We start from the raw sequence: 72,089 nt of genomic DNA on the forward strand, positions 1-72,089 counted from the left end.
GGTTAAAACATTTTTGTAATAAAATCCATATAACGTTTAGATTAAGCTGAGTTTCAGGACTATTTGGCTGAACATAGGCCAAATTTCAAGGGAATCTGGACCAATTTAGGGGTGGGGGAGAGAACTGATCAATTGGATGGAGCCAGGCAAAAAGTAGGTTGGTTTCATTTGCCTTGCTTTGTTTTGCATTTAAATTTGCATTCTGGATTTGAAATAAAAGACATGCACTGCCAACACTCTCTTTCCCCTCTTCCCCGATTAATACAATTAAAAGCACAGTTCTGCTTCAATCCTCCCTCCACATAATGGAAGGGCTGTTATTGTTCTTTCTCTGCTTTTTCCTTAGCAAGATAAGGGCAAATCCGTTTTGCTGCTGCTCCTAATTTCAGGAGTTACTTTACTGTGACCCAGTCTGCGTAATCTATTTGTTCTACCTATTTGTACTATATTCATCACCCGTGCTTTCTGGGTGCCAACAAAATTACAATAAGCAACAGTCAGTCATAAGTATTGTACTCTTAACACATACATAACCTCCTCCCCCTGTAATAAGTGATTAGGCTGTATAAGGAAGTTTCTGTTGAACGGCTTTAATGTTGGGGTTATTTCTTATCATGAGGGAAATGTTTTCCTAGGCAGTCTTGTGGTTTATTGTGAGAAGTCTACATCAAAAGCTTTGTTTTCTCTTTTATTCTGAGGTGGTAAGATCCATTGTTAACCTGTTTTCTGGAACAGGCTTTCCCCAGCTTTTATGTCTGCTTCTGGGATTTCCCAGCTCCCAGCCTGTGGAAGCTTTCCCCGGGTATAATCAACTTCATAGCCCTGGATGAAGACAGGAGTCTTGGAGCATTGTTGGAGAGAGGCAGACTCAGAGTGTCAGTGTCCAAGCCACTGACAGCTTTGAAGCTTAAGGCCAGAATCTTGACTAGGATCTTGTATTGGCAGGGAACAAGTGCAGTGAATGAATCCTCAATCATATGCAACCTGAGTTGTTTGGTATTGTGAATGCGTGGGTATGAGTTGAGTGTGGAGGCTCTCATACTGCCTTCCGTGCTTCAAGGACTTCCAGTTGTATGACGAGGCCACATTCTGTGAAGAGACTGTTGCATCCATTGCCTTGTATGAAGTCTTGTTTTCCTAGGATCTGGAGAACTCCCTCTGGATCTGGTCAATCTTTTCTGCAAAGTATATTGAGAATTCCTTGCATCAGTTGGTGCTAGCATCTGAGAATGAGTGAAGGCAGACAGTTCACTATCACAAAGAATTCCTTGTGGGAAAATTTTGCATCTGCTACTGTGAAAGAGGAGGTTCTTTGCCGATTCTTTCATGCCTATGGCACAGGATGCAAGTGTACCTTGAGCTATAGTTTGTTAGGTAGCCTTTAGGAGCCAATGTGTCAATTTGTTAACCTTCTGTATAGCCCATCTATTTGAGTGGGCATTGGTGCGGGGATGGAGGGAATTGAAGGGAATTTGTCTGTGGGTGGTTTTAAGCTGTATTGGTCACATGACTGATAAAAGTCCCAATTCAGCAAAGCATGTAAGTGTGTCCTTAAAGTTAAATATTTACTTAAGCCCTTTACTGAATTGGGCTCCAACTTATGTCTGGTAGGGTGTGAGGAAGTAATACTTCTGCTTTGTTTTTTGTTTTTTTAAGTTGTCCTATGTTGTTGTATGTTAACTGTAGCTAGAGCTTTGTGTGGTCATCTTTTTGTATGTATGAAATTTGTATGACCAAAATCTAAATATATATATTTTAGCAGACAATACTCTTTGGAAACTTGATCCTGTGATTGGGTAGCATTCTTCCATAAGGTCTTCTGGAAGTTTATTGGGCTCATGAGTTTTGGTGGGTGATTATTTTGTTTTCCTGGCAGGAGTGATGGAGAGCACCTCGGAGAAGTTAATGGACTGACTAAGACGGACTTGTGTCCCCTGAGTCTACATAACTAGCTCTTATCTGTCTGTCTCTGTCCTTCCTGCTATGTGACTGGGTACTACAGTCCTTTGTGAGGCAAAAGTCTCATTGAAGTCAAATGGAATGTTGCCTGAGTAATGACTCCAGGATTGGCTCCACGAAGATAAGCACAAGTAATTATAGACTGGAGGAACCAGAGTATTCCATTTGTGGATCATTAGTCCCCTCTCTACAAGCCTTGAATGTATAATTGCAGCTTATTTTATACTGAATTTCAGAAGGCTTCACTTAAAAGTAAGTCAACATTAATTAAAAGGTGAATATTTATATCTACCTGATGCCCAGATTACTTGGTTTGAGGCACTCTTTTCTGGCAGAGAAGGAGCATCAGAATAATTTGTTAGTGCTATTTTTCTTGTCTCTTTGGTGACTTGGGTCATATTTTAGTGGTACATTCCAAATAAGAGTAAGTTATCATTTGCTTGTTTTGAAGACACTGGCTTCCATTGCAGGTATTCTGGCATTCACTGTGATAAAGAAACTGAATGGATTCTGATTTGTTTTCCTTTGTGAATGAATATTCAAATAAGTTGAGCTCTCAAGACATGAAGAATCTCCATGTGATGTTCACTGTAGAGGTTAACACAGTCTCAAAAAGACCAGAGTTAAATGATTGAATGGACATTACTTACGGCATTACCACTGAAATAAATTGGGGAAAATACTTCATCACATGAAAAACAAATAAAAGTGTCTCATAAAAGGGTGTCCCAAACCCAAATGAAACACGGATATGATTGAGTCCAGTTAAAAATTGAGGGAAAAAATTGAAAAAACTTTCAGGGAACAGTGCCATTTTGTTTTACAGAAAATGAATGGATAAGATCCCATTTCTGTGGAAAACTGTAGAGGTACCTCACATAATTTATAATTGATTTTCCACTAAACTGTTGAAAATTTTTGCTTCAACTGTTCAAATGCAACACTAGCAAAAATCTGCAGAACATCTTGGCAAATTCTGCAGAATTTAACTCTGTCTCAGAAGCTTTAAAGCATGGTCTTTCCCCCTCTTGTATTTGCAAATGAGAATAAAATGAATGTGTGAAATACATTAGTTTCATAGAGCAGTAAAGCATGTCATGATATTCTAGTAGCTCTTTCTAAACAACAGTAACTTTTAGTAAAGTATTACAAATGATGCTGTCAGGTGAATTTTACATTAAAAATCAGTTCACATATTTTAGATATTAAATGTTTTTATAATTAGAGTACTCTGGGCTAGTCTGTGGCTCAGTTGCCATGTGACAAAGCAGAATACAGACCCAAGCTTCAAATCTGGATTTAGTTTTTCACTCCTTAGAGATGTAAAAGCTGGGTATGACAGCTTCTTAGAGTCAGCTCAGGAGTTTTCTTATTGGATACTTTCAGCTCTAAATTATCAGTTCAACACCAGCTTACTGTAGTAGCAACCAAAAGACATTATTAACTGGAGGTGTTTAGTGGTCTATGTGAAATGAACTAGTGGTCTCAGTCCAGTTTCTGGTGAATTTGCATCCTTATAATAAAAAGTACTACAGTTCTACAATTAGCATTAATTAGCAATTACAGCAGAGAGGTCAAGGTCATGGAAACTGAATGACCTTCTCTTCCCTAAAATAGTCCCTTCTGTGCAGCGCTGAGGCACATTGATGGGGGATGGTGCAATGAAGCATGCATTTCCATTGCTCCTATTGTATCTTTTCTGTGGAGACAGAACTCCGAGACTGAAATCCTGGCCCTATTAAAGTCAATGTGAATTTTGCCACAAACTTCAGTTGGGCCAGGATTTCACCTTTGCTTTCCAGGGCTGTCAAACTGACACCTTTCACAAAGCACTGACTTGACTTAAAAATGATCTCCACAGCATTGTTTCCTTAGTGTTTCGTGGAGCAGCTTGTTGAAGCAATTAAATGAAAGTGTGTCTGCGGATCACTCTGCGTCATTATCCACAGCTTTGCTCTCATCGCATTTATCAGCATAACCTGTACAATAAGCTGTAGTTCAGCCATCAGTGTATCAAGTTGGTCCTGCTGGAGGTCTGAACAATCTCTTGAAGCAGACCAGTAATAGGTTCTTTTCATTACTTATATTCTTGGCTTTGTATGTTTCACTTTATAGTGATGAGGCTTTTAGGTATTTTGTTAAAGCAGATTTCCACTAGCACTGCTTGCCAATATAGATCTGTTTGGCCAGACTCGGATCCACTATTGAGTTGTTTAAGGGTATGATTTATACAATACCTATGTTTATAATCTTTTGGCAGCATAGAATGGATTTCTTCTGTTATGCTGTTGACATAATGGGCATTTGCAACAGTGTATCCTATCTGATAGAAATCCAGAGCTGGATAGCTCTATATTTTCTGAAACAAAATGCTTCAGAGGGATATTGTAATATTAACCGAATATAGATATTTGTAATTATTATTAGTTATTTCCTACTCGTGACATCCAAACCAGTACTGACAACATTACCTTTGCAAATGTTGTTTGAAACATGTTACAGCCAACTCTGCCCTTCAAACAACATAGAACATCTGTAGTTTTGGCATCCATTAAATGTTTGCATTCTTTACTGTCTCAATCTTTACTTGTCTTATGAAAGGAGACTTAAGGAGCTTGGCTTGTTTAGCCTAACTAAAAGAAGGTTGAGGGGAGATATGATTGCTCTCTATAAATATATCAGAAGGATAAATACAGGAGAGGGAAAGGAATTATTTAAGCTCAGCACCAATGTGGACACAAGAACAAATGGGTATAAACTGGCCACCAGGAAGTTTAGACTTGAAATCAGGTGAAGGTTTTTAACCATCAGAGGAGTGAAATTTTGGAATAGCCTTCCAAGGGAAGCAGTGGGGGCAAAAGATCTATCTGGTTTTAAGATTCTACTTGATAAGTTTATGGAGGAGATGGTATGATGGGATAATGGGATTTTGGTAAGTAATTGATCTTTAAATATTCAGGGTAAATAGGCCTAATCCCCTGAGATGGGATATTAGATGGATGGGATCTGAGTTACCCAGGAAAGAATTTTCTGTAGTATCTGGCTGGTGAATCTTGCCCATATGCTCAGGGTTTAGCTGATCGCCATATTTGGGGTCGGGAAGGAATTTTCCTCCAGGGCAGATTGGAGAGGCCCTGGAGGTTTTTCGCCTTCCTCTGTAGCATGGGGCATGGTTGACTTGAGGGAGGCTTCTCTGCTCCTTGAAGTCTTTAAACCATGATTTAAGGACTTCAATAGCTCGGACATAGGTGAGGTTTTTCATAGGAGTGGGTGGGTGAGATTCTGTGGCCTGCGCTGTGCAGGAGGTCGGACTAGATGATCAGAATGGTCCCTTCTGACTTTAGTATCTATGAATCTATGAATCATCTAATATTAAAGTGGGGATTTCTCCCCTTGATAGTTGATGTTTCCAAAATAGGGTATTGCAATAATCCAATCAGATTGTTGCACACACAATTCAGGTAGGATTTTTACTGCTATCAGAGGTCTGTTTCTTATACCTGGTATTTCAATCACATCTCATATCCACATGTGCTGAAGTGCTAAATTGGGACCTCAGTGTGCTGGAGGCTACTTAGAGCCTGCATTGTATTCAAGATAATGCATATCAATAGAGCACTGTGTGGGGGGGACAGGGACTGTGGAATCTGATCCAGTTTGTATTAGTGATCTCCTCTTGCCCTTTGATCTCAGTTGCACCCAGAATTCCAGAGAAGCAGCCATACAATGCCCATTTAATGAAAAAAGGCTTCCAGCCCCAGCGCTTTCTGCTGCTGTGTACTTTTGGCTATGGAATTCCTGACAGTTGTGTTTTATGACTATGATGTGGTTTCATTTCGTAAAACACTAAAGACTCATTTATTTTACATGACTTATTCATAATTAATGAGGCTGCTAATTTTATGCCTTTGTAAAGTTTTCTGGGATGTGTGTCATGATGGGCACTACAAAAGAGATCTTTTGGTGTATTAATTGATTATTTCAGTAATACTCTAAGGCTGCATTGGAAATAAAATATTCCTACACCATGAAGAAATGTTTTTGGGAAAATGTTTAGAATAAAATACACTGAATCCATAAATTTTAAAAACAACATTACATAACTGTTCAAAGAACCATATGCCTGGCTCTTTAGTTGTGCAACTTCTAGTAACCATAAAACCCAATGCAATAACTTGCAAATTTATGGCTGAGTGAATTGCCAGAGCTCACAAAATGGTAAACTACCCTATCATACAGTGGAATAAAGATTTAGAGCAGCACTAATAAAGCATAGAATGCTAGCTTTAATTTCATATTATTTATGTTTTGTTACATTTAGTCTGACATGATTTAAATGTGGTGGTTTGTAAGTAATTTCCCATATATATTTCTTTATTTATTTAAAAGAGTAAATCTTTTATAAAATATTATAAATTTGTTATTTGCCCAGAGAAATCCTTTAATTCATATAAATATAAAAGATGGGAGTGTGAGATAGTGGTTAGATGTGGGATTTCTGGATCCTGGATCCATTTCCCACACTGACTAGCTAATGGCCTGAACCACTGAAGTCAATAGAAGGTTCGGCATGAACTCTGAAGGTCCCTTTGTTTTAACAATATTAAATACAGATTTCCCCGCCCCCCCTCCCAAATACAAATAGGCATGATAATCACATCCTGTTAAGTATGTTGTAAAAGTCAGGTGTAAGTGTATCACAAATTGCACATGGGTGTGAAACACTACTTGTCAGTTGTGCTGGTAATGGTGCCTATTTCAACCCACATGTTATCTCTGTGTTCCATTTTTAGAAGGTAGTGTACAGCAAGGGCTAAAACATATGTATCAGGTGACCTAATTACTATGAATCCTTTGACACCGAGACCCACATGTGCCAACATGTTGGCACATATAGTATGCAGAAGCATTCTTGTGTCCGCTTCCTCTTGAGTACTGTACAAGTCTTGGGCTTCTTCAACACTTGTACCGGTGATGGACTTTGTTATTTCACCACTGGAAAAGACACCAACAAGGAGTGTTTGTGTTAGGTGTGCTCCTGCGTTCTCAAGTTCTCAGATTGGAGAGGCCCTGGAGGTTTTTTTGCCTTCCTCTGTAGCATGGGGCATGGTTGACTGGAGGGAGGCTTCTCTGCTCCTTGAAGTTTTGAAACATGATTTAAGGACTTCAATAGCTCAGACATGGGTGAGGTTTTTCATAGGAGTGGGTGGGTGACATTCTGTGGCCTGCGCTGTGCAGGAGGTCGGACTAGATGATCAGAATGGTCCCTTCTGACCTTAGTATCTATGAATCTAAGTGCATTTTGAACCATGTTTTCACAGAGGATTTTTATGAGTGAATGCTTGTTGGATGCCATGTTTAGAAACTTTTTCCATGGAGGTACAGGGTGTCCACCAATCACCTGGAATGTATCCTACCTTAGATCCTGTCTGGTGCTGTCTTTCTGCAGTTTTCAGCGTTATTGTTGTCACATCTGTCAAAGACTTTGCTTACAGAACTAGCTTTGTCAGTTCCTTTTAGGAACCACCTCAAGTACTCAGCAGTCAGTTCACTGTATGTGTGGAATTTGTCTCCAGCCATTGTGTGTGTGTGTGTGTATGTATCACAGTCATGGCATCTCTGATGTACAAGGTGATTGCTTTGTTGCATGCTCTTAGCTCATGGATGCTTTCAGCTTGAGCTTCCAGCTGATGCCCTAATTCAGCTTTCTTTTCTTCTCGTTATTCCATTAGCATGGAGGAGGGACATAGGCACAGGTTCTATTGGGTGACTAAAAACAGTTTCCATTGAAACATCATCTCTGCATCTTGCTAAGAACAGGGCTTTGTGGAAAACAATTTATCAACTTACAGCTGCTGTGATTGCCCCTCTTTGCCAGATTTAAATTTGGTCTTTGAGGCCACGTTAACAAATGTTTTGATGCCAGATATCTTGACTAGGCTGACAAAGCTACATGCACCATCAGAATCAAGTGCACTTCTCCCAGATCTCTCCATCTGTTATTCACCATCTGCTGTTTTCTATAGAGACTCTTGTACATCTGATTTACATGCAGTCTAGTAGCTATGTTGATAAGCACCTCTGATGTGATCCAGGGTCAAATGGGTTTGTCATATTGTTGATGACATGGTTGGTAAGAGCTGTAACATAGTCTTCATCCCTCTTCAGAGCAGAGGCAAGGAGTTATTTGTGGACTTTGTCTTCACTGCTTCTTATTAGGCCACTTCCTTCTCTCATAGCTTTTGCATATTCACTCAGGACATGTCTTGTGAAGGTCCATCTCACCAAGAGCAGTCTTTTTCCTGGTCAGTCCTGCAACCCCACTACTGCCCTTTAAGTCTCTAACTGTTTTCTCTCTTCCCCATGTCGCTCTAAATTCCACCAGGAGTCTAGCACACAGTAAAATCCTCAGATTCAAAGGCATGGTGTACTACTTTAGGGAGAACTACCGTAACAAAAATGTAAATTGGTATCTCCCTGGCATAGTTGGGCCTGTTTCAGCAAAGTATAGAAACATGGCATGTAGTATGTGTAGGTGAAGTTTCCAGCAGGGGCACTGAAATAATTTATATAGTGGGGATTCTGAGAGTCATTGAACCAAATTGTAAACCCTGTCTATGATGGAAACCATTTCAAGCCATGGGTTGTGGCAGCCCCCCAAGCCTGCCTAGTTCTAGTACCGATGGTTTCCAATCATGCTCTCACTTTGCATGGGCATTTAGAAGTAGTATCTGCATAACCTGGAGAAAATGATCCCAGAACTTGAATGTAGGCAATGGGGCACCATCCCCATGTCTGAAATTCCTCCAGTAATGGTAGAATATGTTGAGTTATAGCATTATCAAGCTATTTAATGACATGTTGTAAGGCCTTGGTGTCTTCAGACTCAAACACCTTTTGAGTATCAGCCAACATTTGCCAGACAGATGCTGGAACTATGTGAGTACCTCCTCCCTGCTTGCTCTATTTAACAAATGAATAAAGTTTCAGAGCACTCAGGGTCTCAAATGCTAGTCAAGCCATATAGAGCAAGGTTGAATTGCTTACCAGCAAGCATTTGTTCTGCAGCAAAAAACTGCATACATATGGAATCAATGTGAAGGTCCAGGAATCCTGCATCTCCCCAAAATTTCCCAGTACATGCAATAAAATAGCATAGTGTGAAAACCACCCAGGCAAATTACATTGGTATCAAGTTCATTTGGGAGAATCCATTTCATTTGCTCAGCAACACCATGCAGCTGCTGATCCATTGTCTGAATGGCATGCTGCTGCCTAAAGCGTCTGACATTTCAGCACTGTAGTATAGACTGGGACCACGTCTGGTGGTTTGGCATCCACAATACATGCATATGTATGCTCTTTGTTGCATGCTTGTGGTTGAAACCAGTTCAAAATGGAATTGTCTGCATATGAACAATATCAACATCATTTGGTATTTATAGGACATCCAGAGATAGCAGTCTTAAGACACCAGGAGAGAACTTAAACAGTGTTCATTTGAAGGTGACAAGTTTATTTTTCATAGTGAGTCAGTTCTGGACGTGTTTTAGGTTTTTCAAATGCTGACCCACTGAATAAGAAACTCAGGGCAGGTCTACAGTATGAGGTTAAGTTGACCTAAGTTACACAACTCCAGCTTTGTGAATAACATAGCGGGAGTTGATGTAGCTTAGGTTGACTTATTGTGGTGTTTACTCTCCCATCGACTTACCTTACGCTTCTTGTTTCAGTGGAGTACCAGAGTCGACGGGAGAGTTGATTCAGTGTGTCTTCACTAGACCCGCTAAAATCGACCCCCAGTGGACCATTTGTCACAGCATTGATCCACGGTAAGTGTAGACGTACCCTCAGATTGTCTGAGGAGAGTAAGTGAATTTTCTTTCCCATGCTTCAGTGATAATTCAGCATCACAGGAAATATCTGCACACTGTTCTCGATATACTGTTCGAGCCATTGAATGGGAAGGTATTCTTTCCATCAATGGTCTCTATGTTGATGTCTATATGATCTCCTTCATGGATGAGATTGCCACCAGCATGAAGTGGTACCATTGTATTTGGAATCTTTCTACTTCAGATTTTTCAGAACTAATGATGAACTGATGCAGAATCCATGAAGGTGTAGTGTGTCTCAATTAACTTGTGAGCCCCAAATTCATGGTATAGCTGTGCAGCAAGACTTGTGTTCAGTGGTGTGATAATTTTGGAACTGTTCAATACTGTGTACTCCATAATTGAAAGGCACCTTCTTTGAATGTCTTCTGAAGGATGATACTCATTGTTGGCTGCATTATATGCCTCTCTATCAACCAAAAGACAAACTTCTTCACCAACTGGAGAAGAAAAGTAGCTGACCTTTGTAAACTACAATCACCTGGCTTTTGTTAATATTGAGACACATTCATTGTGGCTATTTCAGACTGAAGGTTTGAAGTGACATTATACAAAAACACTTCTTCCTTGGAAAGCTGTTCGTCGAACTCACTTGCCAGAAGAGCATCCACAAAACATTTGGATGACTTAAGTTCCTGCTAACCAAGCCACAAGTAATGTTGTGCTGCATAGAACAATCAAAGTTGCCTTGTCCATGCTGTTCATGGAATAAAATTATAAAAATACTATGGTTCTGCAATCTTGCCTGTAATTTGCTCCTGCTTGCAGTTACTACTTCTGAGGGAAGTGCAGATTTATATTTTTGTAGTTGCTTGGTCTGGAGAAGAATTTTCTTGTACATAAGCTTGTTGTCTCTCTCTTCAATCAACTGATAAAATGCTATGCCATAAGGTGACTGTATTGTTGCAGTGTCACTAGATGGTTTTGTTTTAAGATTAGTTTTACTCAAGTAGACAGAAAGGAATATTGAATGATAAACTTCATTCTTAGCAATCAAGTCTTCCACAGATATTCTGTGCAACATGTTGTCATCGCCTCTTTGAATTGCTGCCTCGCTTAGATTAGTTAAGCTCTCAGATGTTTGTATTTTATTAAGTTTCTTGTCTTTCTGGTGTGCGTATGTGTAGTTTTTAATCAAGCAAACAATGGAACAGGACCAATCATTGGAGGACCTGCTTGCTCTGGTGGCTATACATGCAGGTGAATATGAGTCCTCTGATCAGATTCAGAGTGTTTCTTTTTCCCTGGGTTTAATACAATTCTGACATGTGCCAAATTTAGGGTGACCAGATGTCCCGATTTTATAGGGACAGTCCCGATTTTGGGGTCTTTTTCTTATATAGGCACAAAATTCTGTCCAGCACTGGTGGCTTTTGAGAGTTTTTTCATTCTATTGATTTTTCTTGACACATTTTTTCCATGTTTGAAGAGTCTTTCCTCTTTGATGTAAGTTTTCAGGGGCTTGTATCCTCCATGTCTTTGTATACTGTAACTTCCCTGTAGAGGTAAAATTCTCAGGAGTATATTGTGAGCATTCCCAGCACCACTATCACCATTTTTCATTTTATTCAAGTATTGTGCTAAATTAAATCTATATATGTTAGTATCAAAATTGCCATTTTAGTTTAGTAAACACTTTGATTGAAGCCCCATATGAAGCTGTGGATTGACATATATCACTAATAATGGCCTGTGCATAAAATGTCACTGAATTAAAATATAGTTTCTAGAATATTTCAAAGGCTTATACTGCAAGCGTAGACAGTTACAAATTAAAAATTGTATGTACAAAAGCTTACACATGGAGAAGCATTACATTAGGAATAAATGTACATTTATATCTACCCAACATGTTGTATAAACTATGGGCACACACTCTGCTGCTACTGGTTCAGAGCCTGCAATGTGAGACTGATTTGGTCAGCAAATTTCAGCTGAAAAAATTGAAAACTATTGTAATCACTTATGAAATACTTTGACATTTAAGAATATGCGATGTGAAAACATTACATGTTAATTATATTGCAAAGCGTCTATATTCACCATGCTAAACAGCTTCTTCACTCTGAAGAAAAACAAAACAACAACTTACCCATGCAAACCAATAAAAATCTTTTAATACAATGTAATTTGGTAGCTTTGACCAAACAGCACATTAAGGTGTTGAAATTAACTTAAACAGTAAAAACTGTTGTCATAGTCATGTTGCAGTATTTCTGGAACTGTGCAAAAATGACACTCATTTTTGGTACCATTGTTTCACCTTGCTTATAGGACTACTGCACCAGTTGACAGCTCCACATCATACTTTATCTAAACATATACAAAATAAGCTTTCAAATGATATATGACATGGGTATGTGTAGGGTACATTAAACTCCAAAAATGCAGCCCTTTTTGGAGAATTGCTGCACATCTGTATCCCTCATAAGTTAATTGCCCTCTCCAACCCACAATTACACAAGGTATTAGAGGGAGAGTGATAAGGCCCTGGTATTGCAAAGGTTTACATATGGGAGCAGCTTTACACATGTGAATACTCCCATTGTTGGGCAGAAACTTCTTACTTGTGTCTTAGACAGCACCAAGGAAATTGTTGGTACTTAAATTATTGTAACTTGCTACGGAAATTCAGTTTTAGTACAGCCATTATAAGGCCTTACTTGCAATGCCTATAATATGCAGCAGTGCTGCCGATAGTTAAGGCACTTTCTATTATAAAGACCCTCTTTTACGTTGCTTATGACTTTGCTAAACTTTAAACAGTTTGGGCTAAAATTTCCCATATCAGGGGTTTGCTTCAAGCTGAGTTGTGTATTGTTCTTGTGGTATTTTTTGTGAAATGTTCAGCTAAAGTGGTCCAGCTGTTTCTCAGAATGAAGTTAGGGGGAAATATATTGGGTTGCTCTGCAAAAAAAATCGTACATTTGTTTCATTGAGAAGCTCTAGCGCTTCCATTTTTTGGAGCGGGGACTTGAAATTTGGCAGGGCAATTACACTCATGTCAAGGATGTGTCTCTTACTGTCCCCATGAAAATTTATCCAAATTTAGTAAGTTATAAGCCTCTGAGTCTCACTTTGCACATGGTCAGTAGAGATTTGTTAGTTTGTCAGCTAAATTCTCTGTGGAATTCTCCCTAAGCACTGGACATGCTGCGTCCCCTTCCAGCTCCTGTCATCCTCACAGAGTGACTGAGGCTGCTCCAGCCCAGGACTGCAGGCTTTTCCCCTGCAATTGGTGCTAGCTATTGGGGCACTGAGCTCCAGAACTCAAAGCAGAGACTCTCTCTCTCTACTGCTGACTCAAATCCAGAGGAGTGAGGAATGGGGGTGGAGGGAGAAAGAAATACAGGGCGGGTGGACAGAGGCATGAATTCAGGGGATGGGGGAGATAAAAGCCTGAGAGGAGGGGGAGTTGGGGATAGGGAGTGGAGATGTGAGGAGGAGCAGAAAATGGAGTGGAATTCTCGAGGAAAAAGGAGGAAGAAGCAAGGGTCAGGAGGAGGATGGGAGGAAACCTGAAAGGGGGATGATAAGAGTGAGAGGGTCAGGAGCAAGACAGGGTGTAAGGATCCAGAGGACTAGAATCTGTGTCTTCAGGGTTCCAGATGACCAATGCTTCTGCACTGCCAGCTGGCATTATAAACCCTTGGAGTCTAAGCTCCCCAGTGACATCCATGGAAGACCCACTGGAAACACCCCTCCCCGTGACCTCCGATTGGTCAAGGCATGCCATTTAAGCATAGAGGTAGCTATCTGTGCAATTTGGCAGTACATGGCTACAACAGACTTTGCTCTTGTTCCCTGCTTTGGATCCTGGCTCTGTATTTTGGCTCTGACCCTTGGCTTGTCTCCTGATCCTTGACTGTAGTTATGGTCTCTGACTAGGATTCCAGATTCCTGACTCTGACCTACAGCTTGACTTCTAGTTTCTGGCTCTGACCCTTGGCTTGATGCCTGATTCCTGTTCTAACCACCTTACTCCTGTGTTGTCCTAGTTGTAACATGGGATGTGGGGGAGAGTGAGCAGGAGCTGGGGAATAGCTGTAGAAGGGGACAGGGCAGGAGCTGAAGGAGGGGGGATAGAAGAAGAAGGGAATAGGGAGAGAGGCTGGAGGTACAGGGGAAATAGTGTCTGTAACCACTAGAACAGTGGTTCTCAAACTAGGGCTGCCGCTTGTTCAGGGAAAGCCCGTGGCGGATCGGGCTGGTTTGTTTACCTGCCGCGTCTGCAGGTTTGGCCGATCGCGGCTCCCACTGGTTGTGGTTTGCATTAACTACAATCCTTCTCTGCTCCTTGAAATATGATGTTCTAAACTGACTTGAGTATGATAATTTTGGTGATGTGCAGTGTGCCTCGCGCAAACCAGTACTGTTTTTTTCACCTTGTAATTTTCAATTCACCATCTTAGTGGTTAAGTTATTTTTATTTTTCTAAGTACATGGTTTTTATGCCTTGATTTTTGGCTGAGTTCAAAGGTTGTTATCTTAATCTGGAATGTATGAGTCTGATTCACACTGTACTCCAGCTTTACCTCAATGTAACTCTGTTGAAATTGATGGCGGTACACTGGGATAAAGGTGAAGTAACAAAATGGTGATGAGGCCCTGAAGATAATATTTTAAAAGTGACCAGTGATTAGTTTTTGAGCACATAATTTAAGAACTCTTCAATAATTTTTGGATGGCAGGTGTGCAACTTATTATGGCAATGGGGTCCCTTTAAAACATCTCATGCTGAGCATCCAAACACAGAGGTCCATATATTTTTGTACAGTTTGACTGTTAATTTTCAGTAAAGTATTCCCAAGTATAAATAAAAATGAAACAGCGGACAGTTAACTTGGAAAGTTGTCTAATGGCCAGCCTTTTTTGGTGGGAAGTTAGATTCTTAAAGCTATGATGTCATCTCCGAGTCTGAATGTTCATTAAAGATCTTTATAGTGTGCACAGGTTATATATACAAAAGGCACCTGCATGCGTCGGATGAAGGCTACAATGACTCTTGAGTTCCAATATCTGGCTTAATTAGTTTTGGCTTCTGCGCAGTTTGTGTGCACTGTATAGTAGCCAAAGCAAGGAGAAGAATTTTAGCAGCTGAAGCTGTTTTGACACCTTCCAAATGACTACTCAAGGGAACTATAGATGTTGGATGTTATTGGAATTTTTGAAACTTACTTTTTAATGTTTGAACAGGCAGATGATCCTGGAAAAGGGGGAGTTTATTAACGTCATTTCTGGCAAGTCTCCGTGATTGTCAGTTAATTGTATTATCTGTTCTCTCTAAATTCAAGTGAATTCTGACTGCATTATACACTTGAGCAGTGATTCTCACTTTAATGTGTCTGATTCCATCATCTTAGTCTTTGGCTCACTCTCTCAATGAGATTCTTGTTGGGTTGCTTTGGTTTGTATGTGTCCAAAGTCCAGATTTTTAATGTCACTTGTGTGACTTCACCAGGTGGTGCTCACATTTTTCAGATCAGATGGAGTTTTAATTGATCAGTATTTTGGATTAGTGAGTGTCCTTTTTCTGGGGAGATATGTACCTGTGTAACTCCTTATGAAGAATTATGAAGATTTTAGTGTCAGATGCTGATTTCAGAGACATTAGTATAAATCTGGAGTAATTCCCTTGACATCTCTATTACCAGTTGAGATCAGAATTTGCCATTAGTTCACTTTTTACTACAGTTTTGCAAAATATTCACAACAAGCTGAAAAACAACTTGCAACTTACCTATGTTGGGTTTTGTTACTCTCTGGAATCTCAGCCCAGGCTTTAGAAAGATTTGTGAACCTGTGCTGATTTATGGTTTTTCAGCTACACCCAGCAATATTTGCAGCTTTGCATTGTCTCCCATTTGAAAGTGAAAATCATGGTTGGTGATTTTGATTGTTTTGTGATTTTAATTTTAATGCAAACTCAATCTGAAACTCAGTAGTGTGAATCCAACCAGAAAAAAAAGAAATGAAAGTGCTTTAAAACCACCGTGTGAAAGTAGTATTGCTAAGCTGTGATTTCTTCCGACAATTGTAAAATTGAGACACTTGAAGTGAGGACTCATCTTCTCTTAGAACATCAACTCAGAGACTCATAAGTCACAGGCAGAAAAAGACCTCTTAGGTCCTCTCTCTCCCAGTTCGATACTGCATCGTAGTATGCAGGGCATCTACTAGTGTTTTGTCCAGTCTACTTTTAAAAGTGTCTCAAGTGCTGGAAGCTTATGCCACAACCAAATACATCTGTCAAGAGAATTTTCCTGATATTTAGCCCCTATTTCCCTTTCTTAATTTCATTCCATTACTCCAAGTTACATTTCCATGTATCATCCTAAATAATTTCTCACATATTGCTATTTACCGCCTTCAGATATTTGGGGATGGTTGTTGTTCCTCCCCCCCATCCTCTTTGTCAACATGTAGCCAGGTGATGCTTACTTAGCTCTTTAACTTTTCCTTACAAAGCAGTTCCTTTAACCTACTCATCATTTGTAGTGCCCTTAGTGTCATGCCTTTTGTTGCTCAAAAGAGCCTCAATCCTGCAAAGACTCATGCATTTTACGTAGTCCCGGTGACTGAAATGGGACTGCTCACAGTGCACAGACAAGCATGTAAATCTTTGCAGGATTGGGACCTTAGTGTCAGTCCTTTCTAATGGCAGAGCCATATTTTGTGAGTGGCCAATTAAGATGGACAATATAGTTCTAAAAGAGTCCCCCCTACATAGGCCAGATCCTAAACTGCCTCACTTTTTTACAGTCATATTTATTGGTTTCTCCAAATCAGAGATGTACAGACAATGCCATTCCTATAGTTCAAGGCGCCTCAATCAAAGGAAACTTAAAAAAAAAGTAGCAAGCTGAGAGATTAGTCCTTTGAATCAGGCTGTGGCAGGTGAACATTGTCAACAGTGGAATTGCCTATGGATGTTTGAGTTTTAATTCTAAATCTTCCATTCCAAATTTAGCTTTTTCAGACTGGCCTGTACTTCTGGCAATCCCTGTGTTTCCTCTCTGAAACAGACCAATTGCTCATCTTATTTGGCATTCTCTGTCGGACAGTCACTAATGCAGCCTGTTTCATAGAAAAGTGCCAAAACATCATGATGTACCTGGACAACTGTTCAATTCTGTATCATAGGGAACATTTAAAATAAGCTCTGGACAGTCACAACCATCCATCTCAGGTGGCAGGTTGTGCAGGGAGAAGCCTTCACGTGGTTCTCTTCATTTTGGTTTTGCCCCTTGTAATGGAAGTAACTTGCACTTGTTATGCCTTTGTTTTCTGTGTACTGCACCTTCCCATTTCTAAGAACTCTGTCTCTTGGCAGAGACAGCAGCCATTTTGTTCTCAGAGTTCCTATATTCTGTTATAGCAAAGACACATTCACGGTGTTCTGTCATGGAGACTTCCCTTTTTGTCATCTTGGTTTTTCCAAATCTAAAATAAGAATATGTTTAGACTAAGTAGTATATGTTTTGGCTCTGATATATGGAAACATAACACCCCCAGTGATACTAGAAATGCTTTCACTAAAAGTTGAACTGATAGGACCAGCTCCCTTTTCTCATAAAGGAAAAATGGAAATCTGCTTTATCTACTTCTTAATAAACAAGCAGACCCTGAGGTCTGTAAGATACATATATAGTGTTAAAAATTACAGATAAAAATACCCCACATTTTATTAACAAATCATTTTCATTCTCTACTTCCCTCCCAATACCTGAAAAATCATTTAGTGATAAGTAACAACCTGTGTGTTGTGAACATTTCCATTGCCTATTAGAACCCTACATCCCAGACCAGTGCAACTTCTCAGGTGTTTAGTAGAGTCCATGTAAAAGTTCTAGCTGAGTTAAATTGCCTGTACATAACAGGCAAAGAGTTCTTACACTCTTCTTGTAAATTTATCTTATCCTTTTCTCACCCCGTTTACCCTTTCTCCCTGTAATGCCTGCGGCCTCCTGCCAGACTTTCTTGAAAACTAGTATACTTTTTATTGGCAAGAGCAACAGTAGCAGGAGCAAAAGAGTGAAAGAGAATGCCACATGAGAATGAACAGCATGTAGAGCATGAGAAGGACCACCAGTGATGGTTGGAACCACAGCGACTGCATCAGCGGGCAGTCCCCGGAGCGGTAAGTGGGGATATACACATTAGAATGACCCAAAATGAATTCTAAATTAATTTTCCAGTATTGGAGGAAGGCACACGGGCTAAATTCTCTGCTGGTGTAAATGATAAAAGCTCCTTTGTCTTAAATCAAGTTTTTTGCCCATTTACAACAGCTAAGCATTTGGCCCACAAATTTCATTCCTTCCTTGTATCCAAACAATGTGTCTGAGAAGACTTTGAAGATGTATACCCACTTAGATGCAAATGACTATTCCAGTTGTGATTGGGTCAAAACAGCCTTCCTGAAGTATTTTTACCTGACACCAAATGCCTGCCCGCTGGTATGTTGCTGAATTATGCTACTTCTCTGTTTAGATTTATATTCAACTGGGTACTTAATAGAATGGGATTTTTATAAATGGAAATAAGCAGTTAATGGTACTGCTTCTAAGATGTGGCCAAGATACTGGAACAGGTGCAGCTTCACAAAAGAACCCCAGTACTTCAACTGAAGTCTCTTAGGGTTTGTCCACATTAGAATATCTGTTGCATGGTTCAAGGGCAAAACTAAGAGTCATGTCACAGCTATTTTACAAGATGGAGAGTAGTTTAATCAAGAGGGGTGACAAGAAACATTGTTACCAGGTCCCACAATGTGTTTGTTGTTGTAGTATAAACAAACCCTAAATTAGAACCAGGGGTCAGCACCACAGAACACAGGAGGGAGCTAGGAATTCGGCAGAGCTTCTGTGATGCCTTAGTTAAGAAGGTTGTAGTTGATTGTGCTATTAGAGTGGGAGTTCAAGCTGTTTATTTGATACTAAAAATGTTGTGAATCTGTCCCAAATTTTCAGCACCCAAAACTGAGAACAGCCTGAATTTTCTGAGAAGTTTCACCTTCAGAGCTGGAATACATCCGATGAAGTGAGCTGTAGCTCACGAAAGCTTATGCTCAAATAAATTTGTTAGTCTTTAAGGTGCCACAAGTACTCCTTTTCTTTCTTCAGAGCTGGGTGATTCTTCAGGCCCTTAAGGTTGTACATTACAAACTTTAGAAAAGCAAACATTTCTATTAGTGATTTCTACTGGGGCTACGTACTTTTTTCCTCTTTTTTTTGCTAATTAACAAAATATTAGTGTTCTTCATAAGTGAATCCATCTACACCATGGTTAGCCAATCGAAAAGACCTTCTGGTTCAGTGACTTCTACTCTCTGATGCAGTGTGAACAGATTAGGAGAGAAATACAAAATTGTCTTTTGATACAGCTCAGTACTGTTTCCTGGATGGGGGTATAGTGCATAGGGAATGGATTTTAATTTGCTTTGCATCAGAGAAGAGTGGAACAATTTCACAGTGACCACAATCTGACAAAGTAATTGCTGGTTCATCAATCACTAGGACCCTCATGAAATTGTTCGGCCAGTTCCAGAGTGAAATCTAAGTGTGTGGAATTTTACAGAGCTTTGCAGAAGAGATGATCTTCATCCAAGATTATTAAAGGAATTGGCACATGAAATTGCAAGCCCATTAGCAAGAATTTTTAATGAATCTGTAAACTCAGGAGTTGTACCGAATGATTGGAGAATTGCTAATATAGTTCCTATTTTTAAGAAAGGAAAAAAAAGTGATCCGGATAACTACAGGCCAGTTAGTTTGACATCTGTAGTATGCAAGGTTCTGGAAAAAATTTTGAAGGAGAAATTAGTTAAGGACATTGAAGTCAATGGTAAATGGGACAAAATACAACATGGTTTTACAAAAGGTAGATCGTGCCAAACCAACCTGATCTCCTTCTTTGAGAAAGTAACAGGTTTTTTAGATAAAGGAAACGCAGTGGATCTAATTTACCTAGATTTCAGTAAGGCATTTGATACCGTGCCACATGGGGAATTATTAAATTGGAAAAGATGGGGATCAATATGAACATCAAAAGGTGGATAAGGAATTGGTTAAAGGGGAGACTACAACAGGTCCTACTGAAAGGCGAACTGTCAGGCTGGAGGGAGGTTACCAGTGGAGTTCCTCAGGGATCAGTTTAGGGACCAATCTTATTTAATCTTTTTAATACTGACCTTGGCACAAAAAGTGGGAGTGTGCTAATAAAGTTTGCAGATGATACAAAGCTGGGAGGTATTGCCAATTCAGAGAAGGGTCGGGATATTATACAGGAGGATTTGGATGACCTTGTAAACTGGAGTAACAGTAATAGGATGAAATTTAATAGTGAGAAGTGTAAGGTTATGCATTTAGGGATTAATAACAAGAATTTTAGTTATAAACTGGGGACGCATCATAGAATCATAGAATCATAGAATATCAGGGTTGGAAGGGACCCCAGAAGGTCATCTAGTCCAACCCCCTGCTCAAAGCAGGACCAAGTCCCAGTTAAATCATCCCAGCCAGGGCTTTGTCAAGCCTGACCTTAAAAACCTCTAAGGAAGGAGATTCTACCACCTCCCTAGGTAACGCATTCCAGTGTTTCACCACCCTCTTAGTTAAAAAGTTTTTCCTAATATCCAATCTAAACCTCCCCCATTGCAACTTGAGACCATTACTCCTCGTTCTGTCATCTGCTACCATTGAGAACAGTCTAGAGCCATCCTCTTTGAAACCCCCTTTCAGGTAGTTGAAAGCAGCTATCAAATCCCCCCTCATTCTTCTCTTCTGCAGACTAAACAATCCCAGCTCCCTCAGCCTCTCCTCATAAGTCATGTGCTCTAGACCCCTAATCATTTTCGTTGCCCTTCGTTGTACTCTTTCCAATTTATCCACATCCTTCCTGTAGTGTGGGGCCCAAAACTGGACACAGTACTCCAGATGAGGCCTCACCAGTGTCGAATAGAGGGGAACGATCACGTCCCTCGATCTGCTCGCTATGCCCCTACTTATACATCCCAAAATGCCATTGGCCTTCTTGGCAACAAGGGCACACTGCTGACTCATATCCAGCTTCTCGTCCACTGTCACCCCTAGGTCCTTTTCCGCAGAACTGCTGCCGAGCCATTCGGTCCCTAGTCTGTAGCGGTGCATTGGATTCTTCCATCCTAAGTGCAGGACCCTGCACTTATCCTTATTGAACCTCATTAGATTTCTTTTGGCCCAATCCTCCAATTTGTCTAGGTCCTTCTGTATCCTATCCCTCCCCTCCAGCGTATCTACCACTCCTCCCAGTTTAGTATCATCCGCAAATTTGCTGAGAGTGCAATCCACACCATCCTCCAGATCATTTATGAAGATATTGAACAAAACGGGCCCCAGGACCGACCCCTGGGGCACTCCACTTGACACCGGCTGCCAACTAGACATGGAGCCATTGATCACTACCCGTTGAGCCCGACAATCTAGCCAGCTTTCTACCCACCTTATAGTGCATTCATCCAGCCCATACTTCCTTAACTTGCTGACAAGAATGCTGTGGGAGACCGTGTCAAAAGCTTTGCTAAAGTCAAGAAACAATACATCCACTGCTTTCCCTTCATCCACAGAACCAGTAATCTCATCATAAAAGGCGATTAGATTAGTCAGGCATGACCTTCCCTTGGTGAATCCATGCTGACTGTTCCTGATCACTTTCCTCTCCTCTAAGTGCTTCAGGATTGATTCTTTGAGGACCTGCTCCATGATTTTTCCAGGGACTGAGGTGAGGCTGACAGGCCTGTAGTTCCCAGGATCCTCCTTCTTCCCTTTTTTAAAGATGGGCACTACATTAGCCTTTTTCCAGTCATCCGGGACTTCCCCCGTTCGCCACGAGTTTTCAAAGATAATGGCCAAGGGCTCTGCAATCACAGCCGCCAATTCCTTCAGCACTCTCGGATGCAATTCGTCCGGCCCCATGGACTTGTGCACGTCCAGCTTTTCTAAATAGTCCCTAACCACCTCTATCTCTACAGAGGGCTGGCCATCTCTTCCCCATTTTGTGTTGCCCAGCACAGCAGTCTGGGAGCTGACCTTGTTAGTGAAAACAGAGGCAAAAAAAGCATTGAGTACATTAGCTTTTTCCACATCCTCTGTCACTAGCTTGCCTCCCTCATTCAGTAAGGGGCCCACACTTTCCTTGGCTTTCTTCTTGTTGCCAACATACCTGAAGAAACCCTTCTTGTTACTCTTGACATCTCTTGCTAGCTGCAGCTCCAGGTGCGATTTGGCCCTCCTGATATCTTTCCTACATGCCCGAGCAATATTTTTATACTCTTCCCTGGTCATATGTCCAACCTTCCACTTCTTGTAAGCTTCTTTTTTATGTTTAAGATCCGCTAGGATTTCACCATTAAGCCAAGCTGGTCGCCTGCCATATTTACTATTCTTTCGACTCATCGGGATGGTTTGTCCCTGTAACCTCAACAGGGATTCCTTGAAATACAGCCAGCTCTCCTGGACTCCCTTCCCTTTCATGTTAGTCCCCCAGGGGATCCTGGCCATCTGTTCCCTGAGGGAGTCAAAGTCTGCTTTCCTGAAGTCCAGGGTCCGTATCCTGCTGCTTACCTTTCTTCCCTGCGTCAGGATCCTGAACTCAACCAACTCATGGTCACTGCCTCCCAGATTCCCATCCACTTTTGCTTCCCCCACTAATTCTACCCGGTTTGTGAGCAGCAGGTCAAGAAAAGCGCTCCCCCTAGTTGGCTCCCCTAGCACTTGCACCAGGAAATTGTCCCCTACGCTTTCCAAAAACTTCCTGGATTGTCTATGCACCGCTGTATTGCTCTCCCAGCAGATATCAGGAAAATTAAAGTCACCCATGAGAATCAGGGCATGCGATCTAGGGTTCAATTAGGGTTTCTCACCATCAGAGGAGTAGAATAGGAAGTTTTGGAGTAGCCTTCCAAAGGAAGCAGTGGGGGCAAAAGATCTATCTGGCTTTAAGATTCTACTCGATAAGTTTATGGAGGAGATGGTATGATGGGATAATGTGATTTTGGTAATTAATTGATTTTTAAATATTCAGGGTAAATAGGCCTAATCCCCTGAGATGGGATATTAGATGGATGGATCTGAGTTACCCAGGAAAGAATTTCCTGTAGTATCTGGCTGGTGAATCTTGCCCATATGCTCAGGGTTTAGCTGATCGCCATATTTGGGGTCAGGAAGGAATTTTCCTCCAGGGCAGATTGGAAGAGGCCCTGGAGGTTTTTCGCCTTCCTCCGTAACATGGGTCACTTGAGGGAGGATTCTCTGCTCCTTGAAGTCTTTAAACCATGATTTGAGGACTTGAATAGCTCAGACATAGGTGAGGTTTTTCGTAGGAGTGGGTGGGTGAGATTCTGTGGCCTGCGTTGTACAGGAGGTCAGACTAGATGATCAGAATGGTCCCTTCTGACCTTAGTATCTATGATATAAGGGGGAAGGTGGGTGGGTGCATGCACGCTATCTGAGGAAGGCAGTCCTGGCATTCCTGCTTGGCTAGAATTAAGGTTGTGGTGTGTTCTGTGGTGTATGGTGACAGGTATGTGTCTCTGGGTCAGGAGTATAGAATATATACCACTGATAGCTTTAACTTTTCATTTCCTTCCATTCTAATTTTGTGTTAGGTATATTATGTCTAGAAAAACTTTAACTTTCACACACTGCTGTGCTTTTGCATTGTAATATAAAAGGGGATGGGGAACAGTTACTACCTCCAAAGGGAAGCAGGCTGGTGCTGACACCACAGGGACACTGTTTTCACCACTGTATTCCAGAAATGGATGACGAGAAGGACAAGTTCTAGGATATCAGAAACTGAGGCTTCTCTCATATGACCACTACCCAGATAACACACCAGGATCAGATACAGGGCTTGGAGGACTCGTGCTCTGAGTTCCAATTTTGTTAAGTGCGTCGAGCATGAAAGTGGGGGTAGGAGTGCATCTATTTCCTCCTGCAGTTAAGTATACTTAGCATATCAGAGTCTAACCTGCATTACAAACACTGTACCATGAACATACCATATGCTGATTCCATGGAATATCTGTAGCCAGTGCAGATTAATGGAAGGATTATTCAGGGTTAGAGGGAAACAGGCATAACGTTAATGCTAGTGAAACACATTGTGTGACTCACCCTGGGCAAATGTTTCTCAACAAATATGACTGGGATTAAAGAGCTGGGCATGGCCTGGATTTCTGGTACTGCCAGTAATCAAAAGGAGGGAGAGGGTATTCTGAATGTTGGTATTTTGGATGATGTGCCAGTGAATAGTATGCTGAGGAATGAGATTAGGGATTTGGGGAGGTATTATGCTCAGGTCCTTGAAAGATGATGTCAGAGGTACAATACATTGAAACACAAAATTGATCCTTGCAGCTTTTGGGGCTTTTGAGCATGCAAACGCCTACCAGGTCACTTAAAAGCTGATTTGTCTGCAGAGAATAGGGAGGAGATTCCAGAAGAAAATCAGTGTAAAAAATGCTGGACATCTCTTGTCTTGGTTACTGTAACCTATCCCTGTCTGGTCCCGCTGTTACTCAGGTCTCCCACTCATGTCTGTCCTTAATCTTTCAGCTAAAGCCATCTCACTCTCCTTCTACACCTCAACCCTCCGTTGGTTTCCTGACTCTTACCATGTCAAATTCAGGCGGCTCATCCTCACCTACCAGGCTTTATTGTGTGCCCCCACCTGTATATCCAATTTCATTTCCTCCAACTCCCTCTCTCACATCTGGAGCTCCTCATCTGGCTGCAGTTTTCAGTGTTTGTATCCCATGGAAGATAAGAGAACAATGAAATGGCCTTTAAGTTATGGGCTGGTCTAAATACTAAGGTACATCACTGGTAGAGCTAGGGGGAGGGGTTGTGTGACTGCCCCACTGGCAGTCTTTTTAGGTGTATTTATGGTCCCTTTCCAAACATGGCTGAGAGGAAGTGCACCATGGCCCTGCCAGCTGGCACACAGGTCCCACTGTGCATCATCAGGCATGCCAGGTGTGTTCCCCTCTGCATCTTGCCATTAGCTGGGCCCTCACCTGCTGGCTGCTGAAACACTGTAGTGGCTCTTCTCAGTGCTAGGGACTGGCTGGGTCTGGGAAGTGGGACAGATCCATCACCCAAGGGCCTTGGGCTCACCAGCAGGGAGGTTAAAATATGGAGCAGGGCAGGGACTCCAAGAGCATTGGGCTGGTGTGTGTGGGCTCTAGGAGGGTCAGGCTGGTGGCATAAGAGAGGCGGGGCTCCAGAAAGGTTGGGTTGATGGGGTGGGGATGGGTCCATTGAGGGCTCTGTGAGGTCAGGTTGGTACAACAGACCTAAATGTGAGTGGCACCAACTAGGAAGAGAGGAGGAGACAGGACACAGGGAGATGATCTGCTTGTGTGTTGCTATGGAGCCCTGACTAGAATCTAAATCTACCTTCCTTGAGAAGGACCCTGAAGTAAGGCATACCTAAAGTTCGTAATCCCTGTACTAGTGGGGATGAATTGAGCCCTATATCTGCGACACTGATTGCCCGATTTTCCAGGGACTTCAGTTCTTCATAGGGTTATGGTTAGCTCAGGACTAAAGTGAAAGCTAGGAGCTTCAAATCACTTTTGCACTTCCTCTATTTTTAGGCTGGCCCATTCTAATATACTCTCAGCTATCAATGGCCAAAGAAGGCCCTTCTGGCATCTGAGAATATCTAGCATTCAAAGGCACACCGTCCATGTTCACTTCATCTTTTCCACAGGACAGTGATGGTGGCTGTGAAGAGAAGTTGCACAGGGGTGTTACCATGGCTCTCTTGTGCCACCTGAGGATTCCCAGGCCAGATCCACTAAGTTTACAATCCCTATATGTTGCCTGAGTGACATAAAGAATGTTAGATACATCAGAGAATCAGGCATCTTGAGTATTACTTGAAGGCCCTTTAGTAAAACATGTCAATTACTGGTATTTTTTTAGTCCTCAGCCAGGACATGCAGGTGAATGTATTTTGCATACTAGCCCCAGAGCCCCAAGGATCCCTTTGCTTCTTAGCAGTTTTTCAGTGTTATCTTGGTATCCACTGAAGATTGCATGCTGCAGCATTAGGGTGAGCACTAAACAGACATAGGGTTGAGGCATGAGAGAGAAAATTATGATAATTTGATGTATATACACCATTGGTTCTCAACCTATTTACTATTGTAGGCCACATATGCAGCTCTGTGTTTTGTGGGCTGTAACCACACAATATATATGCTAACTGGATAGCCCTAGGATGTCACATGGGCTGCAGGTATGTGCTGATTGGGCTGCAAGTGGCCCACAGGCCATGGGTTGAGAACCACTGATATACACCATCAGACATTTTTATCTCATATGTACTTTTATGTGATTACCTAGATTGGTACTTGTTTGGGATCTCTAGGAATCTTGATGTTGGAAGGTCTCTTCTCTTCACTACTACATGGCCCCTTAAACACTTCCCTCCTGGAGGAGATGATTTACAGGAAACTCCAAAAGTTAAAACTTTGGCACTTATGGCCTCCTTCTGCAGGTGTCTCCAACGGAGGTGTGGATCTGGCCTAATAGTAAATTAACATGAAACTCTAGGTCTTTTAGATCTGCTTACATTGTAAGCCCTTTGGAGTAGGGACTGTCTTTTTGTTCTCAGAAAAGGAGTACTTGTTCCACTGAACGCATCCGATGAAGTGAGCTGTAGCTCACAAAAGCTTATGCTCAAACAAATGTTAGTCTCTAAGGTGCCACAAGTACTCCTTTTCTTTTTGCGAATACAGACTAACACAGCTGCTACTCTGAAACCCGTCTTTTTGTTCTGTGTTTCTTCAGTGAGTCTTAGTTTTGTGACTGGGGCTCCTAGGTTCTATCACAATACAAATAGTAATCTTTGTATTTGTGGTTTTCCATAATATAACTAAATAAGATAATACTTTTTACAGGCTTCTTGGGTTTCTCTCATTTTGGAGGCAGATTCCCCCATTATGGATACATTTTAAGGCAGTTTTTGAAGTACATCACTTATCTGAAGAAGGATTTTGCAGCCTGGGTTTCTATGAACCACTGCCAATTTCCCTCTGCATATGGTAAAATCTTCCTCTTTCAAATTATCACAGTTTACAGGTTATCAGTCAAAGAAAATTTGTTCTGATGTTGAAATGCTTGTAACCAATAGCCTCCTTCAGAGTGTTGGTGGCTGGAATTTTTCCAGAATTGGATTGAACTGGCTTTTTCCAATTTTTAGAGAAGAATCTTTCTCCACTTACTTGTATAGTTTTAAATAAATAAGAAAACTTAGTACATATGTAGCTCTTAATCTATAAATGTTGAAGTGCTTGTTAATTATTCATTCTCATAATTAAGCTAAATTGAATTACTCTTAATAAATTTGTGTGCTGTCACCATTCTAATTGACCTTCGCAATCCTACATACTCATTACTCCAATCTGAATAGAAACAGATTGATTTTGCTTCCTTTCAAGGATTTAACTCTGTTATACCAATAATGGGACAGGTCCTCGGGTGTGATGTGCCACTTTGCATTTTGTCACTAATGTAACTTGGCCATATCCTTAGTTTAATAAGATCATGGAGAATCACCTCTGAGTGAGTTAGCCTGCAGTATCATACAGCTGACATATGGACTATAATTGAATGTTTGTATGTTGTTGTACAGTTTTAAAACTGGAGCTGGTTGTGAGTTTGAGGGCACATTTTTGTCAAAAAAATACTGATTCATAGAATCTGACACTTTTCACGAGAAAGGGTCGGTTTCAACAAATTTCTCAACTGGCAAAAAAGTTTCAAAAAACTGTCAAAATGCCCTATTATGGTATTTTTGAAAAACCATTATTTGAACTGAATTTGTCTAAAAATTTAAGTTCTGCAGAGCGTTAAAAGAGGGTCAAATTCAATGAAATGTTTCAAAATTTTTGAAACAAAATGTTTTGCTTTTGAATCTTTGTTTTTATTTTCAGTTCAAACATTTGAGATGGTCTTTTTTGTCCCAATTTGGGATGAATTTTTTTTAAATCTTGAAAATTTTCACAGGATGGGAAAAATGTTTCATGCTCAGTTTTATCGAAGACCTTCAGAATGTTGTCTTTATTCTTGTCAACAAATAAATGTACAAGGTGGAGGCATTTTCTGTTTATGGAATCCAGGTTCAAACCAAAGGCTGAGTCCTGCTCAGATTTGCAGTTTTGTTTTGAAATCTATTATGAAGTGTTATCAAGTGGGGCAAAGATAGATCCTGCCTTGTTCACATAATAGTTTCTGTTGAAGCTGGTGTATGGGGCAAGATGCTGTATTGCATATACAATTCTCCTTAAAACAAATGAAAGCAGGTCCAACAAAAACACCTGTGTGTGTGTGCGTGTGTGTGCGCGTGTCAGTGTTTTCTGCACTGTGGTGTTTGTATCAAGGCTGGAGATTAAAACAAATTGCCTATCCTTACTTGCACACAATGATAAATGTATTGCTGGTATAAATTGGGCTAACTGCCTTGACTTCAGTTGAGTTTTTACTGCCTGTGCCAGCAGTGAATCTGTTTCAGCATCTATCAGCAGTGAAAAGCGAAATGAAGAGGGAAGAGTGGGAGCTGTAGCGGGAGGGGAGGTCAGTGATCTCTTTATGCAGCTACTCAAATACATTGATTGTAATTTAGGATTTTTCAAAGCTCCACATGTTGAGTAATATCTGCCAATAAACACAGCACAGTGGGTGAGAATTCTGTCTGCCTCTTGCTGAGGACTAAAAGTAAAGGGACACCCAATGAGCAGTTCCTGCCCCTGCAGGTCATGCCCCTAACTGGGGTACTTGTCCCTGACTTAGTTCTATTCCAGTTTGACCCTCATTCTAGCCATCCCTATCCTCCTCCTCCTCCGCTGCACTATTGGTGGTCTGTTGCATGCTGCACAGATGTTTTCCCCATGCTATTATAAGATTATTTTTCAAGTGGCTTCTTGGAACAGATGTTCCAGTGTGTGCACCCTCCTTCCCTTGGCTGAAAGTGCTCTGCACAAAGAGCGGATTGCATTGCTGCTCTCCTTTTGATCTAAGGAGGGGGAGAAAAAAAGCTCACATAAATGACGCTGGTTTTTGTTTCAGGCTGCTTGGCAATGGTGCACCTGGGTGTGTGTCTTCTGCTTCTCTTCTCCCTCATCGCTAGTGCTGCCTGCAGATGTTTTTTTGGGGCCTTTCTTCTTCAGCCCATTTTTTCCCCTCTGTGACCCAAACCCTTATTCCCACTGCTTTTTAAATTCTCTTTCATCTTACTCTCTGGCATCACTGCTTCCAGATGATTCTCTTGACCATTGCCAACACCTCTTCTTCATCTCCTTCCTCCTTTTGGCAACCATCACACTGTATGGATGGATGGATTATTCTCACATGATTGGGTACAAGTCCTGTCCCCTTTTTGCCTCTTCGTTTTGAGCATGTGGCTTAGCTTTACTCTGTTCTTGCTACAGAAGCTTGGTGTTTGTGATCCACCTTTAGCTCTGCTGTTTCTATTCTTTGACTCTCTTCCTCAGTTTGAGTTGGAGACACTGGTAAAACTCAGGGGTTACCATCTTAGGCTATTCTAGCATAGCTATGTCAGCATAGTTCTCTAATGTAGACATAGTATACACTGACAGAAGGTGGAGTTCTGCCGGTATAGGAATGCCACCACCCTGAACAATGTTGCTGATACTAGCCTTTCTGTTGCCAAAGCTGCATCTACACTGGAGGTTTTGTCAGCATAGCTATGTCACCACGGTGAGAGATTTTTCCACAGCCCTGACTGACATAGCAACATTGGTATAAGATAACTGTAGTCCAGGCCTCTTGAGGATATAAGGTCTGCCATTACCCAATCTCCATTTTGTCCACCAGGCCAATGTAATTGGACATACATATGCAGTGCTTAATTTGCAATGAAAGAGGTGTCGGGACTGAAGTAATTTTTTTACATTCATAACTGAGGCAGCAAGATCAGATATGCCGAGACTATGAACAGCCCAAGCCTAGAGGTGGCAGGCCTCAGCCCTGGCATAAATTAAGCACTGTATTTATGTAACCAATTAACAGACATTTCTATTGCCGAGACATGAAGTACATACCATCCTCTGAATTCCTATAGCTGAGGTTTAATCAACCTGGCCTCAGCCTCTAGGGTTAAAAACCACTGCATTTATTTGACTTAATCCAGCCTTTTAAGGAAACAAAAATCTCATCCTTGAATTGAGCATAGCCCTCATTAGAGAATTTCCTGCATTCAGCTGACCTGAATCCAGCCTCTATAGAGAAAAATATTTCAAATATTTGTCCTGACAGCCCATTAATATAGAATATGAGGGTGTAACCAGATGCAGACTCACTGGCGGCGCCTTCTGCTGGTCATCTCCGGGAATTAGCGTTCCAGCCTCTGGAGCACCCTCTTCAGGCCGGTGTCTCACCTTGCTGCTGGCTCCCATGTCCTTCCGAGGACCCTGGTGCCCCTTTCACTGGGTGCTGCCCCCTGGCAGTACTCCATAGTTCTGGGTCTCCCCCTCCCAGGGTAACCCCCCACCCACTATCCCTACCTCACCACAGTCATAGGCTCCTGCCAATCACCAGCTAGCCCCTGCGCCCTGGGGCTGACTGCAATATGAGCCACTCATCACTGACAAGGTTGGGTTTGGACCTGCTGCCTCTGCCTACCCGTGGCTGCCCCTGCAACCCCCATACCTAATAGGCCTTCCCAGGCCTGCAGTCTAGGGCTTTCCTAGGCCAGAGCTCCCCATTTCCCTTGGCCTTTCCCCAGCCCTGCTCCAAACTAGGTCCTCTATTCAGGTCTCTGCAGCCAGGTCCCTCTCTCTCAGAACTAGAGCAAGAGTGCTCTTCTACTCCTGGCTTTTATAAGGCCTGCTGGGTCTGTTTGGGGCATGGCCCCCCAGCTGCAGCTGCTCTGCCAATCAGCCCAGCTTTTCGCCTGCCCCAGCCCTCTCCCAGGGCTATCTTAAACCCCTCTGGGCCTGAGCAAGTGTCCACCCTGCTGCAGAGGGCCAGATCCTCAGCTGGTGTAAATCTGCATGCCTCCATTGGAATCAAACTGATTTGCCCCAGCTGAAAATTTAGCCCTAAACATGCGTTTAGTAAAACTGGCCATTATTGTTCTTATTTTGAAGTGGCCAGTATTCTCTGTAGCCATATCTTGTCTTTAAAGCATCCCTTACTGAAAAGTCCTATAGCATTTAATTCTATAGAATTGTCATATCAGATTTATAAAATTCTGTAGCAGGATTATGATTCTCTATTTAATTGTATAGGATGCCTTAAAAATTCTCTAGAGGAAATATAATTCTCTATTATAGTATAGGTTTTTATAGTAATTTCTTTAGAATTTTGCTGGTTTACCTTCTATTCAATTATAGAACTTTTCCATAAAAGATTTAAAGCACAGTTATAAACCCCCTTTTTTGGCTTGCCCTATGTGACTATAATACTGTACTGTTTTACTACAGATCATGTCAGAAAAAAATTGTACACTTATTAAGTTCAATTTACTATGATTTTGGTGGTATTTCCCATTTTAATTATATATATAATACCTAAGATATTGCTGTAAATAGAAAGGGATTCTCAAAGGTATTTAGGTGGCTAACTCTCATAGAAATAAATGGCAATTAGGCACCTAAATAACCTAGAGGAGCTGTGCTCCTGATCCTCAGTTGGTGTAAATTGCCATAGCCTCATTGAAATTAATGGAGTTGTGCCAGTTTACAGCAGTTGAGGATCTGGCTCAAATTCTTTAGTTGGTGCTCACTGTACTTGACTTTAAAGCTTAAATAACAACTATAAGACCATTTCCATAGTACTCTGTGTAGGAACACAGGAACTGTCATCTGGAAACAGTCCATTGACAAATCTAGTCAGGTATCCAGCCTCTATCAGTGGCCAGTACTAGATGCTTCAGAGGAAGATGCAGGATCCCCATAATGAACAAATATGTACTAAAATTTCCAGGGGTGAAGTTCCCTAATTCCAGGCAGCTAGTGGTTGGTTTGCCATGAAACATGAGGATAGATACATTTCTACCCAGTTAGTATAATTATGAATGTTGATATTTTTAGTAATATAAACAGCTAATTCTTTTTGGATCATACTAACCTCTATAGTGATTTTATTTTGTTTAGTTTAGTTTATATAAATGCACCTAACTAGTGCTCTGGGCTCATGCACATTCAAAAAACGATAACAATTTGAACTGACATCTACCAGCTGATCTCTTGCAAGACCTACCAGATCCCCCTAAAACCAGAACTCTTCAACCATCATCCCATTGATCACCACTACACATGGAGAAACTGTTTTTACTGTGTTGTCCTGAATGACACTTCTCCCTCAGTTGTGTGCACTGTAGTTGTAGCCGTGTCTGTCCCAGGATATTAGAGAAACAAGGTGGGTGAGGTAATTTCGTTTATTGGACCAACTTCTGTTAATGAGAGAGATAAGCTTTCCCAGACCTGAAGAAGAGCTCTGTGTGGCTTGAAAGCTTGTCTCCCTCACTAACAGAAGTTGGCACAACAAAAGGTATTACCTCACTCACCTTATCTCCCTTACTTGTCCCTCAGTTGTTACAGTTAGTTTAGTACATATCCTTGTGTATGAGTGATTCAAATTGTTCTTTTCAGTTCATGTTACCTTGTTTAGACTACACTATACTTCATCTGCATTCATGTTGGCAATTACCAACTTTGTTAGGTCTTTCTGAAATTCCTCACAATCATCCTTAGCCTCAACTTACTTATAATATGTGACATCTGTAGATTTGGCCACTAAGGCAATTACTGCTTGTCTTTGATGGAAGTATAAATTCTTACTCATATGGCAATTTGTGGACTCTGGCTGAACTGAACAGTTTAGCGGGAGAAGATGAAAAATGAATCCTTGAATCAGCCTAACACAAAAACTAACAGCATGCATTTAGTAGAGCTGGTGTCATCATAAATGCACATACTCCAGTTTGAATCCAAGATTAGTAGAAGAAGACCAACCAGCGATTGCTTGGATGATCTTATTTGACTTATTGAGCTAAATTCGTGGTGGCAACAGTATTACTTGCAGTCAGCAATATTTTTCCCTTAGAAAACTCAAAATGACAATTTTTGAATTGTAATTTTTTAACTGACAATTTCATTTTTTCTCCAAGCACAGGGTGATACACACAGAACTGGGAGAGATTGAGAGAGCTATATATGTTAAACTGCCTTCATTGAAATTCTTTTAATATACCCAGTTGTTGATTTACATCTCTGTAGTAGTACAAATAAAACCCATGGAAATTCATATATATAAAAAAATAATCCTTACAAGCAAATTCTTGAGGCTGATACTAGTGCTAGACCCTTTGTATGTGCCAAGTTTACACTACAATCATAGTGTTCTTGGTCAAGATGAGACTTCCTGTACCCACCTTTTCCCTTCCCCTGTGTGCCCTTCAAAAGAATGTAGAGCTAGACTGTAACTTTGGACACAGCTCTGTAGAAGGGGTTGACATGTAAGCTGCACCACCCCAAATGGCATTGTGATGCAGTGATAAACCTACAGGGCACAATTCCTTCTTGCTCTGGGGTTCAGGGACAAATAATTTTCTGCTGACCTATACAAGCAATGGCTTATCATACCCTAGATGGCAGCTCAGCTGCATTGGCTAGATTGCAGCAGTTCTCAAACTTCATTGCATCACAACACCCTTCTGACAACAAAAATTACTATTCAACCTCAGGAGGGTGGAACCGAAGTCTGAGCCCTGCTGCTCTGGGCAGGGGGCCAAAGCCCAAGGGCTTCAGCCCTGGGTGGTGGGCTTCGGCTTATCCCTGGACCACAGCAAGTCTAACACCAGCTTTGGTGACCCCATTAAAATGGGGTCATGACCCACTTTAGGGCCCTACCCACAGTCTGAGAACCGCTGAGCTAGAGAGTATTGGGAGCCATGGCTCGGCCCCTTACCTAGCTGCCCCATGGAAAGCGAGCATGCACCTAGAGCCAAGATCTGGGTAGCCTGTGCAGGGCTGTAAGGGGAATTCTTCCTCCTTTTGTGGGTGCTTATTCCAAGTCATAATCTAGCCCATAATGAATAGCAATCATCTGGATTTGAAGAAGTGATCAGATAATTTATGAATTTGGTATGTCTGTCCAGATATTTTTTTAAATAGATGCTACATCAATCTTTTTGAATACGTTGCCATATATCAGAACTTGGAACCCGACGAGGGTCATTTTCATGATAAACTAGAAAAAACAAAGGTGATCATACTGAATTTGTTAACTGTTCCAAACAGGGATTGTAGCAATAGTGAGAGAGCACCCAGTAAACCAGATCATTAGAATGTGGATTTCCAAATGCACTAAGCTAATACAGAGCAAGAGGAATGTGAAGTGTTAACTATTGGTTGTAAAAATGAATGGCACAGACCCAAAATGAATGGGACTGAACTTTTCAAGATAGATTTTACAGGGGGTGGATTAACATTGGACTCTGCAATCAGAATATTCAGACAATGTGGGAAAGTAATAAAAAGGAAAAATAGGTTATGAAAATATTATTTACCATAGAAGGCTGTAGAAGATAATTTGAGGTAACACAGTGTATCGGTTAGGCTGCAGTTAGAAGTAGTGTAACATGTAGACCTGGTCAATGCACTTTGAAAGAAGTGTAAAGCTTTTGACAATTCTCCAAAGGAAAAAAAATCTTCACTAAAATTAATTTTTGGGGGGAGGCAATATTGGTACTCTGTCGAGGACTGAACCTCATATGGGGCCTGGTCTAATGCCCATTGAAGTCAATGGGAGTACTCACATTAACTTCACATGTCTTTGTATCAGTCTTTTGGCCATCCCTGGTGCATGACAGGTCTGAACGTTTCTGTTCAGCTTAGACCCTGATCCTGCAACTTGTAGACTGTGGCTGGACTTGGGCACCTACTTAGATTTGAAGTCCATGGGGCTCCAACTATTTGCAACAAGTTAGGGCTCTTAGACTGTGGGCTCTTTTGGGCTGTACCATAATATAAATATCTAGTGTGACTATTTCTCTTTGAAGAAGATCTATGCCTTCTTCTGTTCTGAACAGCAGCCAAGCCTACAGTTGATACTCAGTAAGTAACAACAATGCTCCTGAAAGATACAAAAAAGGAAGGATTTTTGTTGTTACCCTTAATTTTGAATGTTCCGCTGTCTCTTGTGTTCTGTACTTTTGTTCTATAGTTGCCCTTTTAGTCAATATCGAGTGTAGTTATACCAAACTGTAATTTATTAACAACTTGTTTAGTTGTTTTCATGGTTCAGAACTTCAGCAGGACTGCTCATGTGCATAAAGTTAGGCACACGCTTAACTGGCTTGCTTAGCCAGGGCCTAAATCACTAGATCTCACCAGATGTGATTTTTGCCACATCTTATCGACACACAAAGAGCAGTGAGGACAGCAGAATCAGGCCTACAGTAAATAAATGGCAGAATTAATATCTTAGACTTGTTGAAGACTGAATTTATCTTACTAAGAAGCAACATCTTAAAAGGAGGACTTGTAATATAATGGGATGAATCCCAAACTGTGACACACCATACTAAGACTGAAGCTGGTAAAAATTGCAGTTAGCTAGCTAGCAATGGCTGATAGAGTTTGCAAAGAAACTAGAATAGGCTTGTTTGATTTGGAAATTGTTTTAAGTAATATTTCTTAATTGCACAATAGTTTTTAGAATTTGACCCTGAGTTAGCAAGTAGATTGCAGCATTTCCAGTTGCTAAGTCCATCTGTCCAAAGTTACCTAAAGGGATCTCTTCCTGATTGCTAACAAATGTTACAAAATAACATTTTTGTCACTTCAGTGAAATTGATTTCATGAGAAATTTAAATGCTGCTGTAGAAGGCTTCCTTCAGTGGGACAGCAAAAATTTCTTGGACTTAGTTGCCAACTCTGTTCAGATTCTTCTTGGTCATACATCTGTCTACTTGCACTACTTTGCTGGATTTGTAATGAGTCTTTATGGAAATATTTGCAGCTGCTCTCAATTAAAACAAAGATTGTGATTCCAGCAGTCAACATAAGGCAAACATCAGCTGACTAAAAGATATAAGCACTCTCCACTTACTAAAATTTAAGAGCGTTATAGTTTTTGGTGCTTCCTATAAGGCTGGACTCAAGTGCTGGAGGGAGGGTGGGTGGTGGGACTTTGAGTATGTCTACATTTCGAGCTGGAGGTGTGATTCCCAGCTTGAGGAGATGTACCCGTCCTAGCTCTAATCGAGCTAGCATGCTAAAAATAGATTGTAGCCATGGCAACGTGAGAGGCAGGAGAAGCTAGACATCCTGAATATGTGCCTATGGTCTTGGACGGAGACGTATTCGGGGTGGCTAGCCCCTCCTGCTGCTCACACCACTGCAGCTGTGGTCTGTTTTTAGTGCACCTGTTTGATCAGAGCTAGTGTGGGTATGTCACCTTGCACTGAGAACCGCAGCTCCAACTCAAATAGTAGACATATCCATAGTGACTTAGCTGCTTGCTCTGAAACATCTATCAGCATCCTGCATATTTGCCTGAAAGGACAACTATTAACAATTACATAGTGATCAGATGGGGAAAAAAATTAAGAGCTTTTTCTAATCGCTTTGGGCTTGATTGTTGCAGCCCTTATTCATATTTGCAGTGGAAGAAGCCCTCCCGCCCTTTACTCCCCTACCTGGATCAGCTCAGATAGTGCTCCAACTGCAGTGGGGAGGTCAGGGGCTGCTCACTCCATTACATGCTTGTATGGGTGGGGAAAGGGCTGAGAGGGGTGAGGAGTGGAAGCTGTCCTGGCTCCATCTCCCCACCTTGCTTGCAAAGTATCTGGCTGTGTACCTGATCCAGCGCCCACTGAAATCAATGAGAATATTTCTGTTGACTTCAATGGGTTTTGGATTAGGCACCAGGTGCATAGGGTGAGTAAGCTGCTACACAAAAAGGGGTAAAGTAACTTATTCCTCCCTCAGAACATGGGGAAGCATGAAGAACTGTGGGTCTCTGGGTGACCATCCTTTCTCTGCTCTGCTCCTGAGGCAGTGCAGCTACATGTGGCCCTGTATTCTGGTCAGATTGTTGAGGTACAAACGATCACTCTTTTGTCCACATTATAGACACCCTTTTTTGTAAATGGCATTTCAAGAAACAGTTTGTTGTTGGTAAGAGAATACATAGGATACTAATGTGAAGTTTGCTGATTCTGCAGTTTTGAACATTCAGGGGTAATCTAAGATCAAAAACACTTAATAGAATCTATCATTTCAGTGGAGAAAGAATTACAGATCTTTAATACCCACAGAAACTATAACTTATTGTGACTCTGGCAAAGTACCAACCCCCAAGTTCCCTGAAACAATTTGGCCAACTTTCTATTTGCGATAATCTGCATGAAATATATTTCTGGGTTTTTAAAATAGTCTTTTTGCTTGAAAATGGTTAGTTTTTTTCTAGGAAGAATACAAATAACATGGCAGATAAAGAGCTCACAAGCAAATAAAATTTGAGGTTACAGGCCAAGCAAGTTCACTGTTACACAAGCCATCTAAATCCACTGATTAGCAACCCATTGCTAGTCTTCTCCCCCACAAATTATAATGAAACATATTTTCAAACTTCATATATATTCCATCTTGTAATCATAAAGTGTCAGTGCAATAAGAAGTGTAAAAAGTGCTGTAGGTTGAGTCCTTGGGGGGTCATTCAAAATATAGGAGCTGAATAAATAACAATTTTCTGGGTTTTTTTTGTGGCTAATGATTTATCATTTTGATTGGCTTTTGATGATGTAATGCTGTGCAGCTTAATTCAATTCCTTGTCTTCAATCTTGCAGTTCTGAAGTCAGTCTCAAGCTGCTCTTTCAGTCTCTCCTCATACGTTGCTGCATTGGAACTAGCCCATGAATAACTTTTTTTTTTTTGCCAAGATCTAAATGAAACCCAAAACCTGATTTAAATAATTCCATGGGATTGAAAACTAGAATATATCTTTGTTGTTTTGCAGCTGGGTTGCTTCTCCTAGTTGGTGGGACGGGAATAAGGATGGCTTTCTTCCTCTCTTCCTTTTTGATTTGTCCATGGGGGAAAAGGAGTCAAGTATTTCTGCTGTTGTGGTATATTCCTAATGAGGTGACAGAAGATCCCTTATTGATCAGCTCTAGAGATCTCTCTGTATTGAACGAGTATTAAAATGTTTACAGTTTCTCTGGAAATCACATAGTAATACTAAAACAGCCACATATAAAACTAAGGCAAGATATCCTCTCTAATTTTATGTTGAATTCCCACCTTCACAAGGGCCCTTTACTGAAGCACCACATGGCATCTGTTCACAGATTGACAAGGACCCTCAATGTATAAGTGTTTTAGTTCTAGTTCATTCTAGTTCTAGTGAAATTGTTCTGTATTTGTACAGTGCATCACACAATAGGGACCTGATCCATAACTGGGGTTCTGAGGTTCTACTGCAATACAAATCATTAATAATAATAATACAATATTTCTGATTCTAGCACTATTCCCCATTTTGAGGCTAGCAAACATTGCTGAAACTTACCTCTAAAGCTGAAATGAACTATTTAAGTGCATCATCTGTATCCTTTTGATGTGCCAGAGTGCTTGCCAATACAGTAATGTAACTGACTAGAACAGTGGTTCTCCACCTATTTACCATTGTGGGCCACATATGCAGCTCTCTGTGTGTTATGTGGGCCAGAGCCACACAATATATATATACAACCTGTATGGCCCTGAGGATGTCACATGGGCAGCAGCTATATGCTGATTGGACTGCAAGCGGCCAGTGGGCCGCAGGTTGAGAACCACAGGGCTAGAATAATCTAAGGACTCTTATGAAAGCACTATCAAAAAGCCAGAATTGGGAAAAAGTATATTTTTTGTTGCTGGGATTTTCAAAGGAGCCTAAAGGGAGTTAGTTGGTCTGCTCCCATAGAATTTTAATTGGATTCAGGCCCATAAGTCCCTTAGGCTCCTTTGAAAATCCCAGAGAATATCTATAAGGAAAGAATTCAACTCACTGGATGCAAGAAGGAAAAAAACTAATCAAATGTTGATTATGGAAATGAGGTAGACCAGCATTTCTCAAATTGTGGTCGGCAGACACCTGGGGGTCTATGAGCTGTGGAGCAGCTGTTCAGCGGTGTGTAGGAGGCGCTGGGAGGGAGGGGGAGGAGCGGGGATGAGGTGCGCTTGGGGGAGGGGCGGGAAGAGGTGGGGCAGGGTGGGGCCTTGGGGGACTGGGTGGAGTGGGGGCTTGGCCTGGGACTGAGCAGGGGGTTTCAGGGGTCCACAAAATTTTTTAAATCAAAATGGAGGTCCTCAGGTTGCTAAAGTTTGAGATCCACTGAGGTAGGCCATGGGTGTGGGAGACTAGGTATGGCAGGTATTGTATGATCAGGCACACAGGAAGGCAGAAGTCATAAAATGTTCTGCTCTTTTCGGTATACTTTGGACACAGAGGGCCTGATTCTCATTTACAGTAAGGCCCCTTTACAACAGTATAACAAGATCTTAAAACAAGTATAAATTACACTGCCAAGGTTGGTATGGAGGGACTATGGTATAAATGAGAATCAAGACCTCTGTGTCCAAAGCAGTACCAAAAAGAGCGGTAGTGTGGAAATACAAGTGGTTTCTCATTGGCCTATCGGATCATCTACTCTTACAATTAATGACTTTGTTTGTTTTTAAAATCTTTTGTCTTACTAGAAACAAGTCATCAGATTAAAATCTTTGTGATGTGAGACTCTTCATCTGATTTGAGGGGGAAAAAGTCTATTTCAACTTGTCATTTATTTTTAACAAATGTGGTTTTGTCCCAGTGGTTATCTTGGTAGGTAACTGTTATGCTGCCTGAATGTTACATTCCATTGATATCTCGTAATCATTTTATACATAAGGGCTTAGTTAAGATTGTGAGTTAGAGAGACAAACAAACTGCTATGATAACATGTAAGAACTGGAATATGAGTTTATTTACACTGACCTCACCAGTGATTAGAAGTGACCTTCACTGAGAGTAAGAGGTGCAGTTTGCAATTATAATTGTCCTATAGGAAACAGAGTATTGAACTTGCCCACTAGGGGCCAGATTCACGAGGGGGACTTTGGCTGAGACTTTTAGGTGCCCTGCTGCCAAGTAGAATTTACAACTGTGAGTTAGGTGCCCTGGCTCCCTATACAATGCTTGGGGAGAGTTAAGAGCCTAGAAAAGGATTCACAGAAGACAGCATGCTGCTGAGTGTGGGAGACAGCTAAGAGCTAACCAGTAGGTATTGCCAAGGAGAGGGGTGTGGCCTATGTCCCGCCCCTCACAGAGAGTTAGGCGCTTCCATACACTTGGGATTCAGAGCCGCGGACCCTCACTTGGAGCAGGTGACTAAGCCTGGTGCTTTCTCAATGAGACAATGGCGGTGGCACCTCCCGATACCCAGTTGCTCAGTGGTTAGAGCACTCGCCCAGGATGTAGGAGACAGGTTTAAAACCCTCCTTTGCCTGCGATGGAGCAAGGATTTGAACCTGTGATATTCATTGGTGGAGGAACTGGAATCTGCATCGCCCACATCCCACTAAGCTCCCTAACCACTGGGCTATAGAGTCAATCTTCGTCTCTGGCTCAATGAATAGTTAAACTGTTTATATGAAATGAAACAACTTCAACAGGAGAGACTGAAAGAAATCCACTCTAGAATGCCCTCCTCTAGCCCAGTGCTTAGGGTCTCATCTAGGAGGTGCGAGAACTGGGTACAAATCCCACCTCCACACTTGGCAAAGGGAGGAATTGAACCTGGGGCTCTTACATTCTGGGTGTGTGTTCTAACGATTGGGCTTTTGCACCTCCAGTACCACCCCAACATCCTCAGGCTGTGCTTTATGTTAGGCCTGATCTTGTGGATGCACTTTAAGGCAGCCTCTGAGTACATTTACCAGATTGGGTCCCACAGGTGAGATATGTGGGGAGACCTTATCCTGTGAATCCCGCTAGGGCTTAGCTGTGAGTTAGGTGCCAAGCTGATCGGCAGTGTCGGAACTGAGGCGACTGTGCACATATCCACAGCAGAAATGTAGGTACCTACAGAGGTAGGTGGCAGCTGAGCAAAGGCTTTTTGAATGCCAGGGGTACCTAAGTGTTGGACTTACGTACCTAAAGGGGCAGGTAGGCACTTAAGAACCCCTTGTGAATCTGAACCTAGCCATCTCCTTTGCTGATGCAAAAAGGTCCTGCCAGAACACTAAGGGCTAGATCCTGCCAGCTTTTCTCACGTTGGGCCAGATTGTGGCCTGTCTTGCATACTGGGCAAGGAAGTAGAGGAGTTATAAGGCTTCCCTTTCTCCCTTGTGCTGGTGCACCCTACTGTTGCTTCCTGCGTGGTGTGGGAAGCAGGTTGATGATGTAGCCCCTTGCATTCTCACTATCTTACTCTGTAGTCAGACACATTGATTTCAGTGAGACGACTTGCAGTGTAAGGTACAACTCCATAGCCAGATTCTAATGTCTTTAGCCAGTGGGCCTTGTTGTGGAGTTAGGTACTCCACAAAATGAGTCAGGTCATCAGACTCTGGTCCAGAGGGCCAATTTGTGTATTCCTTAGCGAGCAGTTACTCCCATTAGTATTCCCAGTGATTTCAATGGGATTAACCCCAGAGCAATGAGCTGTACACCGAGGGGAATAAGGGGTACACAATTTGCCCTGCTTAAATTCCTCTTTGCAGGAGGCATACCTCACAGCTTATCCACATGAAAGAGAAACCTCAAGTGTGTGGGAAGCAGTATAAAGAATGCCTGTGTGCCAAGACTATGCCAGTTACAGAAAACAAGACAATGAACGACACTCTCATCTAAACATAAAACATTCACAATGAAGGGAGGGAGAAACTTTTTTTTCCTACTAGTAACCAATTAGGTAAATTCACAGAGGTGTTAAGAGATGGCAATTGCATAGTCATCTGGATAATTGTAAAATGCTTGATTGCTAATCTAGTCCACGAGAAGCACTGAGGACAACCTAAAAGTCACAAGAGCTTTCAACTGTCTAGTGCTCATTTGGGGATCAGTAAGGGCTAGACTGTGCACTGGTCTAATGCAGTCATGCAGGAAAGCAGGGGAAGCCATACTATTGCCTGGATCTAGGCTCTGTGTATTGTGGGCAGAGCAGGGGCAGTACCGCCTGATGCTTGCTCCCATGAGCAAGTGGGTAGGGAGGGGTGAAGCCATCGTTCCATCCTTCCACCATGCACCAACTAGCACAGTTGTTTGGACATGCTGGGGAAAGCAAGCTGTGACCTTGTAAGGCCTGTAGCAATTTACTCCCAATACAACAGGGGAGCACAGGTGGAATTGTGCCTCAGAGGCATCTGTGTATCACCCCTTATTCTGGGCTGGGCCAAAAGGCACAGTCTAGCCCTAAATATTCAGGGACTATATTCTCAAAATCAAAAGGCAGGACACTTTTTTCTGGAAATGTATTTTAAGGTTGTAAAATATGCATAAAAAGACAACTGCACTTTAAAACAATGTCATCTGGTGTCGCTGCCTGCCTACATCTGACTCCATGGGATTATTTCCCAAGAGTGCAGGAATTTTTTTTCCCAGAAATTTAATACTCCGAATAAGGTTATCATGAAACACTGAAGAAGTGTTAAATATATCTCAGACCAACATTTTGTAGTTAAACAATCCAAACAAAAAACATTTGAAATGACAAACTGGGACACAAAGAAGTTCCTGGGATCCCAGGACAATCAATGAAACACTGGGAAGTCCTGATAAACTTAGGCCATATGGTCACTGCACCTAAATATATTAACATAAAGTATCATGTGGAAAGTGAAGAGGACACATGTAACATAAGGAACATATCTGCCTGACCATAGAAGTAAGAGTAACAGCTAACTGATGATTTCCACAGACAATATTCTAGCATGTGAAGGATATAATACAATAAGGGGATAAGGCTATAAAACAAGTGAAGTGTGTACCTTTGCCCTTTTTGGCAGTCCAGACCAATCTGGTGTAAACAATAATTTTCAATTTACAGGCTGTGATTTTGACTCTATTAAAACCTGTCCCCTTTTTCCAGAATCAACAGGAGAAAAAAGAAATTCTGGAGAAACAATGGGGCAGGACACTTTCACTAGGGCCTACTTATCTACAGATCAACTCCCATAGAAGCAACAGGTGCCAGTTCTGATAATTTGGGACAGCAGTTAAGGATTACAGGCTAAACTGAAGACTTATTTAAATTGCATGTTTTTGGTGTATGTTAGATGACTTTCACTTATGCACATTTTTCTGACTAATTTGCAGAAATTTGGGAATTCATCAACTGTGTAGATGTTTGCAGGCAGACATAGGGTGAAATCCTGACCCCTTTGAAGTCGGTGGCAAAACTCCCGTTGACTTTAATGAGGCCAGGATTTCACTCCGTCTTTACCTTTCTTTGTAAAGAGCCACATACATGTGGCATTTTTTGCAATGGTATCCAGGATATCTGAGCATCATGTAAGCAATAAATTATACATATGCATTATAGAGGTGACTGACAGTGGCTCCATAGTTGACATTTGTGTTCTAATATGGTCTTAAAATGGGGGCATAAATTCCTGTTTTTCTCTAAAAGCAGGTCTCCAATCACTCTGAAATTTCACACATGGTTAGTTTTTATGCCCTTTACATAGAAACTTCAGAAATTTATAAATTTCTAATAAATAATCTTTGGATTTGGGCTGTGGCTAAAATTTTTCCTTGCCAGATCTTTCATTGTAGATCATGTATATCTTAAAGAAACATTGGTCAGTCTACATACAGCTTGGTGGAGGTGCAGATCTTGATATCTTTAATAGGTAAGTTTGTTCTTTTTAAATGCTAGATTAGGGTCAGGGGAGCATATGGGTGGGTTTCCCTTAGCTCAGTTCACCACAGTAGATATTGCTTTATGTGAAAAAGGAAATGCTTTTACAAAAACATGATGCAGTCTTCTTTTTAACTTAAAATAAATGGTTGCTTTGGGTCCATTTCAAAGTTGGAAGGAGGGTTCAGGTTAGATTTCATTTTTCTATGAGCTGTCCCCATCCATAGGTTTACTGTCCCCATTCACAGACTTTGATGGATTTTGAGTAGCTGGCAAACAAGCAACATTAGTTTTAACTCAGAGTTAATAATATAAAAGGGAGATTCATTAAAGGCTGGAGTGTAATTACGTTTCTATTGCTACTTAAGTCCTACAGTAGTTTTCTCTTGGGTGCAATTTAACAGTCATTTATAGTGTTTTTGGAATGTGGCCATGCAGCAGGGACTGAGCTGGGGCAGTCAAGTTATAACAGGCAAGAATCCTGATCCCACTAGGAAAACAAGTAATTTTATTATACCTGTGAAATAATTTGGCCACTTTCTCTGTCACTTCATTCCAGACAGCTGTTTCTTTTTCTGCTTGCCATGTACAGAAAAAGGGCCAAATCCTATGACCTTTACTATTGTGAGTAGGCCCAATTATGTCAATTGGCCTACTCATGTGAGTAAGGATTAATTGCCAGATAGGTGTTATAGGATTGGTCCCCAAACTTGGAAACAATGAGCAAACTCAATGCAGCCTAGTTTAATTGTTTTTAAACTTAAGACCAGAATAAATATTTTTATTGGATTTGGTCCTGTTTATTTTAATGGATCTAGTCCCTGCCTACCTCTGAAGTAATATGAACTATTCTATGCAGATAAAAATGAAAGCATATGAAAATTTAAACCCTATCTGCAGTCATTCATGCATAAATTACTTCTTCCTAGCTATTTCTATTGCTAGGGCAATGCAAATTGTTTTCCAGGCAAAACTGAAACGTGCACACTTTGCTCTTCATTGTAGTTTTTTAAAAAAAGATGAATAATAAAAGGGTAAACAAATAGCAGAGATCAGATTTTTCCCCCCAGCACCAAATAGATGGTTTTCTGAATGTAATAAAAACAATCATTTTGCTACAGTATGTCGCTTTCAATCAAGTTGCAAAGGAACACCAAAGGAGAATCCGTTTAGGGAAAAAAAATAACCCGATTATGATTCAGAAGATTTCTTTGTCAGGATACATTTACAAAGCAAGGTTCCAGAACAGGCTGTTTTGTGACACTGGAAATAAATGAACTGCATAGTGCATTTGAAAATAGTTTCTGGAACTGTATGGCATAATCAAACAGCATATACAAAAAGGTTAATAGTCACCCAATGTCAAAACTGAAAACTGCTCTTCAAGCACAATGAGCCCATGTGGCAAAGGCACATTGATATCCCTGTAGTGAAGTCAGATACCACTCAGTACATTTTAAAATAATGGAACAGGAAGTCTTATGTGTGCTTGGTTTTGAACAGCAAACTGTACCTGTAAATTATCAGAAAGTAAATTCTTTACTGTACAGAATACAAATAATCTTAAATAGGTGAGATATTTAAATAGAGAGGGATTCATTAAGAATATAATACATCACACAGATATAGGTCCTGGTTTGCTGCCAAAAATATACGCACTGCAAGCAATCCCTTTCGGACCTAGTGAAAAACTAAAAGCTGAATGTGATTGACTTGTAAAATTAGATGTTTTTGAATGAACTCAGACACTAACTGACTGAGTTAATGGTATGGTTACCATAATAAAACCAAACAAATTAAGGATTTGTTTAGATCCAAAAGACTTGAATAAGGCCATGAAAAGTGAGCCCTCTCCGATGAGAACAGCTGAGAAGGTCATGTCTAGACTTCAGAATCTAAGATTTTTTTTTTCAATTTTAGATATGACAAGGGTTTTGGCAAACCCAATTCAATACAGAAATTCCTCTTCTGGTAGATATGTTGAACTGATTCGCTTGCAGGATTCCAGTGGTACCTGAGGTACACCAAAACATCTTTGGTGATCTGGATGGAGTGTAAATAATTATTGATGATCTGCTCATTTGGGGTAAAAATGATTAAGTGCAATGAGAGACGGTGTAATGTGTGCCAAAGAAAAGAAACTTACACTGAACAAGAACAAATCTCTGATTAGGATGTGTAAAACAAGTTATGTATGAAACATACTTTGAATTATTGTGCTTGTAATCTCAATGCTATTCTCTATTGTCATCTAGCAGCATGTGGAGTGGAGCATTTTTTTATAATAAATTAGGAAATTTATCTCTGTAAGGCCTCATTGTTTGGGGGTCTTTCCATTTGTCCAATTGCCCTTGCTTGGTTGATCCCAAAATGATGAAGCCTTACAGAGATTCATCGGCATATTAACATATCTAAGCAAATTAATCCCTAATTTACAATAAATAAGTGCTCCATTCAGCATGCTGTTAGAGGACAATTCAAAATAGCACAGGGCTTAATTTTTGGGAGTTGTCACAGAAGCACTAGTACTGAAAAGTTTTAAGTAAGGCTGTCAATTAATCACAGTTAATTTATGTGATTAACTCAACAAAATTAATTGTGATTAATCACAGTTTTAATCGCACTGTTAAACAATAGAATACCAATTGAAATGTATTAAATATTTTGGATGTTTTTCTACATTTTCATATATATTGTATTCTGTGTTGTAACTGAAATCAAAGTCTATATTATTTTTGATTACAAATATTTGCACTGTAAAATGATAAACAAAAGAAATAGTATTTTTCAATTCACCTCATACCAGTACTGTAGTGCAATCTCTTTATCATGAAAGTTGAACTTACAAATGTAGAATTATGTACAAAAAAACTGCATTCAAAAATAAAACAATGTCAAATTTTGGAGCTTGCAGGTCCACTCAGTCCTACTTTTTGTTCCGCCAATCGCTCAAACAATTTGTTTACATTTGCAGAAGATAATGCTGCCCGCTTCTTATTTACAATGTCACCTGAAAGTAAGAACAGGCATTTGCTTTGTAGCAGCATTGCAAAGGATTTACGTGCCAGGTATTCTAAACATTCGTATGCCCCTTCATGTTTCAGCCATCATTCCAGAGGACATGTTTCCATGCTTATGACACTCATTAAAAAAATAATGCATTCTTAAATTTGTGACTGAACTCCTTGGGGGAGAATTGTATGTCTCCTGCTATTTTACCCGCATTCTGCCATATATTTCATATTATAGCAGTCGCAGATGATGACCCAGCACATGTTGTTCATTTTAAGAACACTTTCACTGCAGATTTGATAAAACACAAAGAACGTACCAATGTGAGATTTCTAAAGATAGCTACAGCACTGGACACAAGGTTTAAGAATCTGAAGTGCCTTCCAAAATCTGAGAAGGATGAGGTGTGGAGCTTGCTTTCAGAAGTCTTAAAAGAGCAACACTCTGATGTGGAAACTACAGAACCCGAACCACCACCACCACCAAAAAAATAAAAAATAAAAAATAAATCTGCTGCTGCTGGGATCTGACTCAGATGATGAAAATGAACATGTGTCGGTCTGCACTGCTTTGGACTGTTATCAAGTAGAACCCGTCATCATCATGGATGCATGTCCTCTGGAATAGTGGTTAAAGCATGAAGGGACGTATGAATCTTTAGCGCATCTGGCGCATAAATATCTTGTGACTCTGGCTACAACAATGTCATGCGAATGCCTGTTCTCACTTTCAGGTGACCTTGTGAATTTCACACCATTATTCCTGTGTTGAGCCATAGGATAGCCTTGGTTTGAACCCAAGCGGCTAACATGAGTTAAATGAAAAGTTGCCGTATCTTCATGGCTATTTTAACCCAATTTAGGTAGTGCAGGATAGCCAGCCTGAGGTGAGAACACATTTTTTTTTGCAGTGTTGACAAAAGGGATCTTGGGAAGACAATAAATCAGCATAATTGCCGTAGTGGGGTGATATAAAAGCACTGTGATTCCAATAACTGATTATTAGGAGCAAAATTGTCACACCGTCTACACTAACTGCCTTAAGGATGCAAAGAGAAGCAAGCTAAAAGAAGGCCGGGGGGGGGGAGCAGAAAGTCAGGAGAAAATTAGAATAGCCATACTGGGTCATACCAATGGTCTGTCTAACTCAGTAAACTGTCTACTCAGAGTGGCCAGTGCCAGATGCTTCAGAGGGAATGAACAGAATGGGCAATTTATCAAATGATCTATCCCAGTGGTGAGCAACCTGCGGCCCATGGGCCTCATGAGGCCCATCGGGGTAATCCACGGGTTGCCTACCACTGATCTATCCTGTCGTCCACTCCCAGCTTCTGGCAGTCAGAGGTTTAGGGAGTCCCAGGGCAGGGGGGTTCATGCCTGACCATCTTGGCTAATAGCCATTGATGAACCTATCTTCCATGAACTTATCTAATTGTTTTACTTTTGGCCTTCACAGCATCTCCAGAAATGAGTTCCATAGGTTAACTGTGCACTTTGTGCAGAAGTACTTCCTTATATTTGTTTTATACCTGCTGCCTCTTAGTTTCATTGGGTGACCACTGGTCCCTGTGTTATGGGAAGAGGTAAATAACACTTCCTTATGCACTTTCTCCATACCACTCATTATTTTATTGACCTCTATCATATCCCTCCCCCAGTCATCTCTTTTCTAAGCTGTATTTTTAACCTCTCCTCATATGGAAGCTCTTCCATACTACTTATCACTTTTGCTGCTTACTCTTCCATACTACTTATCAAGGTGTGGGGGTACCACAGATTTATATAGTGGCATTATGATATTTTATGATTTATCTACCCTTTTCCTAATGGTTCCTAACATTCTGTTAGCTGCAGCTGCACATTAAGCAGCTGTTTTCAGAGAACTATTCACGATGACTCCAAGATCTCTTTCTTGAGTGGTAACAGTGAATTTAGACCCCATGATTTTGTATGTATAGTTGGGATTATGTTTTCCAATGTGCATTACTTCGACTTATCAACATTAAATGTGTTAGTGTCTAAGGTGCCACAAGTCCTCCTTTTCTTTCTGCGGATACAGACTAACACGGCTGCTACTCTGAAACCTGATACTACTGTTAGTAGTTCTGCAATTTCATATTTCCTTCAGTACTCTTGGGTGAATACCATCTGGTCCTGGTGAATTATTACTAATTAATTTATCAATTTGTTCCAGAACTTTATCTACTGGCACTTCTATCTGGGACAATTCCTCAGATCTGTCACCTAAAAAGAAGGGCTTAGGTGTGAGAATCTCCCTCACAATCTCGCTTCCCTGCAGTGAAGACCATCCAAAGAATGCATTTTGCTTTTTTGCAACAGCCTTGTCTTCCTTGAGTACTTCTTTAACACCTTGTAGTCCCAGAGATTGTTTGGCAAGCTTCCTGCTTCAGATGTACTTAATTGTTTGCTGTTAGGTTTTTTTGTCTTTTGCTATTTGCTCTTCAAATTATTTTGTGGACTGCCTAATTATACTTTCACACTTGACATGCCAGAGTTTGTTCCTTTCTATAGTGTCCTGTACCCTGGTGTATGTTTGGAAGTAGCATTACTCTGAGAGGAATGCAGGTGCTGGGCCTGTCACCTGGAAGGGGTGTCCACAGAAAGACCGAGAGAGGGGTCAAAGGTACAGCTTACCCTGAACCATGACACATGGTGTTTTCTGTCTGTCTCTCCTCACCTCCCACAATGAAAATTGGTTAATGTTTGCAAAGTGCCTTAAAGATGAAAATTGCTCCACAATTTCTAAGTATTCCGTGCCATCATCTGGTGGCATGAATGCTGTGGTATTTTGAACTACAACTGGTTGAAATGAGATCTTGATTTAAAATAACCCAAACTTTTAATGTGTTTTCTGCCCCATCGAATGGTTCGGTTGTATCAGAAGTGTTGAAGTGTTGTTTTTCTCAGTTAGGAATCATGGTATATAGAAAGATAGTATGCACTCTTACAGAAAGTTGGAGAGTTTAGGATTAAGCAGGCAGAGTTACTTGTGTCCTTTTTGGACTAAATTCTCTAAATTTGAGCTCTGCCTGTAGACATTCACAATAGCTGCACCTGCTCTTTTATTATTGTTTCTCAAGTGTAGCACAGTAGCACCTGGAGGCCCCAACTGAGATCAGGTCCTCATTGTGCTAGGTACTATGCAAACGTACCGTAAGAGACAGCCCTGAACTGAAGACAGGTTTCAGAGTAGCAGCCGTGTTAGTCTGTATTCACAAAGAAAAGGAGTACTTGTGGCACCTTAGAGACTAACAAATTTATTTGAGCATAAGCTTTCGTGAGCTACAGCATCTGATGAAGTGAGCTGTAGCTCACGAAAGCTTATGCTCAAATAAATTTGTTAGTCTCTAAGGTGCCACAAGTACTCCTGAACTAAATGGACAAGACAGAAAATGATGGGGAAAAGGTATTCAGACAGAAGACTAGGAACTGTGGGACAGATTAAGGTGAAATCTTGCCCTCACTGATGTCATTGGGAGTTTTGCCATTCACTTCAGTGGGGCCAGGATTTTGCCAAACATGATGTCCAAGAATACACAGGAAGTCTGTAGCAGACACAGAAATTTGAACATAGTTCTTGTGAGTCCCAGTGAAGTGTCTTACCAATGAGATCATCCTTCCTACCAAAGAAGAAGGCTGACTTACACTTTTATGGCTTGACCTTTTCTTCTCACTCAGGTTACTGGGAGTTCTATGCATGGACAGCTTACAAGGTTGGGTCATTAGTACCTGCTACATCCCCTTTCTTCGTCTCTTTAGTAGACTATAGCTTTGGAGGTGAGAGATGTGTGAAACTCAGCAGATTCACACAGGAAGTTCATGTGAACCGTCTTCATGGCACAATCTGAGTTTGGAATTTGGAGTTTGAGGTTTTAGGTTTTTTAAAAGGGAACATCAACTGAAATGACCAATTTTTGCCTGGTTTGGGGTCAAAACCATGTGAAAATACAGAATTTCAGATAGTTCCTACCTAAAAACATAAATCCATGCAGGTTCACTCAAAACCACCTCAAACTCTCTTGAGACTTAGGACAGGTTCACAAAATGGCATGGAAAATTACATCTGTTGAAGTTTCATGTTGGTAACAAAGCTATAAAACAGATTAAACTTCCAGGATTCTTTCACTTCTAAACTTTGGCACAAATCCAATAGCAACCTAAAATGATATAGTACCAAGATCTTTCCAAAGAGTTAGTAGGCTCTTACAAAGAGTTCACTGAACAATTTTTTTATATGTAAAATTAAAACTGCTGCAATGTAGAATAAAGGGATAGCCCTTCATGTGGACTGAGAGTGTGTTTGCTGGGACATCCTGTCTCGTGATATTACATGATGAATTTAAGACACACACAAAGTGACTTGCCAGCTAGATAAATTCTGCTAAGCCTCACTAAGCTTTGTTTTTTGTTTTTTGTTTAGTTTCAACTGATGTTTATTTATTTATTTATTTATTTTAATTTTCACAGATGTGGAAAATTATGGGGGAGGGTCAAACAGTTTAATAACAGTACACATTGACTCAAAAAGTTAAAGCTTTATAACTGTTAAAACACAAATTGTCAACATCACATGTCAAAATATACAAAGTAAATATCCTTAAATCAAACTCTAATAGTTCTCAAGCAGCATTTTTCTTGCTTTGCCCATCTATAAATTTTGGTTATTATAAATAGAAATATTTTTCATTGGTTTGTGTGTGTACAATTAAATCAAAGTTTATCAATATTTATTGATTCTAATCCTTCCGAGCCTAAATTTAGCATCAGTCCTGGCTAGACCAGTGGTCTGTTATCTTAGGACAAAAGGGTCCTGATTTGAGTCTCAGCTGTAGCAAGAGCAGAATATGCACCTAATAATTTCTACACCAGGAGCACAGTGTTGTCTGGTTATTAGCTGGCAGCCCCATCAGCCTTCCTGGAAAGCCTCTGCTACTGGCAAAGTCATGATGAACCATCCAGAAAACAAAATAGAGAGCTCACTAACTGAGATAAAGGCTAAATAGAGTTATCTGCACAAGTATGCTGGAAGGGTTCAAGGTAGCAATGCTTGCATCTGTTTCCTGCAGTACCTGTTGCATTATGAATTAATGGACTAAGTGGATTTAAACCATGTTCTTTCTATATAGTTTAATAAATCAGTCCTGTCACACAAATAAAAAAGCATGGTAGCAATGTTAGTCCAGAAACCAAACACTAACACAGAGATTAAGAATAGCTTTTCCATGTGAGGCAAAGTTTAATTGTTGTATGCAGAAGATTCATCTGAGTTGCCCAATGAAATTAGAAATAAAGAATGGGGTCTTCCTAGAAAAAAATATCAGCTTTGCGTTGCCAGTTTTAGACAGTCTGTCTATTAGCAATGGTTACCCATCTTTTGCAGATGCCTCCCTTTAATAACGGGAGCAGAAAGATGATGGAGCAAGAAACTAAGGAGGATCAAAATTGCAAGTCAAGCAACTGACCTTTTGGGTAGCAAGAAGAGGGTCCTTTTCAAATACAGTTTTGCTTTTCTTAAGATTGTTTGTATTGCTTACATGCCACAATGACTAGTACTGTATAAATGCCATGGATAGTTGCAATTAGCTCCACATGTGCCATTAAGGAGCACTTCTGTCTGATCTGTAGGGCACATGGTAAGTATTTCACCTATGTAACCTTCTGATTTCATTTCAGTGCTACCATCTGGTGGGCAAAATGCAGATAGCAAATAGTTATATCATAATACTGTGGAACATTCTGATACAGTGAGTTTTTGTTTTATTTTGAGGAGGAAACATAAGATATTATTAAAACAACTAGAACATCTGGTTTGGGGATAAAGTCATTTTACAGTGTTGCTGCCAAGCCTCAGGGCCAAGCTTACAGAGAACAGCCTCCCTTCCAGCCCATCCATAAAGCATAATACCAAACTGTAAAAATGCATATTGTCCAACACAAATGAAGAACAAAATATACTGAAACTATGGGTTCTCTTAGAGACATTCACCTGATGGATGAAAAGTCAGGGAATTGCAGAACAGTTGTACTTCATTTAATTCTGTTTTCATAAGCCCATTTCCCCCATGTGATTCAAGCTGTATAACTGTGAAGGCCAATGAGGAGGGAAAAAAGGTTTTGTGTTTTAGTATGGGTAAGTCCTCCATGAACAAAGTTAAAAATCAGTGGTTTCCCCTTACAATAGGCATTCTGAGTAAATGGAGGGGAAAAGGGAAAACAAACCCAATAGTATAAATCCTGGTAATCATTTCTTGAAGTACTCTGTTGAGCTGCTCTACTGGAGATCAACACCACTTCCTTTGAAACATTTGAAACTTATGGTGCATGCATGCAGAGAAGGGCCAGGGGCAGACCCAGCCCTCCTCCTCCCCAGTCACCACCTGACCTTTTGTGGCTTTCTTAGAAAGGAGCCAGGCCAGTCAATCCAGTTTTGCATAGCTCTGTTTTAGATGCAGCTGCTCCCCCAGCTTCTACCATTTTTACAAACTTCTTCTCACCCACCAAAAGTTATATGAGACTTAAACCTGAACCTCCTTGTTTTTGACTTCTACAAATCCATAGGGAAGAGGCTTTAAAAATATTAATTCCACCTCAGGGTAAAATCCTGGTCCCACTGAAGTCAATGGGAGTTTTGCCATTGAATTCAGAGAGACAGGATTTCACCTTGATGTTGTCCATCTACTCTCTGCTGACTTGAATCACTAACACCATTAGAGCTAGCCACTGACATTTCAAACACCTCCCATGCCCTTTCAAATATTGCCTTTGACCATCTGCACACACCAGATACTGAAACGTTTTTTGAAATTTGATTCACATGATATCATACCATTTGGGATCCCACTGACTTTTAGCCTGTTACCTGACAAATCCTTGAAAATGAGATGCAATTTTGTAAAATTTAATCAATAATGTTATTTTTGGACCAGATATGTGTAAATCACCATCAGGCTCTGATCTTAAAGAGGGATACATTAAATCCTTTGGCTGGTTTGCCACAACAGAATTTATACAATAATCCCCTGTATTTAAATACTCATATTGCTTTCTCTCAAGTTTTGGGCATTTGAAGTCTGTCAGTCCAGTAGGTGAGCCTCAGGTGATAAATCTGACCAAATACCTTTAAAAAGTTACACTAATGAGTACAAGAACAATCCATGACAATTTCAAACTAGGGAATACGGTTAACAAAAATCTGGTTAAGTATTCCAAAACTCCAGTATCATGGAAGCTAAGAGGTCTTTGCATTGTAAGTGAGTAAGAACAGATGACTTTCCCCTGCCCCCCCAAGGTTTGTTCCCATGCCCATTTTCATTATCAGAGCCCCCACCAGCCTGCCTATTGTGTGAGGGAGCTGCCCATGCAATTCCCTCAACCAACAAATAGCTATTCTCATATATGCGGTTGATTGCTACACTGGTCTTGGCCCCTGACTTTACCATAGTGGAGGGTAATGTTCAGTTCATGAGCATTTTTTCATATAGTTGATATATTGCATGAGAATACATGGACTCTTGATAAAATACTCTCCTAGAGTTTGAATCATGTTATGACTTTTATAGTGAAAGGACAATGATATCTGGAGAGCCATAGATTTTTTTTAAGGCCAGAAGGGACTACTATACTCATCTAGTCTGACCTGCATAGCACAGGTCATACAATGTCTCCCAGTAATTTTTTCATGAGCCCATAAGTTCTGTTTGGACTATAGCACATCTTTTAGAAATATATCCAGTCTTGATTTAAAGACTTCAAATGATAGAGAATCCACCACATCCATTCGTAAGTTTTTTCCAGTGGTTGATTACTCTCACTCTTTAAAAAAAAGGGTGAAATTACAGTTTTGGCTGTTTGGTTAAATCTGGATAACCCCCCCAAAACCTGGATGTTTAACTGAACCTCTTCGGTCTGCATAATCAGTCTGTAAAATCCCTAACAGCATTTTCTCAGGTTTCAGAGTAGCAGCCGTGTTAGTCTGTATTCGCAAAAAGAAAAGGAGTACTTCTCTAATAAATTTGTTAGTCTCTAAGGTGCCACAAGTTCTCCTTTTCTTTTAGCATTTTCTCAAGATATTGAAGTATTTCCTTTTCCTGTGTTCCCCAGCAAAACTCCTAGGTACAGAGTCACACTTCAGTGAAAAATAAGCACACCTTTTCCAGGCTAAACAAAGTGTTCGGTCTGGCCTCTGTTTGAGTTTTGGGTGGAGCTTAAATTTTGTGCTTGTTATAATCTATGCAGGTTCAACCATTCCTAATGATGATCAATTTTAGATGATAGTCAGGCACCGCCTCACAAAATTTAGTGAGTTAGTTAATGATAAAAATGTTGCTGATGAACTCTCATTTGTAGTAACTTTTACATTATGGTGGGCATCTGTGTATTTCTGTACAATTATTCTATACTTTTTGGCACACTCTCTCACTAGCATCAAAGGATTAAAGTCAGATACTCTTACTTATCTAAAGTAAAATTCTCAATTTTAGTATCATGGATTTCAGTGGGACAATTAAAATACTATTCAATATAAGTAAAGGTTTCAGAATCTGGCCCAAACTATGGTTAAATTGTGCTGGATGAACTATTTAGAGTGAACAAATTATTCCAACTATTTTCTATTCCGGAATCATCTGAGAACAGACTTTGTTTTTTAACACTGGTTTTGCATTGTAAATTGTACCACGTGGCATATGAAAACGTATTTCAGCCTATGGATTGTTTCCTAACTATTTGCCTCAAACTCCCACTATGTGATTGGTCAGGGTAGATGAGTCTCTCACCTCCAGAGCATATCCACATTTTCAAGTGCAGTGTTGCTGAGTTTTTTAAAGTTCAGTGCTCCCTTTAGCCATTCTGGTTCCACAGTAATCTGTCATTTTCTGTGGCCAAACCCTCCAGCCAGGTCACTACTTAGTCCATTCTCCTTCTAAGGTAAACAAAAATGTCCCAAAATAGGAAACACAAAGGCTAATGGCCTTCAAGCCTGTCTCTTGGCATCTGGAACTTGTCACTTTTGGCCTCTTTTAATACCTGATCTAGGGGAAAGATTGAGGAACCCAGGCCTGTCTTTTCCTCTGGGTTCCAGTCTAGGAATCCTGTTTTGGTCAGATAGGGACCATTTCTTTGATTCCTCAATCTCTTCCCTGAGCTGTTTGTACCTTCACCCTGCTTGCTAATGTCTTCACTGAGTCTCTGCTATACCCACCTGAGAAACCTGGGGCTGTGGTTTCTCATAGCTTCTCCTTAGCCAACTAGGAAGGTGCTTTCTCAAAGACTGTCCCCAGCCCTTCTCTGCAGAAGCTGGGCTGTTTTGTGAATTGCCACTCTTGTCTCTTGCCTTTAGAGCAGTTAATGGCTCCCTCTTCCATACAGGAGTTCCCCTTCAGCCCTCTCTCTGGGGCTGGGGTTTGTGTCTCAAGCCTTTAGTCTTGGAAGAGTCAGCTGCAAAGCTTTTGCCTGCTCTCTTCAGCTGAACATCCTCTCAGATTAGCCTTCCAGCCTGGACAGTTCAGCAGGCCAGCCTTCTCCTATCCATGTCTGCCTTCCCTTTGAGGGGAGCCTTTCTGCTGTCCCCTTTGTGCCATTGATTGGGGAAAAGTGGAGCATTGCCCCTTCCACTGTGCCAGGGTTATTTAAAGAAACCGTGTCTTTCTCCCAACCACTACTTATTTCTGGAACTGCATCTTCTCTATCTCTATCCCTGCTTAGCTCTTTGTGGCTCTTTATTGGGCCTTAAACTCTTAAAGGGCCATGCCAGGTGATGAGATGGGCTGACCACTATGTGCTACCCCCACTTAAGGGTAGGCCGCCCTGTTACAGTCAGCTAATATGGTATTGTTTCAGCTCCCTGACTGGGGGACGCCCAAACATGCAAGAAACTTCCAAGTTAGCTGCAAAGTTGAGTTTTTTATATGTAACTATTCTCATGTGCATTCATAACTACAGCTAGCTGAAATCTTTCAATTTTTTGTTGAAAAATGTCCTTTTTATTAAATCTAGAAATTAAAATAAAATAGCAAAAAAATCTGTTTTTCCTTGTTTTTTGCTTACTGAATTGGAAAATGAAAAAAATTAGTCAATATTTCAGTTCTCCCTCCCCACTCCAACTTTTTCCTTTTCTACCCTTCCTCCCTTCCATTTTCCATTTTTAATTTTGCCACTGAAAAAAGGAGGAGGTGGGAAGTAAACAAATGTGGAAAAGAGGAAAAATAAAAAAAGGAAAAGGAAAATGCGGGGGGAAGGAATGAGGGGAGGAAAAAAGGAAAAATGAAAACTGTAAAAGTAAAACTTTAACAAAAATGTTTTTTAAAAAATTGAGTACATGAAAAACTGTTCCTATTCTAAACCTATCAAGTAAAATTGACTTTCGTGGTTCCCCACCACCCATTAGGTGGGGAGAGGCAGCCTTTTCATCCGAGTCAGAACAAAGCACTGGAGAGCATATTATTATACCGAAGGGAACAAACTTGCTCTAGCAAGGGGATGATCCAGAAGATCTGATAGATCTTTCCCAGCTGCAACTTCTGGGATTTCATTATTTCCGATTGCTGATTGTCCAGGGAAACAAGTGTCTGAATGTTGTTCTCACACCTGGGTCTTGTACATATGTCACCCTAAGAATCTCTTAATGCCAACTGGCAGAAGGCCCACTATACTGTAACTCATATCAGGCCTTACACACTCACTACCCCCAACACACTGTTGTATAATATGTATCTAAGATGTGTCACATAAGGTGTATGTGAACTGTTGACACACTGGGCTCAAAAATCATTGTGTGGTGTATGTATGGGTTGTGTGAGAAGAATTATGTATGTGTGCTGGAAATATGTTCTTCACATGTATTTGGAAGGCAGTGCTTAAATCCAGCCTGCCCTAGACAAAGGAATGTGGATTTATCTGTCTGACTGGGTTGATTCCAGGGAGAGGACAATGAAAATACATTTACATATAAGGTAAAGAAAGTCATCAAGCTACCAAGTAGGGAAGGAAACAGTCTGGTGAGCACTCTGGGGGTCTGAGTTTGCACCGCAGGAAGTCTTCCTTTCTGTTGAGACAAAGACAATGAACTTTGGGAACTATAATGGGGAGCAAAAAGACATTCTAGTTATCCATCACTTAAGGAACAAAGAGAACTGCACCCTCTGAATCTGTGCAAGTTGGATGCCCTAGTCTGAAAGGCTCAGGATGCTGGTAACTTGATGTAGATGAGAAAACTGCTTCCACAAAGATTGTAACTTGCTAAAGTTAAGTTTTAGTAACTAGAAAGCATGGGGTTTTGGGGTTTTTTTTTGTAACCATCCTGTCTTTGTCTCTTGCTTTGTATCACTTAAATCTCAGTTCTTTTGTTAATAAACTTATTCATCATTTTACTATAAACCATCTCAGTGCTGTCATATTGAAGTGAAGTGGGAGTCTTCAGATACACTAACAGGCTGGTGTGTGTTCTGTCTCTTTGGAGTCAGCTAACTTAATTTCTGTGAGCTTTCATTGAAAGGGGCCTGACACTGCAAAGAGAAGTCTGGGGAACTCTGGACCTGGTGTTCATTGATGGTTACCTGCATGGGTAAGACTGGCAGAGTCTTGAGAAGTTTGCTGATGAAACAGACAGACTGGCATGGCAGGGCGCTGATTCACAGTCTAATCTTTGGCAGGATTAGAGTAGAGTGGTAATACAGCGACTTATGGTTCTGGGCTGCCCTGAGGAGAGTGTCAGAGCACAGCAGTGCCACTTGTCACTATCAGAATGACCTGCTTGCTTTATTGACATTTGTATTTTCTTGGTTATCTCTCACAATCACATCCACATCCCTAGGCACACCCAGAGACATGAAGATTTTTGGAATGTGGTCAAAGGGAGCTGCCTACTTTATCCCTTGAGGCATTCACTCAATCTTTAAAACCCATTGCAATAAGAGTTCTATATTTTGACATGTCTAACACTCCGAGGCTTGAGGCAGGCAATTTCTGGTGTTTGAAGTTTCAGCAAAGTGAATGGTGAAGTAATGGCAGCTATCAATAGCAGCATCTTCCCCCTCCTCCCCCCAGTGGAAGCCTATTCCCCTTTCATAGAGCAGCTGATTTCTATGGGAAGGCCCTGAGGCTGGACCCATCCCAAGAGGTATTTTCAGCTATGGTGCCTGGATATGCTTCAGCTACACTGCAGGATATCCCAATAGCCTACAGGGTGTCTGTGACCTACCGGCTAGCCTGGGATCAAAAGGAATGGAATAGCTCTGCAGGGGAACTGAAGCCATTACAGTGGAAGTGCATTGGGCTTCTATTTTATTAACATGAAAATTAACAGTAATGTCACATACAATACACCTTATCACCAGGCTTGCTTGTGCCTTGGGTTCTTTCCCCCAGATTTCTCAGCCCATGCTCTAGATCCTATCTCTCAAGAAAGCCTCTCCCAACTCCCTTATATCAGGGTGGGTAACAAACCATCTGCATCCGATGAAGTGAGCTGTAGCTCACAAAAGCTTATGCTCTAATAAATTTGTTAGTCTCTAAGGTGCCACAAGTACTCCTTTTCTTTTTGCGAATACAGACTAACACGGCTGCTACTCTGAAACCCATCTGCCTCAGTGAGTCAGCAGAACTAATAGAACATTTCTCACCAGGATCAGCCTGATAATAGGGAGGGGAGTTTCTGGCAAATATATTAGTTCATCTAAAGAACCTTATGATGTTTTTGTGTTTCACAATGGCATCTGGCATTAGACCGTTGGATTAGGGTCAACTTAAGAGAGAGTGAACATACTCTCACCTCCCTGCAGAAATTCTGTAGATTTGGGGAGGAAGCCATGAAGAATATTCAGATTGCAGAAGAAAATGCCTAAATAACTGGCTAAAAATTTCCCAGAAGATTACTATTGATCCTGTGTGTAATAAATTATAGTACATATTTATTTATTTATCCTGTTTTAGATCTGCAATACAGTGCTATCAGCTAAATGGTATTGGATTCCTGAAATACCACTTGTCAAATCCCTTGTGATTTTTTTCTGTAGTATTATACTAACACTTTGCCAAACCTACAGAACAAATTCCAACAATTCACATGAGTTTGCCATGTGTTTCAGCTCTGTAAATTTCATAAAATGGCAGTTTTGAGTTGGAAATTCATCCCCCTGCATCAGGGCAGGATTGATTTAGTTGTTACTTTGAACATCTCCAAATATGGGGATTCCACAACTTCTGGGAGATGTTTCCTGTTCTAACAATTCTTATGGTTGTAAGTTTTTTTTCTGATATTTAACCCAACCTTTTCCCTGCTGAAGCTTAAACCAATCTTGTTGTGTCATTATTGAATAATGACAATAATTGTTACCTCTCCCCTTAATAACAATAGTCTACTATCCCTATAGGCAGTTATCATTTCTCCACTTGGGCTTTTCTCTAGACAGTTATGCAGATTTCTATTTAACTTTCTTATAGATTTTAATCTACCCAATTTTCTATCATTTCTATAGTTTTCCCCCTCCACTCACGCTAAGTTTTTTCTCATGTTTGACAACCAAAATACCTGCATTTATGTAGATCAGTTTATTCTAAGAAGCAGACTGAGGCCAATGGTCTTATGCTAGGGATGAATATGACCCAGTAATTGTAATACATGATCTTCCCATGTGTCTACCTCAGTGGATGGAGAAAGAACATTTGATTTGACTTGGTTGGAAAAACTTGATATACAAAATTTGGCCAGCATTTGGTCTCTTAGAATGAATTGTATTGATGTCAACATTTTGGGCACCTAACTGTAAAAAAGCCTTTGTCTACTCTTATTTTAGCATTTTCTAACCAGGTCCTGCCCAGGATGATACAAGCTGGCAAAGTTCCTTTATTCCTGGTGGTGTATAAACCTTTGCTAAAATTTCACGCTCTATATTAACAGCAAAATTGAACCATTATTAACTCAACAATCAACAGCTTTTCTAGGTCGTACCAGTCATTGGAATCAAAACCAGCTTTAGGATGAGCTGTTGGTCACCTCTGATAAATGTTGAATGAGACCAGGGAGATTTGATCACAACCACGAAGTCTCACAGAATTTATACATGTAGTCCCAAATTTTAGAAAGGGGCCTATAATTTAAGGTGCTGCTGGTTTTGGTGCCCACCTTGAAGCTGTAATTGCCTAATTTTCATAGGTGCTGAGCACCTACCACTCCCGTTAACTTTAAGTGGAATTGTGGATGCTCAACACTTCTGCAAACGAAGCCCCAGATTTCAAAAACTGCATACTCACAAATGAAGGCACCTACCACTAGAGGCCACTTTTGAAAATTAGGTGAAAAGCATATTCTGCAGGCCATACTGTGGTCTCTAAAGTTCCTAGAACATATCAACCTCCCAAGCCTGGTGAGTCTATTAAAGTGGGGCCCTACTCTGAAAAGTAAAACAGCATCAGAGGGTCCTACATTTGTCCATCAGTTTGTGTCTGGCCTGTGCCAGCTGCCTGGGGCTCGCGGGTCTCGGGCTAAGGTGCTGTTTAATTGCAGTGTAGATGTTTGGGCTTGGGCAGGAGCCTGAGCTCTGGGACCTTCCCACCTTGCAGGGACCTAGAGCCCAGACTTCAGCCTGAGCCTGAACATCTACACTACAATTAAACAACCCCTTTGCCCGAGCCCTGTGATCCTGAGTCAGCTGACACGGGCCAGGCACAGGCGTTTAATTGCAATGTAGACATCCCCTCTCTGACCTGCAGATGAAATCTGCTCAGTTTCTAAGTAAAAAGGTTGATTTTCTAATGGACAAAACCGCTAATTCAACCTGGAATCTGAAGATCATGTTTTCTTTCTGTCCCAGGCACTACCAGCAACAGCGATGTGGCAGTTAGTATTTATTAACTATTTGAATTATGCTAGGCGAGTCAGAACTGACTCCAGTACACTCTCCTATTGCTCTTTGGTCTCTACATTGCTAATTGGATTGGAAACAAAAAAACTTACTTTAGCCAATAAAGTAAACAGATATGTCCCTGAATGCACACGGAGGGTAGATACATTTTTTAAAATTTAATTTCTTGCTTTTTTATATATGTAGTCATTTCAGAGAATGGATGGCACTTTAAAGTGCAAGAGAACAAATTCATCACTGGTGTATCCTGGCCAAAACTCAGAACTGGTACTCCATCCTCTTCTTCCTTGACCTCTCAGCTGCTTCTGATACCTCTAGCTATGCTCCTTGTTGAAGTCCTATACACCCTCAGCCTTTTTACTCGACTGTTCTCCTAGTTCTCCTCGTATCTCTCTCATCCCTCCTTCACGCCGCCTCTCATACTTAGATTGTGAGCCCTTCAGGGTAGGGGTCATCGTTCTGGTATGTTTGTACAGTGCATAGTGGAACTCAGGCCTATAGGTGCTACAGCAATTCAAATAAATAATAATAATAAAATAATACTGTGATTCTATTCAAGGCAATGGCGTTAAACTGGGCCGTACTGAGCCATAGTGTGTATTATTTATCTCCTTTGGTAATACATGTTATTATTTGTTTAAAAATAAAAGAGGGTCAAAAATGAATAGGGAAAAACTGCCATTGACTTCAATTGGCTGTATGTTTGGAACTACAATAGCTAAGATTTGTAAAAAAAACAAACAAACAAACCTAACAAGACCCAGACGTCTATGATACAGATGGCCAAAACTAAGGGCATGTAATTAAATAAATAATAAAAAGACAAGATCTTTCCATACAGCCAAGAAAAAGTTCAAAGTGAAAGCAAGACACTTCTTTACTTATAAGGGAGATTTATGATTGGATTAGAGGAATATTTAAATATGACAGTTGCTATGTTTATGAGCTACATAGCATGTTCACATGTGGACAAATAATGTATATTTCAATATCCTTAGACTAGTCTCTGTTGTTATGCCAGTATTCAGGCTAACAATAAGAAGTTGCTACTGCACATGAGAGGAACTTTAGCCAGCTGTTGGTATTGGTGAAGTAGAAAGTAGATGCAGTGTGTTGAATGTAGCGATGCTATTATTGAGGGATTTATCTACAGTATTGCATTTTGTAATGTGTGGATGAAAGCAGTACGCAAGCACAGATTAGTGATGTTTCTATAGCTGATGAGTGTACAGAAGAGTCAGTATGAAACAGATTTTGCATTTAGTTCTGGATACCCATGATGCATCTGTTTTATGTTCTGCGCTTATGTACAATTCTATGTCTTCATAAAAATCCAGATTTTCTTTAAGAATCCTTTGGGAGTTTTGAGGAAATTCATGTAGGCTTTAATATCAAACTTTCTTATCCCTAATATGTTCACCATAGAAGCAAATAAAACTTTCATTACTGGCCTAAGTACCATGCTACATAAAGGTTGAATTTCCCACATTGTCTGATAGGCTGTTGTTCTTTCTATTCTGGTGTGGCCTTGCTAGGTAAGTATCAGAGGGGTAGCCGTATTAGTCTGTATCCACAAAAACGAGGAGTCTGGTGGCACGTTAAAAACTAACAGACTTATTTGGGCATAAGTGTTCGTGGGTAAAAAACCCACTTCTTCAGATGAATGGAGTGAAAATTGCAGATACAGGCATAAATATATATTGGCACATGAAGAGAAGGGAGTTAGCTTACAAGTGGAGAACCAGTGGTGAAGGCCAATTCAGTCAGGGTGGATGTGATCCACTCCCAATAATTGATGAAGGGGTGTCAATACCAAGAGAGGGAAAATTGCTTTTGTAGTGAGCCAGCCACTCCCAGTCCCTATTCAAGCCTAAATTAATGGTGTTAAGTCTGCAAATGAATTGTAGCTCTGCAGTTTCTCTTTGAAGTCTGTTTTTGAAGTTTTTTTGTTGAAGAATGGCTACTTTTAAATCTGTTATTGAATGTCCAGGGAGATTGAAATGTTCTCCTACTGGCTTTTGTACGTTACCATTCCAGATGTCTGATTTGTGTCCTTTTATCCTTTTACGTAGAGACTGTGCGGTTTGGCCAATGTACATGGCAGAGGGGCATTGCTGGCACATGATGGCATATATCACATTAGTAGATGTGAAGGTGAATGAGCCCCAATGGTGTGGCTGATATGGTTGGGTCCTATGATGGTGTTGCTAGAGTAGATATGGGGACAGAGAAGGCAACGGGGTTTGTTACAGGGATTGGTTCTTGGGTTAGTGTTTCTGTGGTGTGGTGTGTAGTTGCTGGTGAGTATTTGCTTCAGGTTGGGGGGCTGTGTGTAAGTGAGGATTGGTCTGCCTCCCAAGGCCTGTGAGAGTGGGGGATCGTTTTCCAGGATAGGTTGTAGATTGCTGATAATGCACTGGAGAGGTTTTAGCTGTGGGCTGTAAGTTATGACCCATGGTGTTCGGTTATTTTCCTTGTTGGGCCTGTCCTGTAGTATGTGATGTCTGGGTACCCATCTCGCTCTGTCAATCTGTTTCTTCACTTCCCCAGGTAGGTATTGTAGTTTTAAGAATGCTTGATAGAGATCTTGTAGTGTTTGTCTCTGAGGGATTGGAGAAAATGCGGTTGTCTCTTAGGGCTTGGCTGTAGACAATGGATCGTGTGATGTGTCCTGGATGGAAACTGGATGCATGTAGCTACGTATAGCGGTCAGTAGGTTTCTGGTATAGGGTGGTGTTTATGTGACCATCACTTATTAGCACTGTAGTATCCTGGAAGTGGATCTTTTATGTGGACTGGTCCAGGCTGAGGTTGATGATGGGGTGGAAATTGTTGAAATCCAGGTGGAATTCTTCAAGGGCCTCCTTCCCGTGGGTCCATAGGATGAAGATGTCATCAATGTAGCGGAAGTAGGGGAAGGGCACTAGGGGACGAGAGCTGACTTAGAACAACACCTCCTCATCAATTATTGGGAGTGGACCACTTCCACCCTGACTGAACTGGCCTTCAACACTGGTTCTCCACTTGTAAGGTAACTCCCTTCTCTTCATGTGCCAATATATATTTATGCCTGTTTCTGCAATTTTCACTCCATGCATGTGAAAAAGTGGGTTTTTTACCCACGAAAGCATATGCCCAAATAAGTCTGTTAGTCTTTAAGGTGCCACCGGACTCCTCATTGTTTTTGCTAGATAAGGAGTGCAGCACAGGGAATTCTCCATTTATTTTGGAACAATCATCCATTAATTCACAGAACTACAGCTACTGCTTGTGGAACATAAAATCACTGGAACCAGGAAATTGGATGTACACATAGCCATCCTCTGACATTTAGTGGGCAAAATTCATTGCTAGTCATACAATGAAGGCATATCACCAGTCCATGGGGATTGCACCAATGATGGATTTGCCCTAGTAAGTATCAGACTAGAATACTTACTGCATCAGCCACTCCAGAATTTCAATTTGAAAAAAAAAGAAATCAAGATGCTGCTCCTAAAGGAAAGTGGAATATAGCTGCCTGAGAATTTTTGAAAGTCAGAGTTATGTTAATAGCTGTAGTTATGCACTGTGCCACACCTTGTATCGATGCAGGTTTGCTTTGGAAAGATGTACTTAAACAGTGACATAAAAGTTCCAAATGGAAGCTCAGTCTGTTCGTATTTTTGTATAGACTCACCATTCACTCTGACCTTGGATGTCAAAAAAAGTATTTTAATAGGTGTGATATTTATGGGGGGACCATAGAGCCAAACTAGTGGGAACATTCTTGTTGCTCTTCACCTTTTTCATCTTCATGTGAAAGTAGCAAAACATCCAATGAACAAGATACATGTGAGGTAGTGTGTGCCAAAAGGCTCTGCCGAGATCTTTCATGGGTTCTTAGAATTTAAGAAAGAACCATTATGATAATCTAGTCTGACTTCCTGTATAGCACAGACCATGGAATTTCAACCAGTAATTCCTGCATCAAGCCCATAATTTCTGTGGCAAGGTCATTTATTTGGCTTTTTCCCCTCTTGTGAAGAGAGCAGGATCATGGTGAGTAAGAAGACCATTACTAAGCCACTCTTTGACATCAGAATCAGTAGGATAATGGAAATCCCTACTGGCCCATTTCCCTTTCATTTGATAGATGTTCTGGCCACTCTTGCTTCATTATAATGCACAAGACAGACATTTTCTCACTCTGAGGCTTACTTTTAATTTAATTCAAGTAAGCACCAAATACCAGTCATTGATGAAATTAATAAGAAAAGGGTTGCTCTATTTTATGTTTCAATAGCCAGATTTTGAATAGTCTGAAAAAGTGCTACTGCATTTCTGTTGTTTTACTTCTGATGACTGCTCTTGTTTGTTACACCAAGGTAAGTCTATAGTGCAGCGAAGAATGTGCCTCCCAGCATGAGTACACAGACAAGTATTAGCTCTGCTCAAGTGAGCACACTAAACATAGTAGGATGGTGGTATGGGTGACAGCTTGGGCTAACTGCCTAAGAACATAGCCAAGGGTTGAATGCGCTTGTACTAGCCGAAGCTGCTGTCTGTGCTGCAGCAGTCACACTGCTATTTTTGGTTTCAGAGTAGCAGCTGTGTTAGTCTGTATTCGCAAAAAGAAAAGGAGTACTTGTGGCACCTTAGAGACTAACACATTTATTTGAGCATAAGCTTTCGTGAGCTACAGCTCACTTCTATTTTTAGCGCGCTAGCTTGAGCAGAGCTAACATATATGTCTTCCTGCACTGGGAAGCACCCTCCCAACTACTGTGTAGATGTATCCTGAAGCAAAACACTGCCACAGTAACCTTAATTACACAGCAGAGTAAAATCTTGCTTGCAGATAGATGGTGGTGTGAAGAATGAAGAATAATGCTCTTTGGGGTAGAAGATTATTTGTTCTATGTTTAAATAGTGACTAATACAGTGGGGTTTTTGTCTGGGACTAGGGCTCCTAGGTGCTATGGTACTACAAATGATAACTAATTAATGCACTTCATTTATACAGTATTTTCATCAATTTACATCTGCTAGTAATGCTGTGTTCATCGTATTTATTGCCTGGTTTAGATGCCTTCCCACAGCTAACTTAATACAACATTTTTATGGCTGACTTAGAACAACGCTTCCTCAGCTCTCGTCCCCTAATGCCTCTACTCTACTTGCGCTAGATTGATGACATCTTCATCACCTGGACCCATGGAAAAGAAGCTCTTGAGGAATTCCACCATGATTTCAACAATTTCCATCCCACCATCAACCTCAGCCTGGACCAGTCCACACAAGAGATCCACTTCCTGGACACTACGGTGCTAATAAGCGATGGTCACATAAACACCACCCTATATCGGAAACCTACTGACCGCTATTCCTACCTACATGCCTCTAGCTTTCATCCAGATCATACCACTCGATCCATTGTCTACAGCCAAGCGCTACGATATAACCGCATTTGCTCCAACCCCTCAGACAGAGAAAAACACCTACAAGATCTCTATCATGCATTCCTACAACTACAATACCCACCTGCTGAAGTGAAGAAACAGATTGACAGAGCCAGAAGAGTACCCAGAAGTCACCTACTACAGGACAGGCCCAACAAAGAAAACAACAGAACGCCACTAGCCATCACCTTCAGCCCCCAACTAAAACCTCTCCAACGCATCATCAAGGATCTACAACCTATCCTGAAGGACGAGCCATCGCTCTCTCAGATCTTGGGAGACAGACCAGTCCTTGCTTACAGACAGCCCCCCAATCTGAAGCAAATACTCACCAGCAACCACACACCACACAACAGAACCACTAACCCAGGAACCTATCCTTGCAACAAAGCCCGTTGCCAACTCTGTCCACATATCTATTCAGGGGATACCATCATAGGGCCTAATCACATCAGCCACACTATCAGAGGCTTGTTCACCTGCGCATCTACCAATGTGATATATGCCATCATGTGCCAGCAATGCCCCTCTGCCATGTACATTGGCCAAACTGGAGAGTCTCTACGTAAAAGAATGAATGGACACAAATCAGACGTCAAGAATTATAACATTCAAAAACCAGTTGGAGAACACTTCAATCTCTCTGGTCACTCGATCACAGACCTAAGAGTGGCTATACTTCAACAAAAAAGCTTCAAAAACAGACTCCAAGGAGAGACTGCTGAATTGGAATTAATTTGCAAACTGGATACAATTAACTTAGGCTTGAATAGAGACTGGGAATGGATGAGTCATTACACAAAGTAAAACTATTTCCCCATGGTATTTCTCCCTCCCACCCCACCCCCCACTGTTCCTCTGATATTCTTGTTAACTGCTGGAATTAGCCTACCTGCTTGTCACCATGAAAGGTTTTCCTCCTTTCCCCCCCCTGCTGTTGGTGATGGCTTATCTTAAGTGATCACTCTCCTTACAGTGTGTATGATAAACCCATTGTTTCATGTTCTCTGTGTGTGTGTATATAAATCTCTCCTCTGTTTTTTCCACCAAATGCATCCGATGAAGTGAGCTGTAGCTCACGAAAGCTTATGCTCTAATAAATTTGTTAGTCTCTAAGGTGCCACAAGTACTCCTTTTCTTTTTACAATATTTTTGTCTTTCTTTACCAAGTCTCTGCAAGTAGGGAGCTGAAGTGCTGAATTTAGTCATCCTGGCCACAGTATGCTCAGCAGAAGGGATGCAAAGGTGGCTTTATATCACCATTGCTGTCCCTCATCTTGGGGACCCTGGTACAGTGCAATGTAAAGCAGCCTGAAGGTTGTGCTACATTACACTGGCCACCCATGGCCCTCACAGAACCATTTTGGCAGTTGCAGATCACTGGCACGGTGCATCTCTCCAGATGGACTTCATTTCCCTTGGCCACAACTCTTTCAGTAGAAGTGGTGTAGAAGCTGTTATGACATCCCTTAGTCACCACAGAGTTGTGAGGACTCTGGTATCAAAGCCCAGTCTCAAATCGAGGCCCATTGGGTTCCTGAGAAGCAGCATTGGCTGTCACACCAGACTGCCTCATCATATTACTAGGGAATTCACAGAGGTGGGCAGGCCCCTCCAGTCTTCCACTACTTGCAGGGTCTTAATCTTGATTGGTTAGTGACCATATATACATTTCTGCTTCCTTTCTGGCCTTGCCTTAGCAACAAGCTACTGCCCGCTAGTTGCCAATCAGACCCTGCTTGAGTCTGCCTTGCCGCCTTGCCTGACTCTGTCTTGCCTGACTCTGCCCCACCCAGTTCAGTTTTGCTGCCTCACCCAATCCCTTTCCCCCAGCTGCCTCACTGTATCTTCCTGTTGGGTTGGATCTCCTGGCTATCCAACTTTGTGTGAACTCTGACTACTGATCTGGACTGCCCTTTGATCTGCCTGGCTCCTGGGGATCAGAGTTTGCTCAGACAGCCTTCGATCTCACCTGGTCTCACTCCTGCTCCAAGGAAAGGGCATGGAACCCGCAGGGGTAGTGTCACTGGCACCCTCCAGAACACCAAATCCTCAGGAGAAAATCACACTCTTACAAGCAGAAAACCAAGCCCTATGGCCTACGGTGGACCACTTCCAGGTAAAAAGAAAAGGAGTACTTGTGGCACCTTAGAGACTAACAAATTTACTTGTGGCACCTTAGAGACTAACAAATTTATTAGAGCATAAGCAGTAACTCACATCCTTCAGGAACAGATTACAGGAATGCAAAGGAGAACGCCCCATGGCTCACAGCTCCTTCAGTATCTGAGCCCATGGTGCCTTTACCAGAGCATCATGATTGTACGTACCTACAGTAAGTTTTATGAATCTGTGCTGGCTCCTGTTAATGTTGTGTTTCCAAGTCCACATGACTGACCAGGCCAAGGTAGGCCTGGTTGTTAGTTTTCTCACCAGTGAAGCCCTAGACTGGGCATCAGTCCTATTAGAATGGGATCATCCTGTGTTGGCTAGCTGAGACTCCTTCTTGGGGCTTTTGCTATGATTTTCTATGATCCTCACCAGGCCCGCACCATAGAGGCACCCTTACAGAGGCTCCATCAGGCTCCAGGATGAGACGAGTTGCATATAGACTGCTTCCAACAGCAGGCAGCAAATATGGCTTGGGATGAGCTAGCCCAGCTGTATCAATTTCAGCTAGGCCTGAGCAATGAGATAAAAGATGAACTGGTCTGCATGGAGTCCCCCAGAGAACTCAACGCCTTCATTGAACTTGGTGTTTGGATTGACACTCAGCTTAGCAAGTTGCAAAATGAGAAGGAGGATCTATTTCATGCCCAAGCTCCACCTCAACCTCTCATGCAGGTGAACTCAGCTTGAGCGTGGCTGAAGCTTTTTGAATGGGAATGCTGGCACTGACAGAATTTGTGTTTTCACTGTAGCAGCATGGGCCACATGGCATCCATCTGCCTGGCCAAGGTCCCAAACCAGGAGGGTTTGGGGAAATGCTCCTGAATGCTTAGCTAAGGGAGTTGAGCTTGGGTAACATAGGAGACCCCACTCAGCAAGCCCTGCAAGGCATCTGCCCCATCTCCTTCAGGTCATCCCCTCACCCCCAGTCCCAACTACAACTCTGACTTCAGGGCTCCAGACAAGCTTTTCCCCTCCAGTGGGCATTGACTGACTCCAGATTAGGGGATGCCACTGTAGTCCAATTACTCGGTCTTTCCATACAGCCTAGACTACCCCTGACCTGGACACTGCTCACTGCTTGCCTCTGGTCCCATCAGTCTGGAAACTGTGTTTCTGGAAGCAGTAATTGGGGAACACCATGAACTCCTTTGGTTCAGCCTAACCCAGTCCCCATACTTTCCTGTGATACTTGGGATCCCCTCATTGGACACACATGTCCTAAGTATCTCCTGGCAGCAGCACATTATGTTGCTTAGTGCAAAGTACTTTTGAACTAATTGGCTTTTAGCCCTGAGGCCTGGATTCCAGACATCGCCAGCCAGATACCCCACCTGGGTTTCAGGTGTGTTGCGGGGTACACAAGGTTGAGCAGCAAAACGAGTCTCCTTACTTCTAGGGTCAGTTGTTTCTCTCCCCCAGAGATACCAAGAATTTGCAGATGGGTTTGAAAAATGAAATAGATACCTTTGCCCCTGCTCTCCCCATTATTATGACTGATCAATAGATTTTCAACCTGATGCCAAGATACCATTTTGATGTATATACTCCATGTCTGAGCCTGAACTGGTAGCTCTTAAAGAATATATTCATGAGAGTCTAAAAAAGCATTTTATCCAACTGTCCACATCTCTATGCAAAGCTGGAAAAATGTATCTTTCGCAACCTATCACAGAGTTTCTAGGATATATGTTGTCTCCTGAAGGGTCCACATGGATCCCTGTAAGGCAGTACAGATCTGCAACTATGCAATGCCCTGAAGCATTCAGGAAACCCAATGCTTCATTGGGATTGCAAACTTTTATAGATGCTTTATACGGGGTTGCACTCAAATTCTGGCTCCAGTAACCGCCTTGCTTTGAATACCTGCCAAATTCATCTGGACATCGGAAGCTCAACATGCTTTTTCATAGATTCATAGATATTAAGGTCAGAAGGGACCATTATGATCAGTGACTAGTCTGACCTCCTGCACAATGCAGGCCACAGAATCTCACCCACCCACTCCTGCGATAAACCTCTCACCTATGTCTGAGCTATTGAAGTCCTTTAAACCTCATGGTTTAAAGACTTCAAGGTGCAGAGGATCCTCCAGCAAGTGACCCTTGCCCCATGCTACAGAGGAAGGCGAAAAACCCCCAGGGCCTCTTCCAATCTGCCCTGGAGGAAAATTCCTTCCCGACCCCAAATATGGCGATCAGCTGAACCCTGAGCATATGGGCAAGATTCACCAGCCAGATACCCAAGAAAGAATTCTCTCTAGTAACTCAGATCCCACCCATCTAACATCCCATCACAGGCCATTGGGCCTATTTATCATGAATATTGAAAGATCAATTAATTGCCAAAATCATGTTATCCCATCATACCATCTCCTCCATAAACTTATCGAGTTTAATCTTGAAGCCAGAAAGGTCTTTTGCCCCCACTGCTTCCCTTGGAAGGCTATTCCAGAACTTCACTCCTCTGATGGTTAGAAACCTTTGTCTAATTTCAAGTCTTTTGAAAGCTTGAAGGAGATATTCATCACTGCGTTGATGCACATGCACCCCAACCCCTGTCAGCCATTCATCCTGGAAACTGATGCCTCCAATGTTGCCATTGGGGTGGTGCTGTCCCCAATGTCAGAGTCGTGATCAAAAGATCCATCACTGCACATATTTCTCTCAAAAGCTCTCCCCTGTTGAACGTAGCTATGAGATTTTGGATAAGGAGGTGCTTGCCATCAAAGGAGCTTTTGAAATCTTGAGACAGTACCTGGAAAGGGCAAGATGCCCTGTGAAGATATATGCTGATCACAAAAATATGGAGTCCCTACATTCTTCTAA

The sequence above is a fragment of the Dermochelys coriacea genome, chromosome 1, assembly GCF_009764565.3.
Source record: "Dermochelys coriacea isolate rDerCor1 chromosome 1, rDerCor1.pri.v4, whole genome shotgun sequence".
Taxonomy (NCBI): Eukaryota; Metazoa; Chordata; order Testudines; family Dermochelyidae; genus Dermochelys; species Dermochelys coriacea.